The 59,820-nt window shown below is 35.5% G+C and overlaps 1 protein-coding gene across 1 annotated transcript; it reads right to left on the bottom strand.

Moving 5' to 3' along the window:
• Positions 1 to 41,919: 41,919 nt before the first annotated feature.
• Positions 41,920 to 52,076, bottom strand: LOC114922595 (mineralocorticoid receptor-like). Its single transcript, XM_029284235.1, has 2 exons — positions 51,888 to 52,076; positions 41,920 to 43,708 (listed from the first exon to the last, which is right to left on the bottom strand). Exon 2 carries the CDS (start codon positions 43,704 to 43,706, stop codon positions 41,928 to 41,930), a length of 1,779 nt encoding a protein of 592 aa, XP_029140068.1. The 5' UTR covers positions 43,707 to 43,708; positions 51,888 to 52,076; the 3' UTR covers positions 41,920 to 41,927.
• Between the last annotated feature and the right edge of the window lie 7,744 nt (positions 52,077 to 59,820).

The raw sequence follows: 59,820 nt of genomic DNA, 5'->3' as shown, positions 1-59,820 counted from the left end.
GTTATCTGATGACGCAATGAGGGTGGAATAGTAATTAGACCTCACCATTCAATAATGCTTATTGTTATTAAAAATATAAGTAGAAAAAAAATAAAAAACACTATCAAAATTAAAACTGTTTCTAAAATGTTCAGGAACATAAAATGGTATTTTCTGGCAGCAGTGACATTAACATCTATGAAACCTTATGGCAACATGTTTTTATCAGCACCACCTGCTACATTTCCAATTATGTGGTTAACCACTACGGCATAAATTATTCTACTCAATACATTGAATAGAGAGTAACTCAGCTTATTTAATAATTTATTTCTGTTACTTTTAATTGGACACAATATCTAAGACCTTTTGTAAATATTGTGAAATGTACATTTAATTAATACTGATCTCTTATGAAATACAGTCATCAGTCTTTTACTGTTACTCTAAATATGAAAGGAAGTAATTGAACATAGTGCATTATGACATAAAATGTTATATTAATATACACAGCATGCAGCACCTCACAGCCTACAGGTAAACAGAAAGGTTAACCAAATGGCACTTTCAAGAAACACAACAGTGTTTCTTGATAAAATGGCAGTGCCATTTTGTGCAAATAACCTCTTATTTTGGGTCTACTATTTCCTCATTTCATATGTTCTTTCTGGCTCTACTTTGGCCAATTTGATTTTTCTTCCTCTTTGTTTCAAGAATCTGTGTAAAAATAAACCTTTTATTTAATGGCATTATTTTGTCAATCTGGATGAGTGTTTTTCTTTTTCTTTTAATGTACAAAGATAGGCTATGAAGCAGACCAACACAGATTATAACAAGTTATCATAACCTAAATTCTGCTATTAGCCAGGTCACATATTTGCATTTTTTTTTCAAGGGATACATTCCACACACTACAAAATAAATCTTACTCCAAGGGTCTTACAAGTGCATCTTAGTTCCCTGGATCATTGAATATGTGCAATTGCTGCATCACTATAACAAAACAGATTAACACTTTTAATAATCCTGTTATTCAATAAACACTATATTGAATAAAATATATTCTCATGGGTCTAGTTTTATCTAGGCCCGTTGTGGCGAACCTATGGCACGTGTGCCACAGGTGGCACGCAGAGCCCTCTGTGTGGGCACGCGTGTCGTTGCCCCAGTCTTAGGCCTTCAGATGGGTTTTATAAAACCTTTTCGCTTTAGCCCTCTGCCTCCGTGTGCAAAAAAAATATGTTCAATGAATCAATCAATTTCAACTTCTTGCAGGAAAAAAAAAGATCTCGCAAAGTTGGAATTGATTGATTGAACTTTTTCATCCCACCCAGTCTGCCGTTACCACCGCAGCCACACCCACCCAATGGCCACGCCCACCCGGCACCCGACGATACATAAGTGGGTTTTGGGTTGCAGTTTGGGCACTCGGTCTCTAAAAGGTTCGCCATCACTGATCTAGGCTGTAATGTACCAGTATTGACACTGGTAATTCTGCCACGCACAATGAACTACATGTTATGTAGAATGCCAATATCATTACACTATTCTACATCCAAGGGACGTAGGAATGGGGTAGCTGCCCCTTTTAATAATAGAGTTTCAGGCCAGTTTTTGTCCCAGTTTTTACAATCTTTCTAAGTGTCAGGGACAAACATGCAGCCAATGTATTCTTCCAATGTGCAGCCAATGTATTCTTCCAATGTCCAATCAAGAGAGTGTTCTGCACTCTCCTTTGCTTAAACGGACAACTGATTACTTCTAACTTCTCTGAATAGAAGGGTAACTTAATTTACTTCCAGCATATTTTTTACCACAATCACCATAAGTATATATGAATCTTGAAATTACAAAGCAACTTTACCAATATCATATAATATATTGCAAACTTTTCTTCTCATTCCAATTCAGATGTTTTTATGATAGAGCTTTAATTGCATTATTCCTACAAGTTGCCTTGCAGAAGTTTTTCCCCCCAAAATCAAGTCTTAATAGAACATCTCTAAACTAATCCAGTTAGCAAGTCTAGAACACTAAATTAAAAGAGTTGTCCTAAATCAGCAAATTTATTCAGCATATTTACTAATATGCTGATGAGTTATGGTGTTACTATTATTAAAGTCACACAATTTTTGCTATAATCCTAATGGGATTTTTTGTGTATGTGCCAGAGCACCAATAACTAGACATTTTAAAATTGTCACATAATGCTTAGATATATCTCAATTAAATATTTTTCTACCAGCCACTCCCAATAAACATGCAAATTAGTAGATCCATTTAAGAACAAACCACATTGCCATTTTTTAAAATATCTGGTTTTATATTCAGTTTTTGTTTCTCTATCTTTCTGTTCTTTACTTATTTAGTAACTGTTGCACATCTCTTGTGCTTATATCTACACTCATGTATATTTTGAAGTTTCACATGGCTACATTAAGTACAGTAAATTTAGAGAACATTTCTTTTCAAATGAAATTGAGTAGGCAAAAATCAGTCTATTATTGATATAACTGAGTTTTATTCCTACTGTAGTGAATTGTTTCAGTTTTTGCCTCATTCTTCTGCAGTTCAGTTTGAATAAGGAATGCACTCAACACTGCCAAGTTTCTTCATAATGCCCAAAATAGATTTCGGCTTATGGGAGAAGGTAAAAAATTCTTCAAGCACTTTTAAATGGCAGAATTGCTTTCATGAAGTATTGGGCACTATTCTACAAAAAAGAAAAAGAAAGTATATATACAGTATGTGTGTGTGTGTGTGTGTGTGTGTATGTATGTGTGTATGTATAAAAGAGGCAGATTGGATCTAGGAGTTGAGCAATAAAAGGTTTTTTATTTATGAATAACAGTTTTTATTTAGCCAGAACTCTGAAATGTATATTTGTGAATTGCAACAGTCCACTAATTTTATTAGTGTGGAAAACAAATTAACATAAGTTAACATTCCAGAATTACACCTTTCACTTTTATATTTCTATGAATATCAGTTCGGTCCTGCCCTCTTAGGTAAACTCATACATTCTTTTATGACATAGAACATTCATTGGCATCACTTGAGGGGCTGCAAAATTTCAAGCTGGTTCAAAGAGAATGTGCCATGATTAAATGTTTGAAATTTTAGCCCCATTAAACAATAGCATTTTTATCTGTTTCTGGAAAAAAAAACTCTAAAGGCAGATATACTATTACTATTAATGGACCTATATATATTTTCCTCTCTTGCTCTCACTCCTTAATACATTTTTTTGTTTTGCTTTGCTTTTCCCAAGTTCACCTGACCCTTGTCTTTTTAATATGCTTAGATATTTTCCAATATGACTACCTAAAGATATTTGTATTTACTTAACAATCGAAATGTTAAGTTATTAGACACATGAACATAGGATATGGTTTCAAATATTGAAGTGAATTCTATGCTGGAAATTCTTATTAAGTAACTTCCAGTTCTTTCCTGTACCTACTATTCAGTAAACACTGTTTATTCAACTCTCGTGATACCTGCATTAAAAATGTCACTGAAATGAAATTCAGACTCTTTAAACCTTATTTGTTTGTTCCATCTTTATTACAAAATGGTGCATATACAATTAATTGTACATGCTTATGGTTGCACCATTTTGTTTGTGTTACCAGTCAGTTATCCCAAATATGTTTTTTCATAAAGCAAATAGACTTTGTTGTTTTTCTTTGAAGACGTTTCACTTCTCATCCAAGAAGTTCTTCAGCTCTGACTGTATGGTGGGGAATGTTGCCGAAGAAGCTTCTTGGATGAGAAGCAAAACGTCTTCAAAGAAAAACAAGAAAGTCCAGTTGCCTTGTGAAAAAGCATTTTTAGGATATCTATGACCTGGATGACTGAGAATCTCCATAGACATTACCAGTCAGTTCATATTATATTATTATCAGCATAAAATATGTATTGCCCCCAGGACTCTTAACTCCTTTTCAACAGTCACATAGAAGATGCATAACTGACATCCTTGCCCATATCTGGGAAAACATCCACACAAGGTATTCCACATGACAAGTCCTGCAAGATAGAAGACATGCTTCCTGGGATCTGCCAGGTGGCACTGTTTAATAGAAAGGACCTAGACCATGCATACTCTGTGGTGGAAAGAACAGAAATAATTGTAGACAGACAGTTCCACAAATAAACCAGCCCTGTGCTACAAAGAGTACTGTAAATGACAACCAGCAGCTTGAACTGCGCCCAAAAGCCTACTGGAGCAATGCAGCTCACAGAGTAGTTCTACAACATGGGCATATTAAGGTGTGCCCTTCACTAACTGGACTAGATTAGTATGAAGTTAACAATTCTTTATATAGGTTTAATCCCCAGAGAGTGGACAGTAATGTTAGAACTGAGACATTAATCAGCAAAAGGAGAATATAATGAGCTTTATTTTCAAACTCTGCATATTGAAGTATTTTAAGACTCGTATTTACAAACTGTCATAATAACAACTTATTCTTTAGTTCTTGTTTTAGTTGTTTTTTAGTTTTTTGGTTTTTTATTTTATTAAATAAAACGTATTTAGTAAAATAATCACAATGCTTGTATTCCTCCAAGTACTGTACATGGCTAGACTCCAGATTGAATAGCTGTCCTCAAATGCCTTCCAAAGAGCTCTGCCAGATTCTGCAGTTCAGAAGTAATTTAAAAGCAGAAAGCTGTAGCAAATGAGACCTAATGGAAAACAGGGAATGCTTTAGTTCATGCTAGCTGTTTGCAGAAGAGAAATGGAATACCACAAAGGAGGGAAAAAGGGAAGTGCCAAAACATAGCTCGTTTACCACATAGGCTTAGATTCCACATGAAAGTTTTGTTTTTTTAAATAGCTAAGATTCATTAGCAAACTGAATAATACTTTATTGTTGAGGTTCATTACAAGACTTTTATTGTGGGAAATGAAGTGATATATTCCTGAAGTACGGATCATATTTGTACCATTTATTGTAACAGTAATACCTAATTGTTAAATTATATATGCTACGTGAACATATAAATGCATATAATCAGTACTCAAAGATACAATTAATATAGGAACATGTGAAGCTATTTTATTCTGAGTAAAATATTAATCGCTTTTATCTGCATGCAAAATAACTGCTGTATCACTGAGTTCCAAAACTTCCCAAAACAGAGACTAAACTTTACCTTTTTGGAAATGTCGATATGCTGTAGCCCTATCTGATTTATTTATGCAGTTGCATAGAGTCAGTACTTTTGAAAGCCCATTATAAATCAGTATCTCAAACCCATAAACTTTTTTTAAAAAATTCAGGCTCACATAGAGGTAGTCCTCAACTTATGACCACAATTGAGCCCAAAATCTGTGTTGGTAAGCAATACATTTGTTAAGTGAATTTTGCCTCATTTTACAACCTTTCTTGCCATAGTTGTTAAGTGAATAATTGCAGGTGTTTAGTTAACACGGTTGTTAAATGAATCTGACTTTCTCATTGATTTTGTTTGTCAGAAGATTGCAAAAGGTGATCACATGATCCTGGGACAGTACAATTGTCATAAATATGAGTCAGTTGCCAAGCATCTGAATTTTGATCATGGGACCACATGAAGATGCTGCAATGGTCGCAAGTGTGAAAAATGGTCATAAATCACTTTTTTAAATACTGTTGTAACTTCAAACAATTACTAAATGAATTGCTGTAAATTGGGGATGGTATATGGTCAACTGACAACTGGCATTTTTTTGTATGTCTGGTCCATCTTTTTTCATATAATTCTTGAAGCCTGTCATTTTTAAAGCCACTTTCAGATCAGTCTCAATCTTGTCAGATATAACTTGTTCCTCATTCATAACATCTTTTAAACACAATCTACATATAAAGGCAGATACTCTTAAAATTGACTTCCAAGTCCATTGTTTAAAAATATTGTGTTAAAATATTTTGCTTCATTCTGTATTAGTAACTAAATTTAATTGTTCTTCTCTTTTAATTGTAATTTTTAGTGTCTTCCCTCTAATGTCTAACCTTCAGTCTCATGCTATCATTAAAAAAAAAGAATTCAAAACAAAAGCATTTAGCTATTGGAAAAACATATGATTAGTTCCAAAATTTTATTTCAAATCCATCCTGACTCTTAGTCTTTCCAGAATCAAAGTTTTAATCACTCTTTTGCTGTGTATTCCAAAATAATTTTTTTAATGTCCTTATATTTGAATTTAAAACTTCTTTTGCTAAGGAATGAAAGAAAGTCGGTATAACTTCTTAATTCAAAGGTTCCTAATACTGAAACATAGCTAATAAGCATTATCCAAAAGTGATTTTAAAAAGAAGCATGCAGATCCACTATCCTTTTAGAAGGTCCCAACCACAGTTTCAGTATGATAGTTATTCCCTCATCTCTCAACTCTCTAAATCTACTAGAGACTGCTGTCAGTTTGCTTGCAAGGAGCAACTGTATGGAGCACTTGTGGGCAATCTCAAGTCCTCTCCTTGTTCGGAGAAGAATTACAAAGAGCCTGTCTACTTGCCAGCTCTTAATTCCATGGCAGTCTCAGCTCCACTTTTAGCAGAGCATCTTCAGTTCATCATTTCTTCCCCGGAGGTCCCGGGATTTCTTTGCAATTGGTTCTGGATGTGCTCTGTGTACATGTGTGCAATAGTGTGCATGTTGCAATCTTTTTTCCCTGTCAAAAATATAGATGCACATAGACAAGCAAAATATGATACAGAGAAAATAATATACTACTTAAGAAATATTATCTCCTCCTCCATACACTCCTTTCTCTCCTCACAATCTGTAATTCAATTTAATTGTGATATGACACCATCAAAATATTGATGAACAGGAGGTATTATGATGTAGAAAAAAGCCAATGACAAAAGATACTTTGTCATCACTCTTTTTCAGCTCCCATCTTTATAACTTAGTTGCTTTGAGCTAATAGATGCCAGTAATAAATGAAAGGTCAGCTAATCATCAATGTCATGTTATCTCTCATTCTTTCTTGGAATCATTATGTCTACCCCCTTATTAACATTGATTGAAGGGCATTAAGATGGGGTGAAGTGATTCATAACACTTGCAATTTGGGAGATCATCAGATCCGAGAAGCAAACTCACAAACCAAGCAAAGCATAGATTGTATTGTTATGCCATCTACTCTACTACCGTACTGTCCTTTCCCCCAAGCAGAACAGCTTCAGAGGTTATAAAGAAGGATAGAAATAATCTTTTGGAGCCTGATTAGAGAAGTGTGAATGTGTGTGATGGATGGAAATGAAAATTCCAATGACTTAAGCAGGCCTGTTTAAAGGAATTTAAATTATTGAAAGGATTGGAAGAATAAGGAATTCCAATTACTGAAATTCCAAAATGTTCTGGGGAAAATAGCATCACAGATAATTTGAATGATGCAATATGATATTATGAAATGATGTTTTTGAAGTATTTACTATACCTCAGACAAAGTTACTTGGAAAAATGTTGTGGCTGTCTGAGAAAGAACCCTATGAAGGGGCAGGCAGCCATCAATTTTTACTGAACGTCACTTCTAGTGGTTGCCAGGTGTTTATTTGTTTATTTATTTGTTTTGTTTCATTGGCGAAGGAGATATATTTAGGGAGTCACTATTCCTTTTCCATTTGAATAGTTTAGCTTTCATTTTCCAAAAAAATATTTAAAAACATTACACCACAGTTCAATAAATCAATATGCACATTGCTTGAAAATGTTTCTCTAAACATTACAATAACTGCCATGCTACAAATATAAGCTTTTAAGAGCATCATTCTACTTGCAATGTAGAGAATGTTCACTTAAGCTGCAATCCTGGTAAAGCTTAAATCAGGACTAAGTCATATTTGAATTAATTGGCTTTTAAACAGAAAGTTAAAGATAGGTATGTTAAGTCTTTTCTTGAACCTCGGCATGTTTATTTTATATATCAATAATTTTACTAGTTATTAGACCATGATCCTCTGGAATCTTCCAGGCACTCACACACACACATACACACACACCCCATATTGATAATTTAGCCAAGTTACTTCTGTTAAAAAAGGTCTCCCACTTAAGCTAAATTAATCATTTATTTAATTGCCATTTTTTTATATCAACCCCTAAACATAGAGCATGTTATGCTTATATAATGGTGTTGTAGATATAAAGCATCAACTGCATATTGTATTAGAAATACAATATTAACATACAAAATGTAATACACTTATTATCAAAACCAAAAATAATAAAATGCATAATTAACAAATGTCTTTCCCATATATGAATAAAAAACAACTAACATTATTATTATTATTATTATTATTATTATATTTAAATTTTAAATTGTGTATGAAAACAAACACTAAACAAAAGTTAATTAAAGAATGAGCAAATGTAAAGATCTTAATTTGTCTGGTACAAAGAAAGGTGATCTATCACACAGAGATAATTTCATAGTCAGGATGCTTCTAGACCAGGGGTGTCAAACTTGCAACGTCACGTGACGTGTCATGACGTATTGTGACTTTTTTTCCATTGCCGGCAATGGGGAGGGCGCGGTTTCGTCATGACGCATCCGGCCCGTGGGCCGGCAGTTTGACACCCCTAATCTAGACATTTTATTATGGCCTTTATGTAGGTCCCCTTAGCTCCCATCTAGCCACAGTTGATTGTTAAAAATTCCCAAATATATACACAAAAATGTGGAGGGTTTTTTCCCCTATAATTTAATTCAAAAGGTTACAGATAAAAACCAGTAGTTTATATTGGGTAGGGTTGCCAGGTCTGCTTCCAAAAAATAGCGGACAAGCGGGGGGGGGGGTGGTTAAGTAGTAAAAAAAGTAGACTGTACAGCTTTAGATTATGTACCATTTCATCATAAAGCTTTTGAATAAAAAAATGTCCACTATTTTGTGAAAAAAAAAATAGTGAACATAATGTGAAAAAAGTGGACTGTCCACTCAAATAGTGGACACCTGGCAACCCTAATATTGGGCTTGGAAACAGATTATGATTAATTAACCACTAATGTTATATGACTGAAATGCATTCTTTGCTCCTAAATTTGCTGCCCTATTTTGGACCAGCTGCAGTTTCTAGACTGAGTAAAAGGGTAACACCACAGATTACATAACAATACAATAGTCTCTAGTGCCTGGGCAATGGGAACAGAAGTCTTTGTAATTAAAATGTTTGAGGAATAAAAGTTTGCTCCTATGCTTCTCTATGACTGAATCCAACCTCATGTATCACAATAAAGTGAAGATTTTTGTTAATCCCATTACAGATTCTAGAAAGAAAACATCTCTTAGAATTGAAACTGTTCATAGAAACTCATAGCAGCTAAACAATTAATGAACTATACAAACAAGAGAAATCCAATGTAGGCATAGTGTGATTTTTTTTCTTTCCCAGTTATCATGGGAGGGTGCTTCAGAGGTTAACAGCTGATTAGCATTTGAATGAATGAAGCATATTATCAGCTGCAGTTTAGAAATAAAATATATCTATGTTGCTTACATTGTACAATTCAAAAACTAATGTGGAGCTATTTTCAATCCAAAGAACTATTTTTAAAAAATGGAATTAAGAACACAATAGTAGAAGATCATAATGATCAGGAAGATTAAACATTTCACTTAAAGAGGATTCTATCACTAACATAAAGCCTTGAAAATAGCAGTGATGAATGACTCCATTTCTATTCCATCTTTCCATTAAATGCAAAATAATGGACAAGAATATTTTGCACTGAAATAGCACTTTAAATATATATTATCTTAGAATATACATTCCTAAATGTATCTGAATCTCAAAACAACTTGTTTAAATGGATGTTTAAACGTTTAAACTAAATCGGTGCATTTAGATGGAATAGAATTCCAGAAAAGTCTAATCGGCACCTTACTGTGCAAGATGTGATCAGAATTTGCAGTCATCAGATTCTGTAAATGTCTTTATTTGAAAACAACAATCCAACATTCTTTTTATAAAGAATGATTTTACACATGATTTTACAACTACTTGGTTTAGTTGTAATTACGGTATATTTTCACATTAATCTTCCAAATTCATATGAAAATCCTGCTTTGGTTTCAGCAGTTACTGTCAGATCATCTATAAACGTATTTTACTGAACTAGGTCACCCAACCTAGTTCCAAGCACCACGTGTTTACAGGATTTTGCTAGCTTGCTAGGCACTTAAAATGTTTGGATTTTCCTCAGCTTATTCAAGAGGAAAGGGTCATGCACTTTCCTTCTGCAGTACAAAATGGTCTGCATTAGCATGTGCTTCAGCCACCAAATTTGTTTCCTACGGATATTTTTTTACAGACAGAAATTATATATCAACCTGCTCCTTTCTGTAGCACTGAGCAACTTGCATCAAATATTTAAGTACTGTCTGGGTTTTACAAATATACATGCCAAATACTGTCTATTTAGCATATTTATTCCAAAGACACAAATATCATAAATATTGTATCAATAATGTACCATCACTATGGATGATTCTCAAATGTAAAAGTTAATTCAGAGATATATGCATGTCGAACTTGAGGCACACAAAAGTAATTCTTACTGAAGTAATATAATCATTCCAGATATCATTGCACAGATGATACAAAAAGTCTGAATTAATATAATCATTCCATATTATCATTGTGCAAGAAGGCTATTTGCTCCAGAAAAGTAAATTTCCAGAGTCTATTTCTATAGAGAATTGTTAATTGTGCCAGGAATTCAAATGTCAGCAAATAGCATCATATTTAGAAAAATTAACCTGGACTACAAAGCAGAGTACATTCTGGTTTTAGAAAGTTTTACTCAAAATCCTTTGAGTTGGATGTAGAATTAGAATCATTTCTATGCAACTATGTCCTACTATTATGCTTTGCCCTAGGTTTGAAACTTAGTAGTTGAAAAGGTGTTTTCAAAGTTAATTTTTGAAAATAATGTTGTTGTACTATATGTATGTGCAGCAATAGTCCAATATTTGCCCTGCTATAGAATTTTATAATCAAGATGTTCTTCACATTTTTAAATGCCTAACAAAATATCTACATAATCTATGGATCAAGGTAAGAACTGTAATTCAAAACATTTAGGAGAAATAACAATAGTCTGAAGAGTATTACTTGTCTTTTAACAAATAATAATTATCTATAGAATTTGATGATAATCCAAAACAGATACAACATGTAGATAGTTCCAGCACTACATGTTATTTACATTAATTAGAGATTCTGAGTGATTGTTGGACAAGCCTGCAGTTTTCTTGGCAAGATTTTCAGAAACAGCTTGCTATTGCCTTCTTCCTATGGTTGAAAAAGAGTGACTAGACAATCATCCCACTGACTTCACACTTAAGGCAAGACTATAGTCATAGTCTCCCAATTTCTAATTGACTGGCTCAACTGCTACATTAAACAGTCTCTCTATATATGTTGTCATATATATGTATTATGTGTATTAAAGTTTTGTGGTAAACAGCTTTAATTGCAGCAAGTGGGCAATTCATATTTCCATAATTTATTTCTACTACAGAAATGACCATGTGTTAAAAAGCAGCTTAACATCACACATTGTATAATCTTGAAGAATGATTTATGCTTTTCTCAGGGTCATAAGGATGTCCTATATACTAAATTAAGCATGTTTAAACTATTATTTTAATAAATATAAAAAGTAGCTTAAGTAAGAAAGATCTTATAGCTTTGGATGTTATATATATAACAATGCTTAGGCTTCTATATTTACCCTTAGACCAAGTGAAGAAGCTTCTTCACCATATCCTCCCTCTCTGGATGCTTAGGATTTATTACCAATTCAAATTGATTTATGCTGAGTTCTTGACAAGAATGGTCAGATACTTTAGGGAGCTGTCATTGATATCAGCCGCTTGCAAATACACCTGAATAATCTAAGTGCATAGGGTTCAGATTAATTTGATTTAATTTGATTTATTTAATTTAGGTACTGCCTGAATCCAGACAGTACTGGCTGTTTCAAATATAACAGCAATAAAATAGCGATATGAATAGTAAAATAATTAAATAATTAAGGAGCATGAAAAAATAAAGAATAAGAACAAGATGGTTGTCTGGCCACCAACAAATGAAAGATATCATAAAAGAGGCTCTATTGGTGAACAGAGAGTCAGAGCTTAGGAAATAACCATGTCTTTAAGACCTTTGACGAGTTTTTAAGTTATTATGAAACAACAAAAAGTTTGATTTATTGAATATTGACATTCTCTTTTCTATCCCAACTAGTGATAAATGTAGCGATAACCAAAATAAAATCTTTATGAAAATAATTTGATTATTATGGCACATGTGCAAATGTTGTAGGAACCAGAGTTCAATTCTAAATCAGTCAAAAGGTTAAATGAAGCTTTCATAATGTTACCTACTATGTCTGAATTTCTAATTTAATGCAAAAACTCTTTCTGATTTAAAATAAATTGATCTATCTGTATTTGCTTTACTATATTATGAACAGGATGATAACAATAGGAACAAAAACAGTACATTTTAGCTTATTTATTAAAAATATACATAAACCATCTTTGAGCATTAAACTGTTACAAGATTTTTTTAAAAACAAATTGCAAGAATAATTGTGCATTTTTACAAGAAAAAGGGCAGCGATGGCAAAAAGGAATCAAAGCAGAAAAAAGTACATAAGGTGTTCATATTTTATTCACATTTAAACCTTTGCAAAATTCTTTTTTTTTCACATTTCCAGAAGAAATAATTTTGTCTTAAGTGATATGAAAAATAATTATAAGGAAACTTATATAACTATAGTTATATTATAACCATAGCTATGGTAACCGCTACTGTTATTTTACAAACTTTTACTTTGACTAAACTATGGAATAAAGAAATCTTTATTCAACATTTTAAAAGTAGCTCCATTATGTTTTTCATTAAACTTGTTTTAACACACCAAGAGAAAAAATGAAACTGTAACTCTTGATTATTCGCCAATTTACAGTATTAAAAAAAGAATCTGCACCACAGGTTGGCAGCTTTCCATATTTACAGTAAGCATCTAATGTTTCTCCCAGACAAAGGACAAAGGATTCAGTGATTTGTGGTTTGTGCAAAACCTGGAGGACTGGATTGTGTCTTGTCCCTCAATAAGATAATCAATATCAATTTTAAGAAAATAGCACCAAGAAATTGTTGTATTCGGTTATTATTTTTTAAACCTCTTATGTACATCAGTAGCATATTACTCAAACTGGGGGCAAAGCATAAACATTTGTACAGTAAGAATAACATTCTGAATTAATAAAAACATTTTTACCATTAAATCAAATAGATATTCTCTTCTAAAATTACCCCTTGCCACTATTAATTGCCTCATAATCTACACCACTATTTGCAGAAAATGCTAGCAATATCTACTAATTCTTCCATTGCAACATCAATTTATATGAAAGCCCCCTTAGATATTATAAATAAGCTCAGTTTCTAGGGGAAGATACTAAGACTCTGCTCCTGCTTGATTCACTATTCTATGGCATAAAGCTGAGCAAACCTAGTTCAAACAAATGCATGTTTTTATGAGTTTCCAAATGAAGCAGGAAAAATGCCATGGAAATTTGCCACTTCGGAAACCAAAAGCAATTTATACTTTCTTCAGCTTTCTATAAATTAGAGAGCCTATATCTTGAAGGTACCCTTCCAATCGCCTTTAAAACCACAATAAAACTGTATGTTAATATAATATATGAGAAGATTATTAATAGAGTTATATATCTAAATCAATGTATTTAAATGAACAATTTTTTTTGTCTTGGTTCCATTGGAGTAGAACCTCTGCACAGCACTCAAAGGTTAGATGCAGCTGTCGGTTTAAAATACTGGTTGTGAAAATGAAATGTAATCTTGCTCATTCAGAGCATTATAATTTACTAACACAACAGCCAGACTACAGAGTGAGATTATATTGCTAATTGCCTGAGTAGTCAGGAAAGGATTCTCAATTTTGAATATGGAGAAATAAACCAACTCACTAACAGAAGTGAGGTGCAAATGCAGGTTAGGAATATGAGGGAATATAGGAAAGAAACGGCTGGAGATGGAATACAGAGCTGTTGAATAAGGCAGCGACAGATCCAGAAATTATTTTTAGGACTTGCCGTCCTGGCAGGAGACATGTGATATAGTTCTGAAGTCTGGAAGTTACAAAAGCAAATTAGTTCAATGTCAAGTATTTAGGAATCTCGTTTTGCCAGCTGGTCTCCTCCAATTATTTCAGAAGCTAGTTTCTTTAAAAATAATCTCAATAATGCCAGGGAGACATTAGAAGTGGAAAGGAAGGAAAGAAATCAAACAGTTCTTAGACCACTTGTTTAAAATCATTCCATAAACAAGAGCTTTTTAAAATGTTGTAATCTGTAAAAAGCTAAGACTTGCTTTACTTCATGTAAATATACCCTGATCTTGGGAAATATCTATTCTTATACTGTACCTTCACAACTTCTAGGTATGTACACTATAATTCTCCATTGAGATAAGAGGCATCATAGTACCTTGGAGGAATGGAAGAATACCTTATCAGCAAAGGAGAAGAAACTACTTGTTGAAATTACTTGCTGTGATCTAACATTAACTCTTGTATTATTGCTTCACTTTATCCCACTCCCACAAGAACCAACAAATGGAAGCAAGACAAAATTGGGCCTTAATGAAAAAAAAAAATCAGAAAAGCAGAATTCGAGAGTAACATTTCAGGATCTTCATTTTTATCAATCAATCATCGTGAATTCTCTGTTTAAATATTCCAGAGATGAAGAACATTTGAAAATTATCTCTTTAATGATTATATGACTACAATAAATTCCGTATTTAAAGTTTAAAGAGGACTCTAGGTGTATCTTTTAAAAAGCAGTAACATACAAGGGAAAAAGCAAGCAAATAAAATGTACTCTGAACATTAAGTACAAACCGTATTCTTTTTTCCCCCCAACTCTCTAATGTGGGCTTCAAAAGCAAAGGATCATATTAGTTTGCCCAGCATAGTGCTCTCTGTGTGGTACTTTCTAAAGGTGCCAACAACGGCAGTGCTAAAGTTGCAGGAGAACCTTCTACACATCCTTATTCTATAAAGTCCATAGCCGAGAAATACTCCATTCCTCAGTCCAGAGTGTCCACAAGAAAAAAAAGTAGCACAATGCTGTGCCAATGTAACTCCTGTCCCTTTGCATATACACTATGATAATGCATGTATGTACAAAAGGGCCAGAGCCTACGTCACAGGGTTGCTTTCATTATGTTCACAAATGAATCAGATTCTGTGCATGTCTCTTCTTAGGTATGAAGCTACATTTCCCATTCCTGTTTTGGCAAGGATGGGAAGAGGATGAGAGCATATCCTTGACTTACAACAGTTCAGGATGAGTGACTGTTCGAAGTTACAACGGCACTGACAAAAGTGACTTATGACCATTTTTCACACTTATGACCATTGCAGCATCCCCATGGTCACGTGATCAAAATTCAGATGCTTGAGAACTGATTCCTATTTATGACAGTTACAGTACCAGGGTCATATGATCAACTTTTTCTGACCTTCTGAAAACAAAGCCCTGGGAAAGCCAGATTTATTAACTGTGTTACTAACAACTACATTGATTCACTTAACAACTGTGGCAAGAAAGGTCATAAAATGGGGCAAAATTCACTTAACAATTGTCTCACTTAGCAACAGACGTTTTGGGCTCAATTGTTGTCATAAGTTGAAGACTACGTGTAATGGGCAGGAGAAAAGTTGACACTAAACAGAGTGCCCAGAGATTCTCCAGAAACTGAGTCTGGAGAAACTTGTATGAGACACCCAGAATTGTACTGTCACAACAACTTAAGATTGTATCCAGACAGGTCTTACAACTTAATCACTTCTGCCTGATTCACATACTTTTATAACAGATCAAGAATAAATTTATAGATGATATAATTCATTTGTAATTTTTCTACCTTTTCCCTCATTCTTCCATTATTTTTCTTTCCAGATACAAAGTTACAATGGAAAAGTACAAAGTGCCTTTACATTAGTGATGCGAGGAGCTCCCTTAGGCCAAGAGTTACCACACAGAGTAATTTCATCATGAGGCAGCTATTTGTAAATCACTTAATTGATTCATCTGATTCAGTATGGTCTTTACCAATATTAGTGGGCATCAATGTGTTTATACTAACCTGGTTCATTCTTTTGTTTATACCATTTTGCTCATTATTTAACTTAAAAAAATTTAAACTCCTAGAAATCAACAAAATAATTAAATTTAAAAAACAACAACAACAACAACCAGAAGCTATATAAAATCAAAATGAGTTTCACTTGATAGAAAACTATATTTACAATCTTAAGGAAAGAGATAACTTTAAACATCTGTATTCAATATTTCTATTGAAAAAGAAATCTGAAAGGAATAATCTATTCAGAATTAATTCATATATATCTGTAAAATTGAGACAGGTATGACTAATACAATCTTAACTTAAACATTTTTTAAAGAATCTTTATAGTGATACAATTTCTCTCACATTTTTAAATTATTTGATAAACAAGAAACATAATTTCCAATATTTTCTTGCATAAAACTGACAGATAACAACAAAACAAAACTAAATTAAGTTCTTTTGTTGCATCTTTTCATACATGAGAGGAATGGAGGATAGTGATATTAGCATTTGTTACTAAAAAATGTTGGGCGCTTTCTCTGATTTCTACAAAACTGTCCAACAAAAATGGGCATTATCACCAGACAATCCATGCAACAAAATTTAGAAAAGTTTTCATTAATATGAGGAAATTTTAAAGGGGTGTGGTAACATCTATGAATTATTTCATAATAAATTATGGATGATATTCCAAGATAATTAATTCATCAAAATCAAATTTGACTCCATCTAAAGGTTTTTAACAGACCCAATATTATCTGCTATAAGAGTTCTATATAATGATTAATTTTCTGTTGTTGGAGATGCAATGAGAATAATGCTTCAGGCAAATACATTTTTCCAATGTCCTAAAATGATTCTCATAAACACACATATGTGTGCTTACACACACACACACACACACACACACACACACGTAAACACATACTATTCAAATATGTATTTGAATGGTAAGATTTTCTGAGCTTAAGAAAAAATGTTAAACTTATGTCATTTGAAACCAACTTAAAACATGTGAGAAATTTAATTGAAATAGAGCTTTATTTCAAACTAGCTGTACCCGGCCACGCGTTGCTGTGGCTCAGTCTGGTTAAATGGAAAAGAAAGAAAAGAGAAAGCGCACATTTGTGTCACAGGTGTGACATCTATATAATAGTAGGTATATAAAAACACGCGCGTATTCGAATGCAACGTTGTGTCAAAATTTCAAAGTAATCGGTGAAGAACTTTCAGAGATTTTAAGATTTTGAAGAAACGAACATTTACATTTTTATTTATATAGATATGTAACTAGCATTGTTTTCTAGCAATATACATTTCACCTGAGTCACATATTGATTCCACAAAATTAGAACATGATAATCATAGATGGCTGCAATAGAACGCTTTGTATGTGCACCTACCCAGAAAAATGTTACAAATAATTTTTGGTATTAGAAAGCATCCTGGAAGACTAGGAAAAGGAACTGAAAGCAAACTTATAATTCTGTCTGTCTGTCTGTCTGTCTGTCTGTCTGTCTGTCTGTCTGTCTGTCTGTTGGTCGGTCGATCGATCGATCGATCGATCGATCGATCGATCGATCGCTTCTTAAGACTACCAGAGATATAAGTAGCAACATAAAATTGAAACATAAAAGTCAATAATGTAAACAAAATAAATTTAATTGAAGCAGCAAAATCTAGAATGACTTTTCAAAAGTATTATAATGATCAGAAGATCTGGGGGGCGATTACTTCAAAAACAGATAGCCATCTCTGAAAATGGTTGAGCAAAGATCCCTGGGGCTGACATTCCTTCAGATTTGGGGCTTTCAGGAGCTTTTTGTACTAGATTTCACTTAGATGCAGAGAGTCACCTCAGAGCAGACTATTTCAGAATCATTCAGACTAAGAGCCATATAGGGCTTTAAAAGTAATAACCTTTCAGCTGCATCCAGATTTTTCTAGCAAAACAATGCACCTCTTTTGTTGTGATGATAAATGGTTTAATTTAGGGATTCCCATAAGTACTCAGGCTGTTGCACACTGAATTAGCTGAAACACCCAAAGATGTTCAAGGAAAGCCTCACATAGGACTTTCAACAGTCCAGCTACAAGATGAAAGTGTGTGAGTCACTGCAAGCAAAACTTTGTATTCAGGAATGGCTGCAGCTGCATACAAGATATAATTGTACAAAGACCCTCCACAACATATCCACCATTTGCTGTTTGAAAAAATCTGGGTCCAGGAGAACCTGCACAGTAGAGATACTTAGTATAATGGCTACAGGTAGTCCTTGAGTTGCAACAGTTCATAGTGACCATTCAAAGTTACAATGGCACTGAAAAAAAAGTGACTTATGACTCTTTTTCACACTTATGATTGTTGCAGCATCCCCAGAGTCATGTGATCGAAATTCAGATATTGGCAACTGACTCATATTTATGATGGTTGCAGTGTCCTAGGATCATGTGATCACCTTTTGCAACCTTCTGACAAGCAAAGTCAATGGGAAGCCAGATTCATTTAACAACTGTGTTACTAACTTAACTGCATTGATTCTCTTAACAACTGTGGTAAGAAAGGTCATAAAACCGGGCAAAATTCACTTAACAGAAATTTTGAGCTCAATTGTGGTCATAGGTTGGAGACTACCTATATATCAATGATCCCTCACCCATACTGGTGGGTTATCTGTCCCAGCAGTTTCATAGTTAACTCAGGAGGAGGAATAAAGTCTTTAGCACCTTTGTCTCTCTCTATCACTAGATGGAACTAACAATTCAGGAAGCAAGATACACAAAACAGTGATTCTCACTCCGAAAGCTCACAGCCAGAGAAGAAGGATACCATGATCGAAGATATCAGAAGCCACCATGAGATCAAGCAGGACTTTGTTCTGGTTCTGGCAGAAATCACCAATAAAAGCTACCAAAGAACTTTTGTTCCCACAACAGATTTGAATCCTGACCAGAAAGAATCTAATTAATCCATTTTATATAGGACTCTGTGTAGCCACAATCAAATAAACTTCTAAATGTAAGCCACCCAGAGTCACTCTGGATAGTGATATGGGCAAGATATAAATTCAAGAAACAAACAATCTTAAGTTGTTCTTTGGTGTAGCTATAATTTCTTGAAGAGAGAGGACACCAATGCTTCTTTCAAGGCAGGAAATTTACCTCCACCTGTACCCTGGTGTTCTCAAAATTCCAGATATAATCACCAACCCAAATGATCTCCTATCTCTGGGCTTCACTGGCTAGAAATTATCCTGAGCTGCAATCTTTCCCACCCTAGCTAAAGATGCTGACAAGCAGAACATAGACACTTCTGCATGTACCTTCCAAGTCTATCAAAATTCTCAGTTATCTAGGTCTTGGATATGAAAGGAAGGACCTAGAGACCTTCCCATTAGAATCTGAAGTTAATGCTTCACTTCTACTTTTCCTCCAAACTTTTTTGTTGTTGTTGTTTTTGGCACATTGTGTTATTGTGTTATTCTCTTTTGGATCAACTTACATTTCATGTCATCTTATCTATTTATTTTCATGGATGATTTGACCTCCTCATCCAAAATTTATTTGTAATGGGACAATTTCTTTGGCTTGTTGAATATTTTCCAGTTTGTGTGAGAGAGATATCTCACACAGCTGCTTCTTTCTTAAAACTGTTGAAGTTTCAGCATCCAAAGAATAGATATTTAAGGAAGGTCCCAGCTGAACAAGATAAAAGCAAGCATGGATAGAAATAAGAAACAAAAAGATGGAAAGCCATTAAAATCCATTAATTTTCCAAGCATTGTGGCCATTTGAGCAGAATCCCCTTTTGATTGTTATGTTATGGTGCTTAGTCAGCATTTTATATTTTCAACTTTCTATTGTATTAATGTTATGCAGTTTGGGGTTTTTTTTTTAATTTTTTTTAGGTTTATTGTCTGTTTTTGTGCTGTCTATTGCTTGAAAGTTATATTTTTAGATGGTTACCCTATAAATTTACTTAATAAATACAGAAATCTGCTTTTTCTCCTTTCCTTGAAAGAAAGGAGAACTGTAATCTTGAGAACTCCATTTTTTTCTGTATTCTCAAGATCCAAACGAGGGGCAAAGCTTTCATTTTTTTGGCTCACCATCACTCTTAGATCATTAGAGATTTCCATACCTTCCAAGCTTGCCCATTTTTAGTCTTCTGTGAGAGGCACAAGGATTCCTCTTCCTTTGTTCATGCCTTGCTAGCTTTAAATAGCTGCTGGCAGGTTTAACACCAGTCTTGTCTTGCCCATTCAGACTGTTGCTCTGGAAACAGCCATGCAGCATCAGATATAATCAATTGCTGTTGTTCCTCTATATTAATTCTTTTCATCATCTTCAGACGTACATTTGGAAAGCATATTTCTATCTACTATAACAAGTCAGGCATATAAATAAAGCCTACATAGTTGAGCATACATCTATGCCAAGAACCATAAACAGAATTTATTTCTAAGTAAGGTTCTCTTATGTACCTTTATGGAAAAAAAAAGTCTTTTTCTTTATCAGTTTTTGCACACTAAAAATATGTTATAAATGAGTGCCAGAGGACAAGAATTATGGAGTAAGTAGAACATTTAACTACTAGTCCCTATCTGTCCAAAACCAGACAGCAAATCAGCAACATTATTAAGTCAAGTATAGTTTGGTGAACAAGAGAACTGTTTCAAAAAGAATCAGCAAATTCAGAGTTATAGCTCCTAGGAATCAAACAACTGTAATTTTACAAAATATGTTAACAGCCAAGTGCCATCGTAGAACATAAATACTGCATACCATGATGATAGTAAGAAGAGCATAATATTTTTAACTCAGGTATTATCTATAAATAAATTATGACAATTGGTTTTTATCTGAATTATAAAATATTAGCCATATTACTAATATATTATGTCACTATTAACAATGAAGGAAATGGTATTTCTTTCAGCTTTTTCTGTCCAGTATTATTTTCTTAACTTTACCCATGAAATCATATAAACTATGTTATTATTACATTATTACAATGTTATTCTACTACATTATTAAATAATTGCAATAATTAATGAGTATTCTAGCCATCCACAATATAAGATACAATACACTATTAGATTAAAATATTAAAAGCTAAAAAGAATTTAACTTGTGCTCAAACAAATTAATTAATTAGCATTAGCCATCAATGATGCATCTCTGGGTAAAGACAGTCTTTACTCAGTCATTCAGTCTTAAAATACTTTGGTGAAGAAGACTTAAAATAATCAGTAGGCTGCTAACCTTTGTAATGAGTCAGGGAGTTAAACCTGCCTCCATCAGTCCAGCCATGTATGATTCTCCTCTTACCTTCTAAAAAACGTCTGGACAGAATCACACAGTCAAACATTAGCAATTGAATATTCTCCTCTTTAAGCTAGCAAGATATACAAAACAGTATAAAGGTTTAAGATAAACCTAAAATAGTAGGTACAGAATAAACTCTCTGGGGGAAACTTCTTGAAAAGATTAATATTATATAATCCTAGGAACCTAGCCACATCTTGTGCTGAAATGTTTACTAAACTTCTTACTGTAACAAATTATCTGCCAGAAAAGACCTTGAAGGTCAACCTTGGCAACAATTAAAAGTAATGGAAAGTATTCATCCCTAAGGCAGAGTTACAATATCTTGCATGCTGTATACTTTATTACTTTCACTTTTTAATTATTCATTGAAACCTCTGTTATATTCCAAACAGCAACCTCAGGTTCTTCAGATTTCCATTTGAAATGCTTTTTTCAGCTCAAGGGCATACATTTATACTTCCATTTGCTAAATATAATATAGTTTGGGATAGAGAAATAACAACAGGTTCATTAGTTACTCTTTCCTTCTACAGCTATCCCAAGACTACTCGATAGAACTAATAAAGAAATGTGAATCCACATTTATCTACTGCAGTTTTTCCAAGAAAAAAAAATCCATTTTCTACCAGTTTTTTCTTTTTCTTTGCCAACTGGGGTCATTTTTATTCTTGTCTCATTTGCAGTAGCAGCTCACACTAGCACATTTTTTAAAAAAGGAACTCAGTGAGTTCATACCAGGAGATAGTTTCATAAAATAACATTTAAGCTTAGCTGCCATTTTCAGCTAAGTCAGTGAAAGAAATCTAAAATACTTAAATAAAGGAATAAGGCATGTGTGGACTTAATGGGTCCATTACACGCAACCTGTAAATTTTAATTAACTTTACTGGAAAACATGTATAAATTAACTGGAAATTGAAGTAAAGCACATTTCAAATTAGTATTATTTTAAAATAATATACTGTATTTTGTTCTAATATATTATATAATCATAGTAATGAAGCATTTCCACAAAGGTAGTGGCACAATTATTAGCAAATTTTACACCACTAAGAAAAAGAGTAAGGCAAGGCTGTGTAAATAAGAAGAATTTCCAGATTTGCTATGTGGGCTTCATTGCATTATGTACAAAAAGGAGGGTAGTCTGAGGCCAATGGATTAAATGTGGACTTGGAGTTTCTTTCTTTCTTTTTTTTTTTGCATGAATTGAAACCCCTGCTAACCACAGCTGGACAATCAGTTGCACAACTCTCCATCCATAATGCAAACCAAAAAATAATCCTTTTGTTATGTTAAAAGATAAAGAGGCAGAATCTCCTCCCAAAGTCCAGAAAATTGTAGTCCTGCTTATGGAAGTGCTATTGTCCCACCTCAAAATATTAATGGTAGCTCTAGGTTACCAAACATTATCCTGCTCTGACACAGCTTCTCTTGAAATGGACTGTTAGACAAAAAAATCCAACTAAATTCTATTTAAATCCAGCATTTTGTTTCTCATCAAACAAAATGTCTCATATGTTCACATGCGAAAGTAGACACATACTACAGCATATATTTGGAACTTATAGCCTCTAATCCAAAGATAAAAGTGGGTATAAAACTAATAACCTTCATACTTCTACATGCTAAGAATTTTTCCAATGCAATTAAAGCTATCCAAGTTAGATAGCTGCACACCTTGTGATAATAATTTCCATGGGTTAAGTATGCATTGGTTCTGCATGTTCCAAATCTCTTTCCAAGCAGTTTCACCAATTGATATCTGGTCCCTGTCTTTTGGGAAAGAGAAATAATTTCTTTTTGAAGATTTTTTATCATGTTGGCCCTTAATTGCTTGTCCTTAAGCTAAAGAACTCCATTCTGTATTTGTTTGGTTGCAAGCTAATCTCATGATCATTGGTTGTCCTCTTTTGATCTTTACCCAGTGCACCATTTTTCAAAAGTTGCAAATAGGGACATTTCTGATGTGAACATATCACATATTCATATAAAATACACAGCCTTATAATCTGCAAGCCACCAAGAGTACCTTTAGGGGAGATGGGCAGCATAATACATACATACATACATGCATGCATGCATACATACATACATACATACATACACACAAGATAGATAGATAGATAGATAGATAGATAGATAGATAGATAGATAGATAGATAGATAGATAGATAGATAGATTTAAAAGGTTTTACAACTTTGAAAGTTTTTATTATTTGGTATATTTATATAGTGGTCCATCTCATGTGACTCTTGGGCAATGAACAACACAAAAGTTAAAAACTCCATAACAATTTTAAAATAATCTAAAATAAAATAAGTATATAATGTAAACATATAAAATAAACAAATAAAACCCAAGAAAAACAAAGATTACTTTCCAACGAAGTGGAAAAAAGATCACTTAATCTCATAGTCACCTTGCAGGCTCTTTTGACAGATTAGTAATGGACAGATCAGATTTTACCAGGGTATATATAAGTAACTTTTTTTTTGCCCAAATATATATATTTCATGCTTCCTTGACCTGAACCACATCTGCCATTTAACTGACCATTCACTTGTTTAAAAAGATCTTTCCAGAAATCTCTTGTGGTTTTTATTACCTAAGAGTATTTTTAGTGTCCTATACAAACTTGGCTAGCATACTGTTCACTCTTCAGTCAAGATCACTTATAAAGAAGTTAAAAAGCAGCAGTGTCCAATTTCTGAAAGAATTTGCTTCTTATTTTACTTCATTAAGAAATGTCCATTTCTCTTCTCGCTTTCTACATTTTAACTTGGTACAATTCTATACATGAGAATCCTTTTTCATCTACGTTTATTTAAAATGTAGATGATACTGATAATTCCAGTATGGAATGTCAACTACATCAAGTGACTGATGACAAGCTCATAGAAAAACTAACAATAGAGATATGATAAGATATGATATATTTTGAAGAATCAATGCTAATTTTTATTTAGCAAGATTTGTTCCTCTATACACTAAGTGGTTCTATTCCTTAATTTCAGTTTCCCTAGAACAGGTGTTAATTGCCTATAATTTTATGGATCTCCCAAGATCCCTTTCCAAAAAAATGGTATCACATTTGCTATTTGCAATTTCTCTGGCACTGGAACTGAATTGAGGACCATGTTAGACATATTTGATATATCAGGAATTTCTCATTTGAATTCATTTAAGAACTTTCAATTAATGTCATCTGAATCAGCCAACTTTTTGTGTAGCCTTTTGTGATGTCCTAGAATATCTAAACTTGCTATTTCACTTTTATTTATTCCAATTCCCTCATTAAGAAATTTAATGTAGGCATAGGCGTCTATCTTGTAACTTCTACAGTAAATCTCATTGGACTCATGTTGGAAGCACCAAGTGCTTCCGGGTTAGAAGGATTAGCTGGTGACATCACCATTGCCCAGTGGATGCCCTGATGTTCCCAGCAGGAGCTAGAGTGAAGAACAGGAACTCATCCTGCCTATGGCAGCACTCAGGTCTCGAATGTGGGCTTGCTACTTGTCAAGCCAGCATCCTAACCATATGAGCCACTGTGCTCTCTACAGTAAATACACACAGTAAATGTAAACAATTCAATCAGCTTATCTGCAATCTTGAAAAGTACCTTAAGTATCTACTCTACTCTTTTGTTATCAAAAGGAGGAACTTCTTTTGAAGTTACATAGGGGTGTGAGAGGTTGTTGTTTTTGTTTTATACATAGTTAAAGATGTTCTTTTTGTTTCCTGTTTTGTTTTTCGTGATATGCTCCTCTAATTCTTTTTGTTCTTTTTATTATTGTGTTCCTTATGTATTGTGTTCCATTCTTTTATTAATGAGGCAGGATTTCTATATCCTCAAGAAATCTTTTTAACATTTACTGCTTCATGAACACCTCTAGAGCAGCAGCCCCCAACCTTTTGGGCACCAAGGACTGGTTCCATGGAGAAAGATTTTTCTATGGACCAGAGGGGGCATGGGTTTTGCATGCTGCCTGTATCCCGCAGATGGGGCTTCACTTGTTTACGTGGCCCGTTTGCTGACATGCCACAGACTGGTGCCAGTCCACAGATTGGGAGTTGGTAACCCCTGCTCTAGGGAGTCACTCTGGCCTCTTATAGATTTGGTTGCCACTCTCTTATACTGGTGAATACATTCCAGTTGAACTTCAATTATTGCATGGAAATCATAATTCAAATAACTTCCAAATAATGAAGAAATCCGGTCCTCTTGATTTTTCTGTTTCTTTTTCACCAGTCCCCTGATGTTTTAAAAGTTCCAGTTTATAGATATATGTAATTATGTTGGTTTCTATTGTCAAATTCCTTACTTGTGTAATATGCTAAATTTAACCACTTTATTAGTAAATGTTTCCAATCCATAATCACTTTTAAATTAAATCTATGATTTTAACCCCTCTTATTTGTTCCAAAACTATTCTAACACATGAATGTTAGTGCCCTGAAGATGTGATATGATCAAGGCAAACAGGTCTGAAACTAAACAATGTATCCCAAATCAGGAATATTGTTGTTGAAATACCTATATATGGAGGGCATAAAGTCACTGAGAGTCATATTTTGTCAACCCAATTTACCTCATAACGCTGATGTTGTAGGAAAAATATGGGCAACTTTGCTTTTACACTCATCTGCTTTTTTGTCCCTCTACGATGAAACAGTTAGAAACTGTTCAAAGGTAGCCTTCTTTGCAGAAGAGCTGTGCCTATAACAGTGATGGCGAACCTTTTAGAGACCAAGTCGCCCAAACCGCAACCCAAAACCCACTTATTTATCGCAAAGTGCCAGGGCCGCATCAGCATTGTGGTGCCCTGGGGAGGCAGTGGGGGGGGGATGGCCCACTGGGTGGGTGTGGCTGCAGTGGTCATGGCAGACTGGGTGGATATGGCTGGGTTGGGCGTGGTCACCTCAATGTTGCTTGTGGGGGGATGCCTGTGGGGGCTGGGTAGGATTGGGGGAGATCCAGGGGATCTTTTGTGGGTGGGGCAGTGGGCAGGAGGCTTTTCCTGCAGGATGAAGCAGGGGGTAGAGCGGGGGTGCCATTGCTGCAGGGCAAGGCAAGGTGAGGCAGGGGCGGCTGCTGCCTGACACCATTGGCCCCCGCACACAGAGGCCAGCGAGCGCATGGGGACGTGCTCTACCACCTCTACTCGAGCTTGCTTCGCTTCCTTTGTGCTGTGTGGGGCTGTTGCTCCAGGCGCCAGCGGCAGCCTAATGGACCTGCGCGAGATGCTGGCAGCGGTGGTGGGCGTGCCCACAGAGAGGGCTCTGAGTGCCGCCTCTGGCATGCGTGCCATAGGTTTGCCATCATTGGTCTATAACATTCAGTATCCAAAGCTTAAGTCAACCGCATAAGAGCTCCACAAAAATGAAAATTGTTTATCTGTGTATTATTTCTTCACTTTTCAACCTTATTGCAAACAGATATGAATTCTTTGATCAGGGAATTTATTTCTAATAATTCAAACAGTCTTTATTTAAAAAAGAAAGAGAATGACTGCAAGCCAATGGAATTTGTAAAATACATGTTGTAAATCAAGGCTCACATCTAGAACTGAGACTAAGATGTTTAAAGATTTATTGTATTACTTTTTCTCAATATACAGAGTTAACTTGTTGTTTTCTCTAAAAGAAACAACAAAATTTAAATCACTTTATGTAATTTAGACTCTGAATTATGATATTACTAAAAATAGAGTTCCTAGCCATTGATTTTATTTTCCTAGCCTTACATTTTATTTTTATTTTTTCAAAATATATATAATAGAAGAAATCTGACTCTTAGTTCTGTTGATATTGTTATTCTTCAAAAACTGAAAGAGCAATACTGAAATTTCTATTAATTTTTTAAAAAATGAAAAGTATCATATAAATCACTAATGGATTTGCCAAAATATCTTTCATCCTAGTTTCCAGCCCACACTTCCATTTCATTATGAAGATAGTTAACTCTTCAATTTATGGGAGATAACAAATAAATTGCTAAGAGTCAACTGGTGAAAAATTCTAATTTTGGAGAATTTTGGATGAAGGGAGACTATATTGTCACTAACCTAATAAAAATTAAGGAAGGGAGGATAACAAGCAAATTTTGAATGGTACAAATGCCTACCATTTGTTCTTCACTTATAACTTTATAATTATTCTTAATGATTAACTGAGCACACCATCTTTAAATTCTCACTAACACATTTCAGAATTTAATTTTAAGTACCTCTGTTTATATACAATGGATTTTGTTCTATTACCTCAATTTCCAAAGAAGGCAGAATATCATTTATAGTCTTTCTGTCACTAACAATTCAGCCTTTTTCCTGACTATTCTATGTTATTCTCTTCAGGAGTTGTGCCTCCACAGGGGCAAGCTGCCCTGTACAACTACCAGTAGTAATGCAGTCCCAGAAGATTGTAAACTTCTAACATTATTATGTAATTTATATACATTAACTATATGCATCCCAGGACAATTCTTCTTTATTCAATGAGGCTCAGGAAAGCCAAAAGTTTGGACACACATGTTTTAATTGAACGGATATATGCTAAGCTTAGAGAGGTCATTCGCTTCTCCAGCTCACGGATGGTGCAGCAGCCTTCCCAGGAAGTCAGCAGTTTAGGCAACTTGTCCTTGAGGAAATGATCTCTTTACTTTTGAGGTTGAAGGAGTTAGCAAGAGGTAAGTTGGTAAAGAACATACAGATGCTGTTGTTTCACTGAACACAGTTGTGAATTTTTTGCACAGGAATTTTTTTATCTTTCTGAAGTTTTAAAACAGTGGCAGAGTGGGAAAGAACTTGCACTTTTCCAAATACTTTCCTCTGTAGTTACATGTAGTGGCAATAGAATTCATAATTTTTGAACTCTTTTATGTGAGCTTTTTTCCATATTTCTCTATTTTTTAAAAAAAGTCTTTACATAGTTAACTAGGACTCAACAGAACTTACCTTTGGAAAGACAAACAGAAATGCATAGTGAATTCTTTCAATTCATTAATTCTTAAGATACATTCCTATTTCACAACTTTTCATTCAGCTGTTCAGATTATTGCCTCATTCAATCAATTAAAATACTATTTTATATCTAAGTTATAAGATTTTTAAATATTAAGCTTGTAAATAATGAACCTAACTAGGTATCACCAATTAGCTATTGTAATATTAAAAAAATAGCTAATTCTGACAGTAGACCTCCAGGTAATACCAAGGTTATAGATTAAATTGGCAGTTGGAGAAAAACATTCCAAAATAAGGAAATGGCAAACTACTGCCATATAATTGCCAAGAAAAATATATGAACGTGTCCATGAAGTCTTCATCAGTTGTAGTAGACTCAAAGGCTACTAATCATTCTTATGCATAAATTAAGATAAGTACAATCATAAAATCATTATCAAATATAAATAAAATAATGGAACAAAGATTAGGAAATTGTGACATGGTAAACATGCTTGACAATGATAAAAAAAATAAACCTAAACTTCAGCATAAAAATCTACTGTATAATAGTTGTGTGTGTACAAGTGTGCCTCATAGATTTCAATAGAAAACATTCCAAAGACCAGGTGCCACACCACTCAGAAGACCAACCTACAGATACTTGGATAAGGACTTAGTTTTAGCACAGAAAGCAGGACCTTTGATGATCATTCAGGTCTACACTAATGAAAGCCATCTGTCAAATATCCTGCTCTCATTATCTCAGAAGCAGAATGGTGAATGTGATTCAGTAGCTAACTAGCAGCAAGTGCAATTTACCTCAATCAGGTTCTAATATGTGATGACCAGTGGTTCCACTCCGAAATGTGACAGCCACACTGTCCCTCATAAAGGGGTATATCGGCTGATAATAAACAGTCTTGGCCACAGAGGTCACTTGACAATGATAACTCTAGGAGCAACACTATGTTTAGACTACAAAAACGCCACAGAAGTTTTTATTTATTTGAATCTCACCTTTATTATGTTTTACAAATAATTCAAGATGGCAAGCATGCCCAACATACTTTCTCCTCCTATTTTTCCCACAACAACAATCCTGTAAGTGGATTGGGCTGGCATAGAATGACTGGCCCAAAGTCACCCAGCTGGCTTTCATGGCTAAAATGGGACTTGAACCACTTTCTCTCTTTTTATGCCTCACGCTCCATTTGATTCTATGTAGCAGCATCATATGGAAAGAACACTGGAAATCTGGTCAGTAGTTACAAATATATCTCTCCACACCATAGTCTTAGCAGATGTGGCAGATGTTACTCATACAGTATAAATCAATTCTACAAATTGGTAAACAGAATAAACATGAAGAGCATAGCCAATAATCAGGCACCCGTGTTCTACACCTAGAAAGAAATTGTACTGTCTTTGAGCATCACCAAATTAGGATCCAAAGAATTAGACAACTAAACATAGACCATCAAATGATTATTTTTTAAACATTTTTCTGTTAGAAGTCCAGGCTCAATAAATAAAGATGAAAGAAAACATTAAAAAGCTTGTGATTACGTCCAATTCTCTCTCTCAAATAGAAGGATTTTATAACATACCTTTCCATTGTCTTCTAAAATAGGTGAAGAAGATAGATAGATAGATAGATAGATAGATAGATAGATAGATAGATAGATAGATAGATAGATAGATAGATAGATAGATAGATAGATAGATAGATAGATAGATAGATAGATAGACAGACAGACAGACAGACAGACTTAAGAGTAGAATTAAGGACTGCCCTAGGAGAAGGACAACATTAGCACAGGGAGAAGATGTCATAAATTATGTATATTTTGATGGTAATAAAGATAACAAATTCTCCACTCTTTTACCATGAATAGAATTGGCCTAAATGAAAAAGTTTGAAAACTATTTAGTTCACCATTATCTTTGAAAGAAAACTACAACAGGTTTGAGCAAGGAATTTGATCATATATAGTACCATACATATTTCCCTTCATGGAAATATTATTTTCACATTGATATCTATAAACAGAAAATTGCAGAAACAATCAGTTTAGAAACATGAATAGAGGTGAATAGGAGAAGATTTTTTTTAGATAAATTGGATCTTCCTAGAATATCTTCATATTCTAGAATATTCTACTGAATATTCTTAACATACATGCTGTCTTCTCAAGCACCTTCCCTAAGAAAATGTGCAGCAGTTAGCATAAACCTTTAGGCAAGGGAGCTACTCTCCAAAAGTTCTCCCTCCCTTAAACGTAACCACTGATACAAAGAAATGTACTATTTGCTAACCTATCACAACTCCTGCCAATTTCATTAAAAAACTAATTAGAATCCTTTGCTTGTAGACATGCAAACAGGTCAACAAGACAGAAGTAAAAGCATCTGGATGGCACTAGTTACATATCCTATACTAAAATTACTATAATTAAAAATTTAGCTTAGTATCACCAAGATGATCTTTATTTTTGTGCAATTAAAAATTGTGTATTTTGTTAAATCACTGAAGAGTTGAAAATGAGAACTATTCCTGTTACCCTTTTTATGTCCTTTAACTATTAAAGTAAATAAGAAAAGTCATTTAACTGAGTAAAATATACAAATGCAAACTGAATTGAATATATACTGTATGAACAGTTTGATGTATTGTAAATGTATTATATTAAATTGAAATTCATTTTTTTGAAAACAGCATAAAATTCTAGAATTACACAAACACTGAACTTGAAACAAGAATTCACAAGTGGATTGTGTGTGTGTGTATGTGTATGTGAAAATGTATTCTTTATACAGAGAGTCTATCGTTCTGGACACAATATAAGTCCCACCAATTTTAATTAAGAGTAAACTACATGCTCATCCTTTGTGAATTAATCAGAAGTTTCAAATAAATAAAATTCTTCCTTAATTAAAGCTTCCAAGGAATTACATGCATATCTTTTTATAAATCTTGTTACCTATGTACTTCTATGTTTAGGGATACTTTTAATTTTCTAGTCTATTAGATATCACATAATTAACATGAGAAGTACCCAGTTAGGTCTGTACCGATATAAATGAAGTAAAAACAAATTATAGTTTTTCTGTAGTTTTCTAGAAAGTTGTATTTTTTTTTTTTGTCCCCTTAAATCAGTTTTGAGTCGCGGCAACTGCAGGAGTCCTAGTCCCTGCAATTTTCTTAGCAAGATTTTTCAGAAGTGGTTTGTCTAGAGCTGCTAGAGCTGAAAGAGAATGACTGGCCCAAAGTCATCCAACTGGCTTCAGGCCTAAGGTAGAACTCATGGTCCCCTGATTTCTAGCCTGGTGCCTTAACCATTGCACCAATCTGGCTCTTTGTATCCTACAATGTATTTGAAAATGATTTCGTAAATATAATGTTGAGATTTAAAAATAAAAAATTGTACTTCGCTAACCTATCAGGAACAACATAATGAAACTACAAATATTAAATTAAGGCAACTTAGATCTAGTTGAGGCACTATTTTCTAATTCAGCAATATTTTTATCTTCTTGTGTTCTTAATCCCTCTTCTCTTCAAGGAATGCAGTTTTCAAAGCTGATAAAGAGATTTATGAAAAATTGCATTTTTTCCTTATGCCTGAGATAACTTGACATTGGAAGCCAAAAACTCTTGTCGTATGTTATTGATCCTGAGCAACAACACACCTTTTTAGTAGATAAAAAATTTTCATACCTGGACTTTCCCCTTTGCATTCTGACCAGAGTCTGAACTAGTATTGGAGTTATAATGGGCCAAAATAAGGAAAATTAACAAGCTACAGGAATCCAAACTAAATGGAAAATGATTGCCAGGTCTTAGTGTGACCTGCTTCAATGGCATAAGCAAAATTAACGCAGTTCACTAGGGAAGTGTTTAGCCGTGCCTTCACACATATACATGCACACAAACACACATAAAGCCAGCAAAACACAAAAATGCATGCTTTTTCAAAGTGACTTTTTGAAAAAAATAATGTTCATTTATTAAGGCAGGTTTATGATATTAGGAACCATTTAGAATTTTTAATCCATCTGCAGCATTTAACAGAGTCTATATTTATAAAGTGTAATTTTCTAGCAACTAGAAGCCCTTGTAATATGATCATGAAACATGAAATCATTTTTTTTAAATAAAGTAATATAATTTAGTTTAAAGACACAAACTAATTCAGAAGACACCATACAAGTGATTTTCATTTAAGTCTCTCTCTCTCTCTCTCTCTCTCTCTCTCTCTCTCCCTCTCCCTCTCTCTGTGGTATGTGTGTGTTTGTGTGTGTGTATGTGTGTGTGTGTGCGCGTCCTGCCAGTTATTAGATACCCTGTGGGCTAAAGGACAATGTGGAAGCTGCTGATGTGAAGACCCAGAAGCTCCTCACAATCTATGGAAGTTTCCACCCCAAGTTCTACATCCAGAGACTGTACACCAGGCAGAAAGGGGGATGGGTGGGTGGGTAGTCCAGTGAGTGCCAAAGTCATTATTCTGGATGAAGCCCAGAGCATCCAGCAGTACATCAGTAAGGTGGCAACCAAAGTGAAGTGCTGAGAAAATGCTCGAGGCATCAGCAGATGTGGGAAGAACATAAAGCAGAGGAAGTGCCATGACAAGACAAGATCCTGCATGGAATGTACCATCAACAGATAGTTGAGTTGTCAGACCCTGGGAAATCCTACCAGTGGCTACACTAGCCAATTAACCAGGCATTTTGGTAGTAGATGAGCAGCAGAAGACAGCAGTGGTGACAGATGTAGTGGTGCCAAGTGAGAGCAACATCAAGAAGGAGAATGAGAAGCTGGAGAAATAGAAAGAAAAACTGGAGAGGATGTGAAAAGTAAAAGTCAAAGTGACTCCACTAGTGATAAGAGCATTCAGGATGGTAAGAATGGTTTTCACTAAGCTGAGAGAGTGGCTGCAACAGATTTTAGGAATATCAAAGCTCTCTATCCAGAAAAGTGCAGGAACAGCTAAGATATTATGCAGAAAGCTCAAATTTCTGGGCCTTTGGTAGAGGATTCAAGATTGAGGAACACAGATACTACCTATAAAGATGAGAAGTGAATTTGTGTGTATGTCTATCTCTATGTGTGGAGAGACAGAGAAAGAGAGGGACAAAACAGAAGGAGGGAAAGAGAGAGAGAATTAATTTGGAATATGTATATACTTTTTATTCAAAATAATTAGAAGAATAAATCAATTTGTATAGAAAATAGGAATATCACATACAAGTAGTACAAAAGTAGAAATATCACATACACTAGTGTTTTATTTTTAAGATTTGAAAAAAAATATTTTTTCCAATAGGCATATACAAAACAGACTTTAGAGCATAAAACAAGCTATAACTGAAATTATAGCCATGTTAACCCACAACAAATGAAATAAACTGTATTCTTCTGGTAACTAATTAACCACTGACCTTTTAAAAAGTCTTACAAGCAATCTGCTTCCTTTCTTCCAACTGCAGGTGCATTGATTCAACATGAATAAAAATGGAAATCTATTTTAATCTGTATCCAATAAACTTTGAGACCCCTAAGGGATGCAAAATAAGGAACAGTTTCTCTGGAATGATTCCAGTTCAGAACTCTCAACATCAGTGATCAATAGCAGAGATGTGCTGAGCTGTGTTCACCTCTACAATCATCCCTTATTTTGACTATGTTAGTACTACATTGGCTAGGAATGATGTGGGCTGGACTCCATCATAATCTGGAACTTGCTTATTCAAATTTAGACTCCCCACATGTAGACACAGACTTTAATTTTATATTCCTTTAATATAAGGAAAAAGAAAATCCTCCAGTGGTAAACTTTCAAAAATTATAATCCAACAAGTGAATTCCATGAGCACTTCTGGATTTTCACTGAAATATCTGCTTCCATGCCTGACAAGACAAGCCTTCTGCACAAACCCAGTTGACTGAGGTAAAGCCAAACTCTTACCTAAATAAAATTGTGTAATTCTATAAGGTTTACAGCTTTCAACCTTACTCTTCAACTACACATTTGTAAAGGAAGAGGATCCTTAATCACAATCCTAGTTTCAGATAACTAGTTTCCAGCTGGAGAGATATTTAGATTTCACACACATTTTTTAAAGGAACTACTTAAACAGATGCTCAAATGCATACATGCTGACATAAAAACACTTTCCTGAATTGGCACTAATTAACACAATGAGATATTTTTCTGAACTGTCTTACATACCTAACATCTTTCTATGCCAGATTTTTTTCTGTGAACCAACTGTGTCACCGCCCATGTCTCTGGATTTCCGGAGGAAGACTAAGCGTAACTTAAAGTCATTAAAAAGTTGGCAGACTAACAAAGAATACAAATGATCTGGGAGTGGGGAAAGATAAATAAAAGAACTGGAAATTTTAAAATTACTGATAAAGTTAAGCAGTTACTATGTACATCATGTATATAGCAGATTCCTTGAATTCTGCTAAACAAACTTATTTTCAGGAATTTGTTTGGGTTTCAGGTGTTACATCGTCACTGACTATTGCTAGAATCTAAAAATCAATATGGACATTCTCATTTGGCAGTTATTCTAACTACAATTCCCTCAGCAAGACCCATGGGAGTCAGCCAGCATAAACACACAGATCTTCTTTCGACAAGAACAAGTAATATTTTCAAAATAAAGTCTATCGTTCCTCCAAGCAATCTATAAAATGGAAGCATTCCTGCATGTAATTTCCATTTCTGCAGGGCATAGGTATTTCAATTTGTATAGTTTTATGAAAATTATAAGCTTTGGAAAGAAGGTGTAACAGCCATAGGGAAAAAACTATCCAGAACCAAGGAACAAATATGACAGCATACTACATTAGAGTTTGTAATAGCTTCTTAATAATGCTTTTATAAAACAGTTTTAAATGATTGGCTAATATAATTGCCTAGTTGTCAAATTTGGGGTAAAAGTCAAAACCTGATTTTTTTTAACGTGAAGAACAAAATCCAAACCAAGAGACCATTGTTGCCCTGACCTATTTTTCAACTTGTGCACACTTAAGTTAAATATTTGCAGACTTTGCAACATTGCAAATATCTGCTTGAAAGAACAGGGAATTGCATCTATAATTCCAGTTGTTCCTTGGGCATGAATTAGGGCACTAGAAAAGGCAGAAAACTCATAAAAAAATAAAACTCATGGCATCGTTGCTGTGATAGCTGCCCTGGGACCACAAAGATGAAAAAAAATAGATTCTCTGAGCTCTGATATAAGCCAGGATACCAAAGGCTCTTTTGGTAAGAAGCTCTTTTTCTGGACTGAACTCTAAGTATTATGGTAGATTAGAAATCCATTTCGTTCATCTATCTCTTAAGAATGTGGGTTCTTATCTGAAGCCTTGCTTTTCTCTTCCTCCATCACATTTTTTTCTTCTGTACCAGAAGATTATAAACCTATACGAACCTATATAATACATTGTGTTTTACGATGATTGACATACCAAAGATGATTTATAAGCAAATAAATAATTATAATCAAAATACACAAATATATAAGTATTTGTGAATCAATAAGTCAATCTATATTTATGTTTGGTCAATTTTTCAATTTATAACCTGCTTTTTTTCCAGGAGCTTCAGATGGTACGTACAAACTCTCCATAACAAAAATTCAGTGAGCTATATTGGGCTGAGAAGAGTGTCTATCTTAAAGTCATCCAGTTAATTACCTTTAGTGGCCTGTAACCTGCGTCCTAATCACCTTATCACAATGGCTGCATTTGCTATAGAATACAGTAGCTGGGATTGCAGATTTGTCCAGTCCTCTTGCAGATGTTTCAGTCTTGTTTGAAGGTACATGAGTTTAGGACTGCAGCCTAACTCATGCATTACCCCACTGAAATCAGACTGGTTTCTATGCAATGGGCTAAATCCTTCTTGACTATAACATCAAGCATCTACATTATCCATAATATTACATTATCTGGAAACTTAGAAACAAATAACTTCTTTTTTTAAGTAACATGTTTTCCTGAAACTATGCAAAAGACCAGTCTCTTCAGTTTTATTTTATTTTTTCAAGCAACTAAGACATTTTCTTAAACCACTTTTAGAAAATTAAGTGTCTGGTGTTCTCATGAATTTAGAACTGTGCTCACTCAGATGCACATTTTAATAAAATACTGCACATTTTGATTTTTCATATATTGCTCAACAAAGTGACATACATATCAGTTTCTAGCTTTAAGCCTTATATCATAACCAAAATAAAGTATTTCAAAAGCTTAGAAAGGTTTCAGGAATCAGAAATGGAAATATTATTTGGAATCTCACTGAGAATTAAATAAACAAAAACAATATTAGCAGCATTATAAAAGCTATAAGTGGCCAGAGTTCACAATCCAGCCTCCAAACTGATGCTGTAGTTTAAGATACTATGGAGAGTGTTTATGCCAGTGTCTCTCAATCTTAGCAACTTTAAGATATGTGGACTTAACTCCCAGAATTTCCCAGCAAGCACAACTTTAAACATGGTTTCGGCCTAGCATACAACTTCTATCACAAATATTCTTCTTCTGTTTCCTTCTCTGATCAGCTGATCAGCAGGAAACAACAGTTTCCTGGTTTTCCTGACATGACAACCTATGAGAATAATTACTACTTCAATGAGAATGACCATAGCTGAATGTTTAAATGTCTTTACTTCAGGATATGTTTAAAAACTGTAAATACTATATTAATAACGGTGGCCTTGTCTTCTAGCCGAAAATGAAAACACACAGAGGTTCCATTTATTCATTGCGTAGCTTTGAACTTCTAGATTTATAAAAAGGAATAATCATGAAAAAGCTCTTAATGAAATTACGTACCTATTCAATTACAAGGCCTCAGAAGGCCATTAAAAATAATTGTGAAAAAAGTCATAGCGTTTCCTGGAATAATGAGCAGTTTTTAGTTTTATAGAAAATTCAAACGGAGCAGAAAATATTGCAATATGTTGCCACCTTCTATTCCAGTTTTGCATATATTACACTTCAAGTTTTTATTCCATTGGCATCTTACACCAAGTTAAAAGGATTAATACAGCTTCTAATGCAGAAAAGTTATGAATACACCTAAAATATAAAATGTATATTTTAAAAAATGTAAATGTATAAAATGTTTGCAAATCATCTATCTCGCAAATAATTTCATTAATATAAATAGAAAAATAATCTTGATCTAGTAAATCACATTTTAATTAAATCTCAATAAATCTGATTTTCATGATTCATAATAATAAATAGTAGAAAAACTGCCTACCAGAACAAGAAGCCTACTTTTATTAATAGTTTTCTTCTAAATTTTTCCATGAACGAAGAAGAATAAAATCTCTAATATAATTCCACATGCATGACTCATTGCAATTCTGGCTAAAAACAACTGTTTTAATGCAAAACCTAATTTCTAACATTTTCACACCTAAGATCAAAAACCATTATTTCAGTTCAAATAACTATAGGAAGTGGTAATCCAGATTTGCAAATTAGGTTGACTCCTCTCCAACTAAGGAAACCTGATAATAATGTGAAATAAATTTTCATTGCTTACTTTTTCTATGGAAGAGTTTCTATTTTATAGAAATATTTTTTTTCATTTTAATAAAATTATAATGCTTATAACAATTAGATTGCTTCAAACACCTTTTTTCAGATTTTACCTAAATTATGCTTATATAAGTATATCACATCTCCTTTGGTATTATTTATTTATTAAATTCAGACAAGTAAGCTGTTGAATTTGTATCACTTTTAAACCTAAATGAAGTGGACTTAATTCTATTGGAGAAAAGTTATAAAATAGTTAGGCATCATATAAAACACAGTGTACAATAGCTTTGCTTACTAAAAATGCTCACTAAAAATTCCAAAGGTATTGGAAAAATTTCTGGTTGTTTTTTTTCCCCAGAAAACCCACTCTATCAGAGAAGTTGATTAGATTAGAAGTTCATTTAGCCCTAAATTCAGAGGAATTATTTAGAATGGCCATAAAGGGCTGACAAACATTTAGCAGACATTTGGCTGCCAAAATCTAAACCACCACTGCATGACAACAGAGCATTTTCAGTGTCCCTGTGTTGCCCTCTAGTGGTCCTTTGGAGTTCTGCATTCAAGAACTGATAGCGTTAAGGACACATTCCAGGTCCTTGTTTCCAGGAAGAATTATACAGATATGCTATCTATGTATCTAATTTTAGCTTTCCAGTTAACATGATAAGACACTAATTATTTTAGTATCTTTCATTCTGAAAAGTGTATACATTTTTTTTTTGTTAACAAAAATATTTTGCATGTTTATTTCAGGGCTCTATCTCATCAGAAAGTACTGGCAACCTGAATACAATTACCACAACCAGATGATTTGATCAATCCCTAATCCTTCAATCAAGAAACTAAAACAAAATCAATATATCATACTGTATCATCTCCGTGTACTTAAATGTTATCAGAGTATTACAAAACCTAATTAATTCATGTAGATATAGAATCACAGAATGACAAAGTTGGAAGATCTTGTGGTACAAGATGCAACTTAATACATGCTGTTCATGCACAATGCTAAAATATAATCGTAACAAAGTTAAATCCAAAATAATAATATCAGTAATGTATCAGAATACATGTAGTCCTCATTTAGTTACCACAACTGATACCCTCAATTTAGTAATCAAGCAAAGTGATCATTACATGAAACTGCAACTCTACTTATGATCTTATTTCAGCTTTCCTTTGCTTTACAGACTTGTGAAAGTAATGAATGTGAGGACTGGTTGTAATTTTTTCATCATTGTTGTAACTTTGAACAGTCACTAAATTAAGCAGTAACTAAGTATCTGTATACCATTATTGTACCAAAAAGCCAGTACACATAATCCCATTCTAACAAAAATAATTTAATCTGAATACTCCGTGCTGTCCAATTGCACGTTACCACAAAGAACAAAAATAATGAGGTAAATTTTGGACAAACTTTTCAATCTTATGATATAGAAGTATAACATATAGAAAAGGTTCATTTCACTCTGCTACATAATAGTAATAATAGTATAAAATGGCAAAATCCTAGTTATAATTTCATTCAGACATTCATTCTAATGTACTGGGAAACAATTTGATAGAATAACTAGTAGTCAGAAATTTCTGAAATGCATCATAGAAACCAGTGACTACATTAATAAGAATGTCTTCCTCAAAGAAAAAATAGTATATGCTTCATGCACTCTATGAGGAGAAGGATAAAATAAATTAAGAATAAAACTACATTTGTCACTTGAAATGCTCTCATGTTTAGGGGTGGTTTTTTTTGTCTGTTTTACGTTATAAAAGATGCGAAAGATCCATTCTATCAGTATAACATAACTTAATAGTAAAGTGATCTAATAATATATTTTTCATTATAAATAGATAAAAGAAAAAAATAATATGTATAATAAAATAATAAAATATACAAAGCACATATTATAGTAGAGCTCATGAAAAAGAAAAAATCTTTATAAAATCTTTAGTTTTTCAAAAAATTTCAAAGAGAAAAGTGTTAAAATATTAGTAGAAGCAGAAATATAAGAATAGGATTCCGAAAGCTTTAATAACATGAAATAATTACAAAATTAGATATATGTAGAAGGAAAAAGGAATCAAAAGATACTCAGTTCTAAATGTATTTTCTCTCTCTGTACCAACATTGAAGGCTATAACAGGGTTTTTTTTAATTTATTAAATTAGATTTCCAAAAATGAGCATTCTTCAACTAAGAGAGGATAGAAGTAACTGTAATGAATGCAATAGTGAAAAAAATTAAAAGGTGAACTCTAAAAGTAGGATTATAAATCAGTACTGGTAAAGAATAATAGGATAAAACTATAATTAATTATCTGAAATACTCTAATTGCACATTGTGCTCAAATAAAGTAGTGGAAATTGTGCTATTTCCATTTGTTAATAAGAAGTTGATTTGGAAAGGAGGAATTTCAGGTAGAAATTACCAGTATGAAAAAGTGTATGTGATCCTTTCCCCTTTCTATTTTAAATCACTCTCTCATAAAACTGTCCAGAAACTTTGTGAAGTATATAGAATCTCATTGAGTGAAGAAATCAGTTGGCAATTAAGAGCACTATAAGGAGTAAAAAAGCATTTTTCAACACTGAACATGGTCTGTTCTTCTCTATTGTCTCAAATTGTCTTTTCATTTTAAGTATGACATCAACATTAAACTGTATGTATTGATGTTTCACATGTCAATGGACATAGGATAATAAAGGCTCCAGTGAGAAACATATTAATGAAAACTGGGGGTGGGGGGAGAAAATCTAACAAGGTAACAGAAAAGAAAACCAACCACTGGAGAGTAAAGAAAATGCCAGGAACAGCAATACAAGGGAGAGATCTTTGCTATCATGTCTTTGGAAATGGGAAATACATCAAAATAAGTTATTAGTAGTCACTCCTGTAGTATAATACAAAAGAAATGATCTTTGTACCACTATTATGATTGTAAAAAGGTTTCATAGAAATTAGGAGAGAAAGCCTTGATTAAACCAGGTTATGGCTCTAGTTTCTTACATATAATGATTTTTTAATATGAAAACAATAATCACATAATGTTAATGGGCAAAACTGTTCTATGCTACAGTCCTTAATTAAAGCTATTAATCTATCTTTTTATTTTCAGAAGACATTTGAAACAATGTCTTAGTAACAATCCTTGCAGTAAAAATAGGGAAATAATGTTGCTGAAAGTTTTGCAACTCATTTTAAAATTTAGCCAGGGAAATATTATGCAGTACCACCGCAAAACAATTATGAAAACAATTATTGATTTTTAAAAATTATGCAGTATGACTTGGACAATTTAGAGAATTTCTTTTCAATATCAATATTCAGCATCCACTGGCCCGGACTATGTTTTACCACCCATGAGGGTCTGTCATAGCAGAGGGCAGTCTTTATAATCTAACAAAGTCAGCAGACATCATGCAAGGTTACTAAAATCTTGAGAAATCTGGTGCTCTCATAACATGTCAAACAATTTTTAAATTGTAAAAATATTTCAAATTAATTTTAGAATCTCTACTAGGGTGAGAAGCTGCCTGTATGTAGCGATGCTAGTAAACCTTGGCATAATGAGGGACCACAAACCTGTTCAATAATATGGTTATCTACATAACTAGAAATCCTGTTTTCTTCATAAGCTGCCCAAAGTCTTATAAGGTAGGCAGCATACATGTGTTTTAATTGAATAAATAAACAAAGTGAAAGCTTGGAAACCATAAAGCTAAACATAATGCCCAACAATAAAATATAGCATATTTATAAGGTAAACTGTCCAACATTTAAATAATACATATTGTAATTTATATAAATAGTCAGTTCTGAAAAACATCATTAACAACAAACATCAAAAACAACATTAACATCAAAAACAATCTTACAGCAAATGTTTTTTTTTCTCTTTAGATATTCAGTAATAAAGCAAGCCTACCTTGACACATTTTCTGGAATGTATTCTAGAACTGGATACCCATCATTTCTTCTGCCAGTCAACTCAGAATGTGATTTCCATGACTCCACTAGAGGAAATGAGCTCATATGCTGAAAAGACTGCTCTCTACCAATAGGCCGTGATAAAGCTATTCTGCCTTGAGCACCAATCCTATAGTGAAATGACTGTCCACCAGAATTCACTCCAACAATGGCAGAGGAAGGTAGAGTACTTTCTTGGTAATAATTGTTTTCTTCAGGCTCCTGTTTAATTCCTATAGATAGACCTGAATTTGGAAATACACTAGTTTCACATGTGCCATCAAATGATGAAACAGGTGGTCCTAAAATCCCAGAAAGAGAATAATAGTCTTTATCATCCATGAAAGAAAAATATGATCCATCCATAAATGGAAAGGGATTTGCGGTATGATTTCCTTTAAAAGAAGCACCAGAACAAGAATGTTTAGCTGATTCTTGCTTTATTGATACTAAAAATGGGGAATCAGAATTCATTTTGTTATTTTCTCCAAGACATGAGCTACTAAATATCCCTTCTGGTTCAGGTTTTATAAACTGAACAACAGTCATCTGATTAGCTACTTCACTGATAGGGATGGCATTTTCTATTTGCTCTATTTTAGGAAATATGATTTCAGAAGCACCTTTCTTCTCTTTTGAATCTGGACTAGGAACCATGTCTTGAGTTGCACCAAGTCCAACCGATGTACTAGATGCCGGAAAGGTCACTACACCATTTACAGGACTACACATTGAAGATCCCACAGTGCTTACTGCGGGACTAGAAAGAGTGGATCTATTATTGGCATTGGAAGGGCTGGCAATAGAGCACCTTGAGTTCATATTTGCAGGACTGGATACTGAGGATCTCATTGTTATGTTATTAGGACTTGAAACTGGAGATTTCACACTACAATGACTAGGAGGGCTTGAAATAGGTGATTTCATGCTACTTATAGGACTAGAAAGAGGAGATCCCACATTGCTAGTATGTGGAGGACTATGTAACATTGAACCTCGATTTTCAATGTTAGGTGAACATGGCAAAGGTGTTCCCTGGTTTACTGGACTATTTACAGTGAAATTTGCAAAGTTAGTAGGAGTAGTTGATGATACAGAACTAATTCTAGGAGGGCTGCATACTGAAGGAGTCATGCTTTGAGGACTACAATCAGAAGAATTCTTCTCTTGACACACTCTAGGACTTTTGGTGATAGATGGTACAATACCACCATTCACAGAGCTTGCACAGTCTGATATTAGAGGTCTCAAGCACCTATTTGGGGTGTTCAAGGGAGAGGTATGATGGCCATTCTCCTTATATAGTTTTACTAATTGCTCGACATTTTGATACATCTTTGCAGAAGTTAAGCTTCCTTGCTGACTTTGCTGATCATAGGTAAAATCAGCATCTCTTACAGAATCCATGTATAAACCCATTGATTCAGCTACTGTTGCAGAAAGTTCCTTGGAGTCTAGTTCAATTTTTATATCAGAGGGTAAAATAGCCGGCTGACTATGATCTGGCTGAAGACAAGAAATTAGCTCAGGTTTTTCTTTGTTGCTTCCTTGAGAACTGGTATTTGGAAATGTGCCAGAAACACAGCTCACATTTACGATCTCCATGTAGTTATTACTCTCCTCGGACTGTTCTTCTGCTCCTTTAGGAGTGTACTCCATAGATTGTGAACCTTGACTCCAGCGCCTCTCCATATCTAGGCTTTCTGAATAACTGCGATAGCCTTTGGTCTCCATATCTAACAAAAGAAAACATCAAAATTATATATAAATTTTATGCATATATCAATTTTCTTGCATATTAAAGAATGGTGGCTGCATTCCTAGACACGATTAAGTAAGAGTAAAACTTACTGAACATAGTGAAAATTATTTCAGATAGATGAACATCTGACTATGCTGTTTTTGATCTCATTTAATGGCTAACAGTTAAAAACAAAATTTATTATCTTGTGATAATGGAATTTTAAAAAAATTATAAGCCAAAAAAATGTAAATTTTGTACAGTTGTTTCATTTTCTATGCTACTGACAGTAAATAAAATGACTTCAGAGTACATTTTATTTTTATTAGTAAGTTTGGTGCTTCTTTTAGTAAAGGATGAGATTTAGTTGTATTCAAATGTACATTGCTCATGAGTATTACATTTTAATATTTCCCACATAGTAAGATTCTCTTTCCTCCATAATCTACCCCCCCAATGTGGGTCATTTTAAGAATCTTATAATAAAGATTTCCAATGCAAATGATTTCTTAACAAAATAACAACCCTTAAAAGTATATATCAATGTTAATGTTGCTCAATAGTATACAAAATAAACATAACATTCATCTTATTTGGAGCCCTACAGAGAAAATTATTATTTTATAAAATTGCACAGCTGTGTTTATGAAATGTTTGTATTCACTCAATCAGGCGAGGAAGGTATGCTGCAGATCCTGTCAGTCAAAGAATTTTAACTGGCAGGGTCTAGGAAGAGAGCCTTCTCTGCCACTGCCCCCTCCTTATGGATCATTCTTCCTCCAGAGGTTAAGAGGGTCCCCACTCTTCTGGTCTTCCATGAAAGGCTCAAAATTGGCTCTGCCATTGGCTCTCCATCTTTATTAACCAAAGTTAAATGGCCATATTGGTTTTTTTTATTTCTTTGAAATTTTATATCTCATAATTCTAAAATTTTTAATTTTAAATTAATTTTAATATTTTAAAGCTAACTTTATGTGCCCTAGGCAGTGCCCCTCCTTGAGGGAGATGGGTGGTCTAGATACATGAGATATTAATTAATTAAACATTTATAACATTGTTATTTTGGTTGAGCAGATTGACTATTTTACATACATATATGATTCATCCCAATTCTGGACACCCCAGAATGTCCTATAAAGAATTTCCTTTAAAGTTTAATAGAATTTCCAAAGACTCAGTTTCCTATTTTAAACAAGTAAAACATTTAACATATACTATATCATTTAAAAGAGCCAGTTTCTTTTCTATATTCACCAAAGAACCACCACTTGTATGCTGGAGAAAAGTGTTTTGGAATCTGTCTGTCTGTTTATCTATCTGGATGGAAGATGATAGCTAGCTAGCTAGCTAGCTAGCTAGCTAGCTAGCTATCATCTTCCATCCAGATAGATAAATAGATAGATAGATAGATAGATAGATAGATAGATAGATAGATAGATAGATAGATAGATAGATAGATAGATAGATGAAAATGCTACCACTAACTTAGAGTGCTACATTACTCCCTTTAGTACAACACTGTACATGTCAATGAAACATTTTCTGAATTTAGTATTTTACTATAGATATGCTAATAATTTGAATATAATTTAGCAGTAAAACAGTCCCACACCTTATAGTGAAATCCTTTACTGTTGACCAAGCTGCCCTTTTCTCATCCTCAAATAATGATATTATCCCAAAACAACAAAATAATTCCCCTGTTTTACACAAGTGTCTCAACAGCAGCAGCAGCAACTGTCCCAAACTGGATCCTCAAATCACAAAAACAAGCAATTACAATTTGTTCCATTACTCCCAGAATATGCCCAAATTACTACTCCCTGTGTAAGTGCTTTAACACTTTTATCAATCTGACTTTCAGTATATATATCAAAAAGTTTACTTTCTGAAGGATCCTAAATTCTTATCTAAATGTCTATGTAGACATCCTAACAAACTTCTAAACTCAGCAGGCAGTGGGGCAACACAATTAACCCTATGCCTTCAAATTCATGGCCTTCCATATCTAAGGCACAATGCTTGTATGTATATTTGCCTTTGAAAGCAGTGATAGTGCTATCAACAGTCTTAAGAACTCAAATTATTGAACTATATTCACTTGAGAAGATACTGTAAAGCCTTCTGTAGGCCAAAGCGATTTGATCCTCTATAAACATTAGTTTTCACACAAATTTTATTTTAATTAAGGAGCATTAGTCAAGGAGTGGAGCTCCATTAGGGATAGCTGTAACGTTAGCATAGAGATTTGAAAAAGCAAGATATGTAAATATAGCAAGATGTAGATTTACATTTTAATACAATTGAGCCTTAAATCTGGTTTAAACAAAGCACACTTTCATAGAGTTCACTTTCAAACTGCTGACAATTAAAGCAGAATACAAATTGACTGTGATCAGCCATGCACTCTGTATTACAGCAAACATATGGAAAACATATTTTGGGAAATGAGCCCTTGTTGCCTATGATTACTATAGCCAAATATGTACATAGTTATCAAAACTAAACTGAGCTTCTGCTGTTTATCAATCAATTGCTAACTTTTTAAATCTTTTTAACCCATCTGATATTTAAATTTTTGGTGAGCTTTAAGAAGTAACCATAGAACTCGCATTAATCAGGAAAAGTACAGGCAATATTTGACTTATGATCATAATTGAGCCCAAAATTTCTGTTGCTAAGTGAGACAGCTGTTAAGTGAATTTGCCCCATTTTATGATTTCTTGCAGTTGTTAAGTGAATCGCTGCAGCTCTTAAATTAGCAACATGGTTGTTAAGTGAATCTGGCTTCCCCATTGACTTTGCTTGTCAGAAGGTCGCAAAAGGTGATCACATGACTCCAGGACACTGCAACTGTCATAAATAGAAACTAGAATTGCAAGCATCCCAATTTTGATCATGTGACAACGGGGGTGCTGCAATGGTTGTAAGTGTGAAAAACAGTCATAAGTCATTTTTTCAATGCTGTTGTAACTTGGTCACTAGATGAACTGTTGTAAGTCAAGGACTACCTGTACCACAATGTTTAGTAAGAATTCTTATGGGATAAATTTTTGTTTGAACCATGCGGCATTATTCTGTGCTTATTTCTGCAATAATTCTCCCTTTGTTGATTGAGGTTTGTTATTTATTATTGTTTTTCAAAACAATTAGGAAACTGTGGAAGTAATATCCAACGACATGAAAAAGTGCCAGATTGGAAAGACTACTACAAAACACATACATATATACATCACACTAAGCAAATGTAGTACAGAAAGTAAGTTTATAACAGCCTAGTCTCTATTCTTCACATAATTAAGGAACTTTTCTATACTACAAAATCCAGAAATAAACTATATTAATTCAATGGATTTTATTTCTATCGGATTGCAACTGAAAACTGGTATATCATTTTCCAGTTGAGCAGCAAAAAATATCTATATAAAAAGATATATCGCTGTTGTTCAAGGGAATTGAAGTAATAACATTGAAAAAGAATTTACAATATTCTAATATTAATAAAATCACATATTTATTAATAATAAATCTTTAAGACATAGTTATCCAAAAGATATGCAATTCAAGTGAACTATTTACTTTTATATTCCTATTTGGATATTTTCTATGGACTTTTCATTTTGCCAAATTCACACTTTCTCCTGCAAGCATTAATTTGTTTTCTCTTAGTTGTCTTTGACATACTAAAGATCACATGCTCTTCTAGTTATTTAATTCAGTTTTTTCTCTTTAATATCACTCTTAATTATGTGAAGTAATAGAAATTATTCACTTAAATACAAACACATTGAAAAACAGTTTTCATAGTCATATGATTGCCCAAATCTGATAAATACACCATTCTATCTCCAGCAAATAAAGACATCTTTATATGACTATAAATATGTTTTTTGAAAAATTGTAAACAAGAAAGACATATCTGTAACCTTACAAAACCCAGTGATGGCAAAGCATGTAAAGCAATATGCACATAAATTACTAGTAACAAACTTATTCACTCACATTAAGCCATTTGTAGAAAATCATGGCATATATCTCTATCAAATTTGTATGACATCATCAATTTCTCCTGGAGTTAAAAAAAATATTACACAGGATATTAGAAAAAAAGAGTTAAGAATTAATGTAATGAAACATTTCATTAATTTTTTTTATTTTATAGTATTTATTTCTCTGTGCGCTTGCTACTGATAATTTTAGTTTAATCAGGCAAAGGCATCAATGTATCCTTCTGTTTTGTTTTTTTTCCCACCCAAACAAAACTAAAGCATTAGCAGGGCTCTTATTTTAGAACAAAAAACTCCTAATATCAGGAATTCTGATCTCATGAAACATGCAGACTTTTATCTGGTCTATAATACAAATATCTTAATTTAAACTAAAGAGTATGTATTTGTAATATGCTCTAAAACATTTAGTTGGAAGCGTCCAGTGCGTTACAACATGGAAGTCTACCTCAGCAATCTAAATATTGCAATGCTTTCTCACAGAGTTTAGGACAACCTAGTTATGTGATCACCCCACTACCTTAGAACATGCCTAACCCAAAGGCTGAAAATAACCTGCCATCAGGTCATCCAGTGAATTTCATTACTAGCCATACCAACGCAATTCTTTGTGGTCTTCTGTAATTCAGGTACTGATAATACTGAACTCAAGTCCTAGCATACTGAGCACTACCTTCTCCACCCCATGCCAATGTAGCATTTTGAGATCAATGAACAATAAAAATGGCCTGTGTAGGTGATTTATACATAGACCTGTATCAAATTAATACTAGGTTATTAGGTAGATCACACAAATATGAGTTAATGTCAGGTTTCCAAGAAAGAAACTATACATACATTTTTTATTATTCCATTGAGTCATTTGATTTTAACAATATAAATGACCAAAATTGAAACACTTTTTTGCAGTAATCTACAAGCATTGAAACAGTTCAGACAACTTAATCACTGTTTCTTCATTTTGAAAAATCCATAAATTGCATAATTATCCAAAACAATATCCCATAACATCATCTGGCATATCTATGGATGCATTTGCAAATAGATCCTGAATGCTATCTACTGGTATGATAAAATAATGCAAATTCAATTGCTAAACTAAGGTTCAAAATACAATGCCAGCTTAACAGGCTTACCAAATTAGAATTTTTAAATGTGCGGTGCATGCTGCCTTTGCATCTTGAAAGAAGGGTAGATTATACATCTAATAAATTCATTAAAAATGTTTCACAATACGTTTCTGCACATAAATTCATTTGGAATGAATCCTACAGTTTTCAAGCTATTTCCAGTTTACTTAAACTGAAATCACAAAAGCTATTCAAATATTATTTTGAAATTTGGAAAATGTGCATGCAGCTGTAAAAGAATTACAATCTGCATAGGAGCGCATGAAACTTACAAATTCATGGAATATATGCTAGTCTTTATTTTGCACCACTGGCTGGGGATGCTAACTCACCTTCTACTATCCTCTATAATTTTAAAATTAACTCTGCCTGAATTCCAGTGGAGTTGGGAAACTAATAAATTTAAACAAGTAATAACATAGCTCCCAACATAACCTATTTCCTAAAGAAGCATAAAGTCCATCCAGCATTACTTGACAGCTTCACACCCAGACAAAAGCATCCTAAAACCAGTGGTTTCTGCCTTGAGTTCTGGGTGCGTGGACTACCATCTGACACATTCTTAGCTTTCCAAACACCTATTCTGATGCTTGCATTTTAGCTGAAAATCCAACTTTTCTAAAATAGGCTATTATGGGAGATACTTTTCTCATGAGGATCTCATAATAGGGAATCTGCAGAATAGCTGCCAGGAGTTAAAATTAGACAGTCTGGAAGAACACCTGATGCAAAAAAATTGCCCAGTTCTGAGACAGGTATAAATATCTCACGCCACCCTCTCTTCATTTCCAACTCTTTCACCTTGAGACGATTTGTTCGGCTTGTAGATGACCCCCCCCTGGCTACAGTTTCAACAATCAGAAGGAATTTTCTCAGTACGCTAGAAATATATCTGCTCTCTGCCTCCGACTGCTCTCTCTCACCTCTCCTCCAAGTGACATCCACCTAAAGTCCACATCCACGAAGAAAAATACCAAAGCTCGCAACCGAAAAAGGAACGAGAACCAATTTATTCTTCACAACGGATCCTTAATTTCAAATTTGCCTGGTCCACCGACGCCGTGCAGGGCAAAGGGAAAGGCGGCCGGGGGGGGGGGGAGACCGCTAAGGTGCCAAGTCCTTTTAAAAACATGTCACATGCTCAGATAAAGTTCAGATGAGATTCCTCCTCTCTCTCTCCCCTATTGGCCGACGCGAAGAGCGGAGCCTCGATATCGGAGTCCGTAGCGAACTTCCATTGGACAAGCCTTTTTGTCAGTCACCCGGCAGGCGACATGACTGATACAAAGTTGCTGCGACACAAGCTAGAAAATGTATCTCCTCTTAAAGCTGTAGAGTCTCCGTAGCAGAGCGGCTCGCGTCGTCTCCCTGCAAATTCCCTCCGCCTCCCTACCGATGCCAGGAAAAGTGAGATTTAGGAATTGATCTTTTGCAACGCTAACAACTTGCACGATAGCAACAACAAGAGAGGGATAAAGGTAGCTTCCAGGGAAGGGAAACTCGCTCAGTTCGGCCTCTGAATGAGAGTTAGAACTAGATCCCACGCCCTCAAGTTGCCAGCCCTTCCTAAATTGCATCCCTCTAACCGTTTCCTCTTAAAAAAAAAAAGAAGAAAAAAAAAAAGCTAAGATCCGAATTGGGAGGGTTCGCTTCTCAAGTCACTCCTGCCCGCCTCTCGGGACATGCTCTCCACCTCTATCAAGGTAAGCGCCTGGGGAGCCCCCCTCTCATCTGCCCTTAAACCCACTCGGGGAAGCAAGGACACGCACGTTTTCATCTCATGCAGTGAAAAATCGCCACGCTTACAAGGTAGCAAATCCAGCTTGTCAGAGCAATAAGCAGCTTCTCCCCCCCCCACCCTCAAAAAGAAAAAAAAAATCCCAAAAGCAAACAGAAACCTTATTAAGAGGCTCAAGGACTTGCCCTCTAGTTCTCAGATTGGATTTTATTGCGTCTAGTAGATTCTTTGCCAACTGCTCCTTTGGATTTTTTTTTTTTAAAGTTGCACAGACTGATAAGTAAGGGCCATAAAAATTAACTCCCAAACTCTAGCCCTTTAGCAGGTTTTGGAAACATTTCATCACATGCTCCATCTTTGCGGCCAGAGTTTCTAAATATATTTTAGAAAGACAATGACATCCTCTCCCTCCTTTTGCTGGACGGGCAGAAATGCCGCATGTTTTCAGGCTTCATGGAAAACTGCTCAACTCCACACACCCCCAAATTTTTGACACCCCACCCAAACGGCAGCGGTGTTAACATTCCCCCCCTCCTTCCGCCAGGAGACAGCTCTTTCCCCCCTCCCTTCCGTTTGGGTACACACCCTTTTCGATCCAGTTTCCCTCGATAAAAATGCCCAACTCCCCCTGCCCCCAAAATAAAATAGCCTAGAGAAACAAAGTTTAATGAAATTCGACGCAAGCCAAGCTGCAGAAGTCCACCGATGGCACGCGAGACAGAAATCACTCCAAAATAACACTTTTTCCAAAAGCAAAACGTGCTTAGCGATTTTTTTTAAGGGGAAAAAAAAAAAAACCCAACCCGCCTCCTCCCAGGCTGTTTTCTTGCAAAAGGGGGGATCCAGCTACTCGAAAATATAGATTGACTCTCTGAGATGTCACGTGTCCTTAATGTTTTTAGCCTTTTAATACATATCGATCCGCGTTTTTTTTGGAGCCTGGATCACCTGAACACCGAGCTACTTTAGCTCCGTTGCCCTAAAGGCCGAAATGCTCTTGCGATGCCTTTCTCTTTCCCTCTATTTCCCCTCCCCGCCCGCTAAGTTTTAAATTGGATTAAGCGAGGACTGGCAATGACCTGGAAGTGCCTCTTCTGCATGTTTTGGCTCAGAGAGGCACTTCGTCTGACTACGGCTCCCTAGTAACCCTTCTTTTATTCTCCGTGCAATGACATTTTAATGCCTCTCCAGAAAAACTCTCCCTCGGTCACTCGGCCTCTTTACCTGTCCGCCTTGGGACTCCGGTCAAAAAAGATGGTGCGGCGTGTGGGGTTTTTTCTCTCCCCTCCCCGGACTCACCTTCATTTTTCTACCTCCGTTTCGACTTGGCAATGGCCGGAGGAGCGAGTCCTCCGAGTCCGCTCCAAGAAAGCGGCCGATCAGGGAAGAGTAGCAACGAAGAAGGTGGAATCCGGAGAAAATCTGGCTTAAATCCCGAAGGAGACGGACCAACCCTCCAAGGAGCTCGCTAGAGATTTTCCGAAGCGGCGTCTGAAAAAATAAAAAAAACCAAAAAGCAATCCTCCTAGCTTTCTTCTCAGGCGATCCAGGGCCGCTCAGCTGGAAGCGGAGAAAGTCCCACTTGGTTGAACCTTCCTCGGTGACAGCTCTCTGCAAGGAGGGCCGGCGGAAGGGTCTTCCCCGGCTGTCACATCGCCGACCGCGGCTGAAAGGCGTCGGGGAGATAAGGCTCGAGCATCGGATCTCGCCGAGGTTTCAAATTCTTATTTGGAGGAAAAAAATAAAAAGAGGGCGGAAATCCCCCAACTTATTCCAGGTAAAAAAACTCCCGTCTGCGCCTGCAGCTCCGCCGCCGCCGCCGCCGCGGGAAGAGGTGGATGGGAGGGAGAGCGAGCGAGCGAGCGAGCGAGAGCGCAGCTACCGAGGGTGTAAACTTTTCTCTCCCCTCCCCCGGCGTCTCTTCAGAGCAGCCCAGTCTGCGCGGGTGTCCTTCCTTCCTTCCTTCCTTCACCTTCCCTCCGCCGCCGCTGTTTTTTCCTCACTCCTCCTCCCCGCTTCCCAGTATTTTTCTCTCACGCTCGCACTCTGCCGCTGGAGCTGAGTCCCGGTTTGCGGGGCTGCTGGAAGGAGTGGGAGGAGGAGGAGGAGGAGGAGGAGAGAGGACGAGCGGGAGGGGCACCCAGCGCTCTCTCTCTCTCTCTCTCTCTTCTCCCCCCCCCCCAGGCGTGTCTCGCGGCGAGCGGCGGACGCTCGGAGCCAACGAGATGGCCTCTCCGCCTCCTTCTTCCCGCCCCTCGGACTCGAACGGGAAGGGAGAGAGAGAGGCGAGCGCCACACGGACGGACTGCCCGCCACCGGATTTGCCGTCCGGTGTCTGGTTCGGGCTGAGCGGCTCGGACTTGCTTATGCGCACAGGCGGAGGAGGGAGGGAGGGAGAGAGGGAGGGAGGCCCGGGAATGTGCCAGGCCAGCCAGCCAGCAGACGGAGCCGACCCCGTCGTAGATCGCAGGGGTGGTGGGGAAAAGCTGCCGCTACGAGAGTCACGGGAAGGTGGCCGTCCGCGGCCTTTGCTCTTGGTAGCTGCTATCTGGCCGCTTCTTTCCCTCCACCTTTGCTCCAGTCAGCGAACGCACAACAGGTTTTTGTTTCCTTTTCAACCCTCCTCCTCCCTGCCCGTGTCTGTACACGTGCCGGCTGGAGGAAAAAGGAGACGCGGCTTACAGGCAAAGTTTATAAGGCTGCCTGTTTAGTACCCGGCACCGAAGAGATTCGCAGGGATTCGTCGCTTAAGTTCTAACAGACGCAGCGATATTGGTGGGTTTTGTGCCAACCTGTATATTAAGAGTTCGGTTATAGAAGAGCATTTAGGAGTTGGACTTGAGTTAGAAAAGAGGGAGAGGGGATAAAGAGGAGGGGCAAGGATAGGGAGCCAAACCCCACTTCCCAAGCATTTTTCTCCCTCCCAGTTTATGAACCGCTTCAAGTTAACAGCTGCTTCTCTTAAAAAGGCAATGGAGAGATGCTTCTCTGTTACCCCACGGTAGTCTTAACTGGTGTTTCCAAATCTGTTGGACTAGAAGACCTCCAAGGTCCCTTCCAACTCTTGTTATTCTGTGGTCTTGTATTCTAGATTATCAGCTGCATTTAAATAGCCAAGTGTATTGGCTCAGAAGTGCAGTTATATTATTCATGTTCCTGTTAGTGAACAGTACCACAAGTCGAATACTCACATGACAGCATAAGCGGAATCATATTTTTTCATTATTTTTATATGAAATACTTCCATATACAAGCCGTCCTCGTTTAGTGACTGTCTTGGGCAGCAATCACAATGAGGATGCTGATGAGAAAGTAACATTGTAACCAATCCTCGCATTTATGACTTTCAGAGGCCCATATAAAGCAAAGGAAAGCCGAAGATTGCAAGCACAGTCACAGTTTCACTTAGTGATCGCTTTGCTTAACATCTGAGTTGCTGGTCACAAAGGCAGTCACTAAATAAGGATTATTGTACGCTTTAAAATCACAGCTTGATAACCTGTATTGTAATAGTAAAAAAGGAGAGTGTTGGTTTCAAAAATTTAAATGTGAGACAGTGTTCCTCAAATTTAAAGGGTGCATTCAAATCCATTCTTATAATTAATAATTTATAGATTTTGATTTACACTGTTGAGAATTCTCAGCCACTGTTTAGGAATATTTTAATTGCAGGGGTAATTATTTGAATCAAGTAATTACTGTTAATGAGCTAGTAAGGCAGAATGAGCAGCAGGAAGGGTGGCTGCCATGTATTCAGAGATAGCTTTCTGCATCAGGGTTGCCTTTCAGCTTGATGTCTTAAGTGGTGAGGGCAGTGCTCCTGGGTTGGCATTGCCAGGAAGATCTGAGAGTTCCCTGTTTAACTGTATTACCTGTATGTCTTCCTAATGTCTAGATCAGGGGTCCCCAACCTGCGGTCTGCGGCCCACTACTGGGCCATGGCCTACTGACCACTGGGCCGTGGAACAGGCTGGCCAGTGTGTGCACATCTGTGTGCGCACTCACCCCCACTCGCGCTAGCTCCGCTGCTACTATGCAAACGGGGCGCTGTGTGGCAAAAATAGGGTGCCACTGCTATACAAACAGGGCGGTGCACAGCACGAAAACTGGGAGGCATGTGGCGCAAAAATAGGGGAGGACCGGGCTTTGGGTGGTGTGAAAACCGGGCAGTGCCCAGTGCAAAAATGGGGAAAACCTAGGCGGTGTGAGGTGCAAAAATGGGAGAAAACTGAGCAGCGCACGGTGCAAAAATGGGCAAACCGGGTGGCGCATGGTTCAAAAACCAGGCAGCACGTGGCGTGAAAACGAGGTTGTGCACAGCGCAGAAACGAGGGGAAACCAGGAGGTGCACAGCATGAAAACAAGGTGGCATGCAGCGCGAAATTGGGCAAACCAGACGATATGCGGCATGAAAATGGCACCACGGCATGAAAATGGGGTGATGCTAGCGCCTACGTGGCAAAACCGGCTCGGTGCTAGCGAGTGTCACATGGGTGCTAGCACTGCCCCATTTACATCATGCGTGCTCATGGCCCCATTTGTGTGCGTACATAAATAAAATGCTTTCTCCCCCTTTCTCTCTGGTCCGCCAACCAAGAAAGATTGGAGATCTCTGGTCTAGATCAGTGTTTCCCAATCAAGGTAACTTCATGATGTGTGTGGACTTCAGCTCTCAGAATTCCCCAGTCAGCATGTTGTCTAGTAGGGAATTCTGGGAGTTGAAGTCCCGCACCTTGACATAGCAAAGACTGAGAAACACTGATCAAGTAACATTTTTGGCTGACTGATCATATAGGAATTGTGGGTCATACTAGAAGGTACCATGTTGAAAAATATTGTCATTTTAAAAAAAGTATATTATAAAAGCACAGTACATATTCCCAAGACACTTTTTTTTTCAGGCTTTAGCAATGCTGTCAGGCTTTAATGTATACATTGTGAGCAGAACTGCTAAGTTTATAGTTAAGGCCTTTGAGCTAAGAACTCATTATATTAAACAGATTGGATTTCTTGTAATGTGATGTATTTATCTAAATGCTGATTCTTTGTATTTACCACGTATGTATTTTATTACTGTTTTTTCTTTTATTTATCTTACTCTGGAATTAAATCATATATTTTTTTATTTTATTTTAACTTTTGATGTGGCCATAAGACTAATCAATTAATAAACTACTATCACTGCTGTCAATGCTCTCGAGTCATTTTTCCTCTCTCTAAACTGTCAAGGAAAGCAAAATGGTGGGAAAAGAAGAGAGAACATTATCTAAGACACCCAGAATAATGGGGAGTTTAGCATTTTTTAAAATTTATTTTTACCCTGCCTTTATTATTTTTATATATAAATCAAGGTGGCAAACTTGTCCCAAACACCTTCCTTCTCCTATCCACAAAAAAAAATTGCATTTGATGATCCAGGTTTATCAGAAGAAAAGTGATTTGGAGACCTGATAGATGTATACAAAGTGCAAAAGGAAAGCAGATAAAGGTAAATTGTTTTCCACATATAGGCAGTCCTCACTTAGCAATCTAATTGTAGCCTGCAACTCTGTCACTAAGTGAAGCAGTCGTAAAGCATGTCAGAAGTGCCAACTTATGATGGTAATTGTAGCATTGCCATTGTTAGGTAAATCCTGTGCAGTCATAGCATGCCCCAATCATGCAGTTGCCATTTGTGACCTCATCCTGGCTTCCCCATTCACTTTCCTTGTTGGAAGCTGGCAATGAAGGTCACAAATGACATTAATGTGACTGAGATGCTGAAAATGTCATAATTGTGAGCTGGCTGCCAAGTGTTCAAATTATGATCACATGACTGGAGAAATGCTATAACGAGCCTGTTGTCAGTCCTCATTCAGCCGCCTCATAGCTTCAAACAGTCACTGAACAAGTGATCGTTTACTGAGGACTACCAGTAGTATGAAAATTTGGACTCATTCAGTCAGACAGGTTAATCAGCAGAGATAGGGAACAATCTTTCACATGATATTTAGATGGTGATATTTTTTAAAAGAGAAATAGGCATAACCATGAAGGCTAAGTCTTGCAGTCTATTAGGTTGATGTTAGGATTTTAAATAACTTCAATAGAACTTAGTGTCCCAATGCTATACTTTCATATGAGAAAGTATCTGATTTAACAGCAAAAGATACTGGTTTAACACAGCCCTGCCCTGTTCTGGTACATTTTGAGATCATGATATATGAATTACAGTCCAATCCATCTAGAGAACACCAGTTTGTGAACCATGATCTTTAGTATAATCTTTTAATAACCTGGTAAGTACGTAGGTAGAGGGAGAGAGAGGGAGGATAGATAGATAGATAGATAGATAGATAGATAGATAGATAGATAGATAGATAGATAGATAGATAGATAGATAGATAGATAGATAGATAGCTTTTAAGAGATGGCTTTTGATACACCCATTATTTTAAGTATCATGACACTGAAAGTAAAATGCAAGTAATCCATGATTACATTCATGTTAGAATACAAAATTAATGAGAAGCTAATGTAAAACCTGAAAAGAAGGAAAATGTTTTACTGGAATCTTTGTGCTAAACAATCAATTAATAATTAAAACAGTTTTAAACTATTTTTAAATATTTGGGAGATTATCTTCTGAGTTCAATTTGGCTTCAGTATATGCTTGGCACAGTATATACTTGGCACAAGAAACATGTATTAAGTAAACAGTACAACCTGGATTTCTTTAGCAACCTCTGAGGTGCAGTAGTCACAATTTTAAATTCTATAAGAAATCTGTGCTTGAACAAAACCAAAACTTTAATTTTATAAGGCATTAAAAAGTGAAGTAAAGGTTAATATTTTTGGCAGGGGTCTGTTCTCCAAGCTTGCTGTTTAGCTCCCAGACGTTTCATTACCAAATTAGGGGTTTGGGAGCGAAGTGTCTTGTTTGTTTATATAGGGTGGTCGGTTGGTCTTGTGACTGCTTGAATCACAAGACTGATTGAGTCACAAGACTAGCCTACCATCCAGGACCTATATAAACGAACAAGACACTTCACCCCAAAAACTCACTGAAGATGTTACCCAGTTTGATAATGAAACGTCCAGGAGCTAAATACAAAGCTCAGAGAACAGACCCCTGCCAAAATCTACAACCTGAACTACGAATATTCTCAACAATTTCTAAAGGTTAATATTATCTTTACATATATATTTTTTGAAGGAAGAACTAGACTCCAGTTTTAGCAGATCAATGGGCCCAGATATTAAAAAATGTCAGTTATGATACTTATTTAAAAATAAAGCTAGTTCCTCAGTAAATGTTATTTTGCAAGTACCCCTAGCTCAGCGGTTCTCAACCTATGGGTCGCGACCCCATTTGGGGTCGATCGACCATTTCACGGGGGTCGCCAAGCAAGGCTGTCCGCAATTTTTTCCCCCTTTTCCGGCAGGTGCCTTACCTCCCTTGAGCTGGGCCAGCTGGTGGTCGGCCTGCTCCGTCTCTGCCGCTTGCCAGCTACGCCTCGGCCGGCGCAGGGGGCGGAACCACGCATGCGCGGCGCTCCCGGGCAGGGAAAGTCCTCGACTTACAACCGGTTGGGCAGTCCTCGACTTACGACCGGTTTAGTCCTCGACTTACGACCGGATTAGTCCTCGACTTACGACCGGTTGGGGGTTGCGGCATTAAAAAGGTTGAGAACCACTGCCCTAGCTGCTTCATGTGAATTTTCTCAGCATAGAAAGTAGGAACATCCAAGACTCAAGGAAAGAGACCAAGCAACTACTACCATCTGTCACTGCATCAGTTGAAGCCATGAAAAATAGCATTAGAATGAGCTGAGAAGATTATCTCTTATAGGATGCAATAAGCAGCTATTTTTGCACTTGGCAGTTTGGTGATAACTGATTGCTGGTTACATTGAACTCTAATTGTACTGGAATGTTATTGTATTTAATGTGACTTTTATGCATATTTTAAATGATTAATAATAGAGATGAGATTTGCAAATATAGAATTGCTATGCATTCATGTTGATGACAATTATGAACAAATGATAACTCAATACAATGGATGGGAAGTCAACCCTTTCAAATAATAGTGTTGCCCAAATAATCATCTGTGGTTGATAAATCAATAAAGAAAATGCAGAGCTACTGTGCCAGGAATATTGTATTTGTGCCTCTGAAGTTCAAGGACAGACTGAATGCTAAGGAGATAAGGTATGGATTTACAATGCAGCTATATTATTCAGGATGTCTATGTACAATTTCATCATACACTTTCACAAATACAAAGCCCATTTGCACTGAAAAATAAATAAACCAATTGAAAGAGTTTTTTATATTTCCTGCCTAGAGAAAGTGCATCAATTTTACAGTGCAAGCAGTTTGGAGATGCAATTTCTGTAAGCAGAGCATTCCCTGATTATTTCACCTCTCACACCTGACTGTGGAAGGATGTGAAATAGACATGAACACGTGACTTTAACGTTTTAGTACACTAACACAAAAAAAATTATGCCTTTATATATGAAGACAGACATCTAAGAGATTATAATTTTCAGTGTACTTTTTGCAAAAGAGAAAAGATACACAAGAAGAAGTATCTGGGCATGCAATTTCAGAATAATGCTTAAAGGATTATAGTCGCAACAAATGTAGATTTTTTTCCCAAAGAGGAAAGCATAGATTTTTAACTTTTTTTGTCTACAGTTTATGAAATGATTTACAGGGGAAGGTCCTGGTAACACTTGGAAGAACTTCTGCTAAAGTAGAGAGCATCTAGCAGTACAACTAACACTAAATACAGACTGGGGTGCATTTTTATTAAATTTTTATCCCACCATTTTTAATATATATATATATATATATATATATATATATATATATATATATATATATATATATATATATATATATATATATATATATATATATGTTCGAAGGGTCACAAGCAGTGAGACCACCAGGAGATTAAAAAATTACAAAAGTTTATTGCTATTAAAACATTAAAACACCTAGCTTTCGCCGGCCTCCTGCCGGCTTCCTCAGGGTGACTATCCATCAGTGGGGTAGCTGTTTTTATAGGAGCGGTGCCTTTTGCACCCGGCTCCTAGATCTCGTGACCGGGCCCCGGTAATCCTCTTGCGTTAAACTCTTAGTCGTTCTTCCGCATACTGCTGCGCTCCTAGCCTTCTCTTTCCCACCCCTTTTCTTTTCTTGCCTAGTTTGCTTGTCAGGGGAGGGGGGAGGAGGAGGT

This window comes from Protobothrops mucrosquamatus, unplaced genomic scaffold (assembly GCF_001527695.2).
Source record: "Protobothrops mucrosquamatus isolate PMUCROS unplaced genomic scaffold, P.Mucros_1.0 scaffold453, whole genome shotgun sequence".
Classification (NCBI taxonomy): Eukaryota; Metazoa; Chordata; class Lepidosauria; order Squamata; family Viperidae; genus Protobothrops; species Protobothrops mucrosquamatus.
Note: the sequence above shows the minus strand (reverse complement) of the source record. Positions and strands in the feature narration are given on the sequence as shown.

Excerpts from the sequence above, each read along its gene's own strand:
- LOC114922595 (XM_029284235.1), bottom strand. The coding sequence starts at position 43,706 with ATGGAGACCAAAGGCTATCGCAGTTATTCAGAAAGCCTAGATATGGAG.